The sequence below is a fragment of the Ixodes scapularis genome, unplaced genomic scaffold (assembly GCF_016920785.2).
Source record: "Ixodes scapularis isolate PalLabHiFi unplaced genomic scaffold, ASM1692078v2 PGA_scaffold1__304_contigs__length_218370807, whole genome shotgun sequence".
NCBI lineage: Eukaryota > Metazoa > Arthropoda > Arachnida > Ixodida > Ixodidae > Ixodes > Ixodes scapularis.
The window spans coordinates 205,269,496-205,341,584 of NW_024609846.1; the positions used below are offsets into that span (position 1 = coordinate 205,269,496).

At 43.4% G+C, this 72,089-nt stretch overlaps 2 protein-coding genes across 2 annotated transcripts; both read left to right on the forward strand.

The window, feature by feature from the left end:
- Positions 1-8,053: 8,053 nt before the first annotated feature.
- On the forward strand, positions 8,054-42,245 carry LOC115327784. Its single transcript, XM_042290453.1, has 2 exons — positions 8,054-8,677; positions 42,222-42,245. Exons 1-2 carry the CDS (start codon positions 8,054-8,056, stop codon positions 42,243-42,245), a joined length of 648 nt encoding a protein of 215 aa, XP_042146387.1.
- Positions 42,246-47,139: 4,894 nt separating this feature from the next.
- Positions 47,140-48,045, forward strand: LOC120841093 (the record flags this gene model as incomplete). Its single annotated transcript, XM_040211928.1, has 2 exons — positions 47,140-47,670; positions 48,022-48,045. Coding segments are annotated over 2 exons (555 nt in total), but the record flags the coding sequence as incomplete, so codon positions are not given.
- Between the last annotated feature and the right edge of the window lie 24,044 nt (positions 48,046-72,089).

Consider the following 72,089-nt stretch of genomic DNA (forward strand, 5'->3'; position numbering starts at 1 on the left):
ACAAGCCACTGACGTATGCTTTGACATCTAGCCATGAAACGCACACGCCAAGAGAGATACGGCAAATGGCTTACGTCATAGAGTTCACGGCGGACATCCGCTTTGTACCAGGCAAAGAGAACTCCGTAGCCGACACACTCTCTCGAATTGGTGCAAACACCTGCTCTACCGAACGAAACGCTGTCGACTACGAAGAACTAGCAGCAGCGCAGAGCACGGATACAACGCTACCATATCTGCGGGAAACAACGTCACTGAACCTGCAAGACATAAAAATTCCGGAATGCACAAGAACATTGGTCTGCGATGTGTCGGCAGGACAACCAAGACCATATGTGCTCGAGAAGTTCCGGAAACCTATTTGTGAAGCAGTCCACTCACTTTCACACCCAGGAATTCAAGCCACACATCTCATAACTGCTCGATTTATCTGGCCTAAGATCAACGCCGACATCCGCAACTGGACACGCACGTGCGTGCAATGCCAGAGCGCGAAACTGGGTCGGCACGCAACTAAACCCCTCGGCAAGTTTTCACCCCGGTGGGCGTTTCAGCAACATTCACCTCGACATAGTGGGCCAGCCTACGATTGCCGGTACATTTTGACCTGCATCGACCGCTTCCCAAGGTGGCCTGAAGCAACACCGATCAAATCGATAGCAGCAGAAGCCGTAGCACGGGTTCTTCGTCAGCATGTGGGTCAGCCGTTTTGGAACACCAAACACCATCACGACAGACCGAGGAAGACAATTCGATTCTACACTGTTCCAGAACCTCTCGCGGATCCTAGGTACAAAGCATATTCACACTACATCCTATCACCCCATCACGAACGGAATGGTGGAACGGTTTCACAGACAACTAAAGGCCAGTTTGAAGACGAAAAGTACAGCCGCGCCTTCAACGGAACCTCTACCGCTCGTCATGCTTGGAATACGCACGTCCATAAAAAGTGACCTGGGATTCAGTACAGCAGAAATGATATACGGCACGCCTCTACGCATCCCTGGTGAGTTTCTAACAGCTACCACCAACACCGAAACCACCACAGCGGATGACTACGCAAGCCGTCTACGTTCCTCATTCAAGAAACTACAACCTGCGCCCACACGACAGCGGAACTCTCGCAAGGTGTTCCTCAGCCCGGAACTGTCACGCTGCACCCGCGTGTTCATACGTACAGACGCCGTGAAGCGACCGCTGCAGAACCCATATGAAGGACCATTTAAAGTTTCAAAACACTGCAACAAGTACTTCACCGTGCTCGTGAAAGGACGTGAAGATACAATTTCACTCAACAGGATAAAACCAGTACATCCGAGCAACCCCAAGCACACACAACTCCAACTGTAGTACGACGTGTACACTTCAAACGAACACCTGGTCGCTTGTCTCCTCCACCTCCTCGCTAGGGGGGAGTACCTGTAGCGGCACGCTACAGCGAGTAAAGAAGACGAAGCCCACCAGCACGAGAAAACACCATCACTTGCTCGCGGGGGCTCGAGATGACAAGGCAAAGGGCTACGCAGTCCACGTTCCACGATCTTTAGATTTTGGCTATTTTTTTAATTAATGTAAATATACAAATTATTAGCAAATGAGAATATCTTTCTTGCTACAAGCTATTCTGCCCCCTCAGATTTTTCTTTCGTGCCAAATCGCTTGAATTTTTAAACTCACCCTTTCAGCGTTCAAATGATAAATGGGAAAGATATATCCGGGTATTCAAAACAGGGAAGTCATGTTAGTTTTCACAGGAGCGCCATCCGGATTTCTCGGGTTACTGAGTTGTTCCTTATTGAAGATATTCCATTGCTGCACTCCCGACGTCTCCAGAAATTTCCAGTGGGTTTTCTTTCTCAACAGCTTCTTTCTTGGTATCGCGGAGTCATACTCCAGCAGTGTCCTTTTCGTTGCCATATTACGGCCGATGCTGTCAATGTCGCCCAATATGCACCTTTTCTTGAAACCATAGAAATGTATAGACACAAGCATATACTACTTCCGTCTGTATATAGTATTAGATCCGTCTGCACACTTCGCAGTGACGGTTCAAACCGACGCCTGAGTGGCGTCCTCACGGTCTGAAACGGGCGGCAGAACTCGGGAGGTGGCAAATTTTGGGAGAAGACTAGACTGGCGCCAACATATAGGCTGACGTCTTAACCCTGCCAATAGAATACGAAGGAAGCAAGACTGTGCCTTGTCTAAAACACTAACCGACTTTATATACGCAAAGAAAGAGCACACGCGCGGAAGACTATGCGAAGAACAATTTGATCTTTCAAGCGGCGCTACGCCTGTCCATCTCGCTTGTTTCAATGAAAGCTGGCGCCGTGATCCCTTTATTTATTCAGACCGCCATCGAGTCTAAGGTCACGTGAACGAAGGTAGAGGGACACAGTGTCAAAAGATGAACGAATATCTTTGTCCCGGCACCAGCAGCACGAACACTCATGCGGCAAACAAAAGCAGCGTATCGCACTCCCTGCCCCACGCAGAAGAGAGGCGGCCTGGGTGGCCAGCTAAATTTGCGAAACGAAGGCCGAAATGGGACTCCACCTCACACATAAAATGGCGAGGCGCTGCGACTGAACTTGCCCGCGGAGACGCAATAGCGCCAGTCGGTGTTTCTTTTAGGCCTGTAGCTCTCAAAATTTGTGCAGCGCCCTTCGCGAGCAACATCAAATATTTTAAGTCGCGTTTCAATTGCGCGTTCTTACGTTCTCTCACGTTGCTGAAAGGTGCTCTGAAAGAAAACATTAACAAAGCAGCTAGAAGGAAAGCATTCTTGGCTTTTCAATAAGACGCTTAGGCTGCGAGCTGCGCATCTTTCTTGTATTCTATTTTTCTTGTATTTAACGTGCATAAGCATACGCTCATACGTTCGAACGTGGCTCGTGCATAATCGAACGCTACAACGCCGCCTTTAAAATGGCGTCTTGCAGACGCCGGAGCATTCATTACATGGTCACGTCTTACGGACGTGCTCGTGTCCCTGGTTGAGTGCAGCAGTCCTATGTAGCGGCGAGACGTCAAAAACGCTAACTCGAATAAACCACTGAGCTAACTTGACGGCGGCGGCGCAGAACGTTCAGAGAGATGAGGCATTTTGCTCCCGGTTGAGACTTCATTTTGTGTAAATTGTTTAATGCTGCATTTGTCTTTTCCTTTAAAATAGAACTTTTTTACTTTCTAACAATGAGCCACAGAAGGACGAGGCTCAGCGATAATAAACATAAAAAACGTCACATGAAAAAAGAAAACTGATAAAGGTTGGATTATTATCTATCAGTACGAAAGATAGGGCTGAGCGTCTGCTGGGTCCTTCCGTAGTTCATCTGTTTTGATGGGTTCGTCTAAGCAGAGATCACCCCTCGCCCCCCCCCCCCCCCCCCCTTCCTCGCTGTATACGCCACTGCCTCTATGGCATGGTTTTCCAATATTCTGTGCTGAGTATTGAGGTTTGAAGTTACGCTTTTTTTATGCTTACAGGTTTTCTCCTTATATATTGTAACGAAAGCTTGTACGGGCTCCTTCCGAATCGCCCTACATTTGTAGCTTTATAAAGATATACAAGCATCCCCTTCTCAACACAATTCCTTTTAGGTGCTGCAGGGTAACCTGAATAATTAAATAAATAAATTGACTCAGTACTGTGAAGTGCGCTGTGGAATAGGCTCTGGCTGCACTTTATTTGCAGGACATGTCCAAAGGGCGAAGTCAGAGTTCCCTCATCAACATCAATGCCGTCGTAAATGAGCTAAAGCAATATTGATAGGATTTAGTGACGCACCTCTTTGCGTAAAACACTTGCGTATTTATTTCTATGCATGGAGAGCACATTGGCGCCAACCTTCGAGGCTTAAGCGAAGAGATCAGCCAATCTGTTGGCGCAGGTAACATCTGGCTCCGGGTAAAACGAGCTGTGCTAAGGATCCGATCTCGTAAACGCGCTTCTCAAAGTTCGGCGCATTCTGTTTCTTTTTTTTTTTTTTTTGAGCAGGACGGCGTCTGCGCCTGCTGAGTCGTTGGTCTATTTCTGTAAACTGCGGGCGGGTTCCCGCAAGATTCCCGCTGTAAGAGCTTCAGGGTGCTGCACTCTAAAAGAAGGTTTGAGAGTTCGCTTTCCTGCAGAACTTGAGAATAGCCAATCACGGAGAACGACAAAAGAATCCCAGCGAACGAGGACAACGCTACAATTAGACCCGAGGCGTGCGATGTGCACAAGGATGATGAGCAAGTTAAACGCCATTCTCAATCCCCCCTCGCACATCATAAATGTTCTCGTCTAATCCTATTGCGAGCTTGGTCATTTGCTGGTATCCTAATTTTGACCGTGATTGGTTGTCTCGCGTTCTGCAGGAAAGTGAACTCACAGGTGTTCTTTGGACTTCAAGGTTCTGCCAGTTAAGATCACCTTATTATAACCGGAAAGCATATTGGAATGTAGCGTCGAGCGATAGAATAAGGAACAATTCTCAGAAGGGTGAAGGCTGGCTTGGTTTCTACGCCATACCACTTTAAACTTGGCAATGAAAATACACATTTAGAAACTACGTAATATAAATGTAATATAATCTGAATTCACAATATTCGTATTCATTTTTGATTGGTCTAGGCATAGGCTTCCAGTCTGAGAACATCCTGAGTAAGCAATGGCGCCTTATTACAACGTTCTCTGGAAAACCTTTACCTGCAAAACACGTCCGCTCTCTGCGCTTTTCAGCGGGCGCCGTTCGGAAGTAATTAGAGAAAAGCACGAAACTCTCAGGCACGCCTGAATCAGCCAGGCTATAATCAATCACTGGCGGCTTAAAAGACAGGGGACCTGGCTTATTACGTTCACGCTACTTGTTTCGTGAATGGTTCTTGGGCGTTCTTATCGGCAAATGCCGCAAGCTGATTTGATTCAAAGCGACGATGCCCCTGCGTTTCCTAAGATCTCAGTGACTACAGAAACCAAACGCTTTATATTTTGCATTTGCTGAATTTTTAGGTGCGCTGCTTAGCACGTTCCCCAAACAATAGACGGATCTCACTAAGCGTTCGGCGCATTCGCGCCTCCGCCTTAACTTAAGTTCCTAAGAGGCAGACGGCGGCGCGCGGGAGGTCTCGTGCCGTCTCGTGCTCTGTACGCGTAGAGCATTAGCGAGGTGGTCGCACGTTAAGAAAGACTGAAGTTCCCTCGATGCATTACGGCAGCGCTGGCGTAGTCAAGCTGGCTGGGAAGATTGGTCTATTATGCTTCGTATGAACCGTTATGGTAAGAACACTAGGTGAGACTGTTACTGGCGGCTTAGAAGATACATCTTTTTGGCTTTGCTCTTAGCTTGAGAGAGCCACTTCGTACTCAGCACAAATGCACTGCTGTCCAGCTAAGCCTATAGCGTAAAACTGCCCGAGATGAGAACTTAGTCTTTCACTTTAAGAACCACTCGTTACGTGGCAGCATCTCATTTGAAATATTCACATACGCGGCCCTTCAGGAGAGCTAGTGGTGTTCGCCTACATGCCTCGCCAACGCTACATAAGATTCTGTAATGAGAGCAACTAGTGTTATGGAATATGCGCATGCACTATCGCGGCCAATATGAGCTGAAACGCCGCTCTGTATGGCGCGCGGTACTATCAGAACCGCCAATCGCATTTTTCCGCAAACTGATGGACGCTGAGTTCAAAACAGCTCCCCTCTGGCTCTCACTGCGCCACTTTGCACTTCCTTGTCGTCTGCTCAACTGCGGCAGGACTGTCCGGATGAACACCTGGATCACAGGGTATCCTTAAAGCTGCCGCTCAAATCGAAAAGTGTTCATCAACACAGTTGCGAAGTGCCAGAGGTACTCCTCGTCTCACTCGAGAACGCCTTTTGTGTGGTGAATTTCCAGGTCGGTACCCTTCCCTCTAGCCATGAATAATGCCATTCACAGTGGCTGACGACCTTCTCTATGTGAGTGCCATTTTCTAATATATATTTTTTTAATTCAGATGCCTGACTCACTTTTAATGGCACTCCGGAGTTTTTAGAACATTTCTCTGTGAAATACAAGATACATATGTGATTGAGAAAATTAAATGTTGACTGATTATTGCGAGATCATCAGTCTGGACGCTGCAAAAAAATTGATTATAGAAAGTTCGCAACGGATATATGTTGTATCATGCATGGGTTTTACGGGTCCATTAAACAAAGAGGTATCGCCTCTACTGCTTCACTATACTTTGTTTCAGCTTCGGTCCGAGCGAGGCCAATGTTATGAGCCGAAGGGCCAATCAATTAGCGAAAGAGGCACAACGTCATGGCGTGCTCTCTGCAGTTGATAGGACCAGCCGCTATTCGCCGTCTCTCTGTGCGCGCTCTTCCGCCGGCTAGTCCTATCAAGCGCAGAGAGCACGCCATGACGGTGCGCTTTTTGCGCTGTTTGATTGGCACTTTGGCTCATAACATCGGCCGCGCTCGAACCGAAGCTGAACCGAAGTATAGCAAACATTACAAAAGTGCAGTAGGGCGCCCCGAGCGCGGGAGGGGAGTTTTCTGCCTCAGCCTGCATCAAAGTTTGCAGTAAACTACGACAAGTGGATCTGAAAATAGCGCGCGTTACGGAGAGCTGCGCGTTTCAGATCATGCGGGCCGCGAAAATACGTTCCGAACTCATACGATACATTTTGGGTGTAATCTTTTTGTATTGGGGAAGCGTGAAAACCTGCCATTGCCGTCTTTATTCGTGGGAATTCAAACTCCGTCCCCTTCGTTTAAAGAAATGAATGCGCATCGTATCAGCGTGCGGTCGTGCAGAGGCAACTGCGTGCTGGAAATTCAGACTGGTTCAGACAGTAGCGTTTGACTGCGTTGCGGCAGCGAGAAACCAGGTCCGGCTTGCTCGAAGCAGAGTCTCAGTTGAGACTGCTCAAAGAAAGCGCTGTCAAGGCTAGCGCTCGAGCTTGAGTCGAGTCTCAGACGCTAGCGCGCCCGAGCCTTGGCAGCGCTTTCTTTGAGCAGTCTCAACTGAGACACTTCTTCTAGCAAGCCGGCCCAGGACAGCCCTGCTGCTTATCTCGCGTGCCAAGACGATTCCTTGAATTGGATTCCACGCTTCATACGAAGCACAGATGTGCCGGTGACTCGCTTTCGGGTCTCGACGCAACGCTGTCAAAAGCACTCAAACGCAAGTGTCTGAACCGGACTTCAGACACCAGGCCAGCAATAAGGCAACACTAACTAAATCTATTTAAATGCACGCTGAATCAAAATTTGAATTTCGCAAAATAAGGATGCAGAAGCTTTTACTTGCCTTCAGAAGAAGAAGAAGTCACAGGCCAGACATACCGTTCCATCAGTCTGTGCATTTTACACTGAAATTCCTTATCCACGGCCATAATTTGTCAGTTGGATGGTGGCTTCGACGAAAGATTTTCATCTACGCCAGCCTCAAAACAGCCGGGCTCAACAGAACGTTGGTCAGCGCTTGAAGAATCCTTCAAGCTGGGCAGCTGCAACGGAGCTCTAGAAGGCCTCTCAGCAACTACGGCTGCTCCAGTACCATGGTGAGCGGCGGCTTTCTTCTGCAGTTGCACGAATCAGCTCGACCTAGCCCTGCGTGTCTGACAGCGTAATCGCTGGAACCCAGTACTGCCGGCCAGTCGTTCAATCGTAGCGCAGTTACTCACCATCCTGACCAGTTACCTGCCCAAGTGGCTCGCGTCGATACTTAGAGGAGTGCCTCGACCTCCCGACTACGTTTCACACACTTCAGCGAATTCCCTTATGCATATGGATTCCCCAACGATCCACATGATAGAGTGCACGACATGTAACAAGTCTATAAGCAACGATGGTAGGCACATGTCGTGTTCGGATTGCAAGTCCAATTACCATCTGGGACAATCTTGCTCCGGGATTGCTGATAAGACCTTCATCACCATGGGACAAACGAAACGAGAAAAATGGAAGTGCCGTGCGTGTCGTGGGAAGGATGGTCAGGTGGGAGCATCTGAGCCGAAGTTGTCAAGCTCCTCTGAAGGAATAGGACTGCTCTCTTCACAACTAACAGCTATGAATGAGAAACTGGAAGGATTACTGTCATTGAAGGGCAGCGTCGATTCCCTTATGACACTGTCGGCCAAACTAAACGAACTTTTAGCCCTCAAGCCCATTGTCGAGAGTGTAAGGGAGACTGTGAACGGCCTGCAACACTCAATGGATTTCTTTTCGGCCGACTATGACCGCCTCCTCAAGTTGGCGACCACCAACGAACAGAATGGCAAAGCCCTGCAAACGGAGCTTTCTCATTTAAAGTCAATCGTGGAGGCGCAGGCATCCGAGATCCAAGAGATGCGGGTCGCCCTAAACGACAACGAGCAGCACAGCCGTCTGCCAAACCTGGAAGTGCACGGACTTCCTGTCTCACCTCACGAAGATCTTATGTCGTTTGCTGAGACTCTATCAAAAAAACTGAAGATCTCAAACTTTCAGAAATCCGACATTCTTGCTCTTCACCGCTTGCCAGCCAAATATGCAAAAAACCCACCGATTCTGATCAAATTCGCGTCTGTCCACATGAAGGAATCCTGGATGGCAGCGCGGGGTACACTTCGTTCGCTGGGTCAGGATAGTTCTCTTCCCAGACTGTACTTAAATGACAACCTGACCCACGCGAACAAGGAGCTGTTTTGGCGGGCAAGACAGAAGGGCAAGGAACAGGGCTATAAGTTCGTCTGGGTAACCAGAGCTAAAATCTACGCAAAGAAGGCGGTGGGTTCTCCACCTGTGAGAATTAACAGTTCGCTAGACCTTGAAAAGATTCTTTAGATGTATGGCAGATTTCGCTCAGGTTTCAAACTTTTCATCTCTTCGAAATTTTTTTGGAAATTGTGAGGAAACGTTCTTTTCTGTAGTACACGTTAATATTCGGAGCATACGTAAACATTGGGCAGAATTCGAAGTTACCTCAAGAGCAATTGCTTCTTCAGTAGATGTATTTGTCTTAACAGAAATTAACATCCCCTCTTTTGCAACAGATCAGTTCTCTTTACCGGGTTATCGTGGTACTTTTTACACTCGAGATATGGGTCATGGTGGTGGTATCACAGTTTTCGTGAGTGATAAATGGTCATTTTCAAATATTTCGTTGACGTTCGCTCAGGCCGAGTTCATTGCCCTTTCTGTGGAGAATTCGATCAATTCCATATGTTTGCTCGCAATGTATAGACCACCGTCCACAAATGTAGGGTCTTTTCTCGTAGAACTCGAAGAAAACATTAGTGATCTGAGTTCGTATGGTCAATTATGCATTATAGGAGACTTTAATATTGATATCTTGAATGGGTCTAAATCTAATGTATGCAATTACCTCAACACTTTGGCAACTCACGGTATTGAGTCCGTTATTAATTGTCCAACACGTGAAGAGTTCCTTTTAGGGAGACTTGTCTCCTCATGCATTGACCACATTAACCTAAGAACATCTTCGACTATCGTGAAATCAGCAGTTATTAAGGAAAAACTTGCCGACCACTACTTTGTGGCCTGCCGCTGGTCGATCGGCGTTCTTAAATCGCGCGAAACATCAGGCCGCATTAATGTTACAGGTATCGACACCACGGCCTTTGATAAATTGGTCTCAGCTTTTGACTGGAACCACTTTTTGAGGACCGTTAACTACACCGACGTTTATCCAAAGTTTGTGCTGGTTTTCAAACAGTTCTATGAAAGATGCCGGAGAGAAATATTCGTAAAGAAACGCAACCCTGATCTTGTATGGCTGAATGCAAATATTTTAGATGCGATACGGGAAAAAAATGCACTATGGGCTCGCTGCCGTCGTTCACCCAATGATGCACACCTACGAATACTCTTTAAATCCTGCCGTAACAAAGTAAACGCGATGATTCGATCAGCTAAGCGCATTTCTTATCACAGAAAATTCTCCCAATCTCATTCGGATGCCCGTAAAACTTGGTCTTTGATAAATGAACTCCGTGGACACCAAAGACACTCCATTGATGATACGCTGGAACGACATTTTGGAGATAATTTGCAATCGATTGTAGAGGATTTTAACGTTTTTTTTGCTACTTTTTCTGGTCAGGCGAGAGATAGCCTAGATGCATTTGATAACCTAGTCTCTTCTTCAGCGTTCCTTCCGCCTTTTCATGAAGCTGATCTATATTCCATTTTGTCTAGTTTCAAGAACAACAAGTCCCCTGGGATAGACGGAATTCGCTTATCTGACCTCCGCAGAAATATTGACATTCTGAAAGACGTACTTTTATTTATGCTAAATGGTTTTATTGAAACCAAGATACTTCCCGATGAACTTAAAACATCTATAGTACGTCCTTTGTATAAAGGTGGTACCAGAAACAATATTGCAAACTATCGTCCGATTTCTCTCTTGCCCATCATCGCTCAGATCCTCGAAAAGCATGTGTTTAATATAATGATATCTTTTTTAGAAAAATTTAATATCTTATCTCCAACTCAATTTGGTTTTGTGCAAGGAAAAGGCACTCAGCCTCTTCTAGAAGATTTCGCAGATACCCTATACTCAGCATTCGATCACAATCTTGTTACCTCCGCACTATTCTTAGATGTGTCCAAAGCTTTCGACACAGTGAGCCATACGATACTGTTGAAGAAACTGTACAGCATAGGTTTTCGTGGTTCATTTTTTTCCCTTCTTAAAAACTATCTTTCTCATCGCTCTCAACTGGTGTGTGCATCTGGATTTCAGAGTTCTCGAACTGAACTAAAAGCCGGAGTACCACAGGGGTCTATTCTATCACCTCTTTTGTTTAACATCTTTGTCAATGACATCGCCACCATGGTACCGGGATGTAAGCTATATCAATACGCGGACGACACTGTAATTATGACCCAACACATCAACTATTCCAATTCCATCAGCCAGTTACAATCTCAAGCAATAGCAATTATGGACTGGTTCAAAAAAAACCTTCTTGATATTAATGTTAAAAAGACAAAACTAGTATGCTTCTATAATCCACACAAAACAGTCACTCTCAACATTCCATTAGTTCTGCACTCTTCTTTCTGCCATCAATGCAACTGCATTCCAGTTGAGTATACAGATAGCGTGAAGTATCTAGGCATATATTTTGACAGTGGTCTGAAATGGAATGTTCATTTTACATACATCTGTAGAAAACTGAGAAGCATTAGTTGCCTATTATATAATACAAAACATTTTTTTCCTGTATCTGTTCGAAGAATGATTGCCCATTCGCTTGCATATAGCGTCCTTCGCTACTCGATCACCGTTTTCGGCCATTCTTCTGACTATTGGAAAACCAAGGTGGACTGCATCCTGAAAGCTATCCTGAAAAGTATCTCTTATAAACTTAAAATACCTGACACCGCTAATCTTTTCGAATATTTGCAACTACCTAACTTCCAAACCCTTTATGTTCATTCAGTGGTATTGCGGCACTTTTGGAATTCTGATTTCAAAATCTTAAGCCCACCCACACGTGATCTTCGACATACTCACCCTTTTCACATACCTTTTTCCCGCACTCGTTATGGCGAAAGTACGCGTGCGTTTTATGTGCCATATATTTTTTCTCACTTACCACCTGAACTTCTAAACCAAACATCCCTGGGCAAAGTTAAAAAGATGCTTAGAGGTATTTCGTTTTAATAGCGAACTATTGGTTTCGTTTTAGTAGCGAACTATCGCAGACTCATTTTGCTAAGTAATGTGTGCCAATATTAAGCGCCTGCCTTTCTGGAACATTAATGAATATTCTGCTGTTTGTAGGACATTTTAACAGAAGACCTTCCGTGATTTTTTTGTGTGCATATTTTCCAGTTTTGTGGTATTTCATTTTGCTCTGACATTGCTATTGATTTCCGTTTTAGTCTGTACATAATCTCTTTTCGCGTAAAATCTTCAAGTTATAACTAGAGTGACTAACTTCATGGAATTATGTTTACATTTTTTTTGTCTGTTTTATATTATTGTATTTTAAGTAACTACCCATGCTACATATCGTTTTCTTTTTTTTATTGGAGGATGGCGTCGCACAAGCCACGTGTTGGCTTTGATGCATCCGCAATACCAAACTTTTCTATGATGGTAGCAATAAACAATTATTATTAAAAAAAAAACATCACTTATACATCGCAATCTCACACAGATGGCTGCACTGTTGGAAAAGAAGGGCGCGATCAAGCATGGACCGTGCCGTCACTATCCTCCTGGAACGGTTAAGAATGAGGCCTTGATTCTCTCCTCCTCGCTTCGGTTCGCCTGCTTTAGGGGACGAAGCGAAGAGTAGAGGAAATGAGAATCGTGACGTGAGGTGTCTTGCCGGCCTCGTTTGCCGTGTTCAATCGCGCACTTTTGCTTCCAAAATTACGGCCAACCGTAAAGCCGGGGTCGCGCTCCTTATACATCATACATCAGACAGTCTGCCTACAGTTTCGAACGCGAATCACCGCGGGATTTGCGCTTCGAAAGCCGCATGACAATGAGTTCAAGCAGAAATTTGGCAACGAAGCATTTGAACCACAAATATTGCAGTGAATCGTGTTTGTAGACTGTCTTTTGTATGATGCATGAACAGCGTGACCCCGAATTTAGATATATCGATGTGCGAGGTTATTTTGGTGCTTTTTAGCGTCCCGCCTATTGATTCAGCCTTGTTTTGTGAGCAATAAATGTCGGTTCAGCTTCCGTTTAAGTGATGCGAGACCCAGGGTCGCTGTATATATCCCCAAAGGCAGACTAATCTTCCGCTATCTAAGCATACAACATATTTCTTCTGCCGTGTTTAGGCTGCATATATCGAGTGCAATAAAATGTATAAAACAAAATGCGCCAAAGAAGGAAATTGCACATTTTTATAAACATTCTTACTGTCCTCTAGATGCTGTAGATTAATGCGCCTTGACTCTCTATAAACAATAGTCAAAAATAACTTAAAAAAAGAAAACCTCGGTACGCGGTGATTGTCGAGCATTTTCTTATTGTTAACGGATGAGAACGCCGAAGAGGGAATTATGAAACAAAAAACGTGAATATCCTAGGCCACGCCCATCGTTTCTTAAGTTGTGAGGGACTATGTGACGTCATTGCAATCGATAAGCTGTAACGTAAAGAATTCCAAAGTTCCGCTTCAATTTACATCCGAGAGAAGACGCCACTCTACGTTCAAACCTCATTCGTAGAACCGACAACTGCTACAAACAAATGGCGAAAATTCGCAGACACATACAAACTAACATTCATAAAAAACAAAGCAGGGGTTGAAAGAAAAATCACAATATCTCCACGCGATGAATGATGTTGTTTGGTGCGAAGCTCTGGTGGTGCTGATGATACCGATTTTATTGTTCATAGGTAGTGCTGATGGTGCTGATTTTTTGTATTGCTCATAGGTAGTTCTGAGTTCCAGGTTGCGTTTCGACTTCATTATTACTGCCCCAGCTCTAGCTGGTGATGTGGTAGTAACCCCAGCTCTTGAGTTACTACCACATCTCAGAGCCCCCTACTCGTCCCGCAGACGTGGCCGAGTGGTTAAGGCGATGGACTAGAAATTCATTGGGGTCTCCCCGCACAGGTTCAAATCCTGTTGACTGCGCAAACATTTTTTTATTTTTTTAAGAAGAGAGATGGGATGGCAATCGATGTGAGCACGGACGCCGGACGGACAAGGCCAGACCCTAAAGAGCTTCGCCCCTAAAACAACAGGAAGAGGAAGGCTCTTCGACGCGCTAAGCCACCTTTCGTTTCCGGCCGAACGTCCACAAGATCGGTTCCCGGGCTTGTACCATAGTTAAGCGCGCCTTGTTTGCTGTGAATTTGCTCGGTACAATAAGGAAGAAAACGCGAAGAGGCTCGCCGTCGTTCTTCATTTACTTTTCCCGCAAGTTCCAGTCTAATTTTTCCGAAGTCCGCACCGTAAACCAAAGAAAAAAATTTTGGAACTCTTTTATTATTTATTTTAAAAGAGAAAAAAATACAACGATCACGAAGTCAGCCGGCTTTGAACTATACTTCGTTTTTTCTTAAGATCGACCTCAGCCTTACAGTATACTTGGTTTCAGCTTCAGTCCAGACGCCGCCATCGCAACGAGGTATAAAGGCTAATCAAGGAGCGTCGAATGAGTAAGTCACTAGGTCTTTTTTGCTTATGATTGGTTCAGCGATGATGAAACAAGTAGAGAAACGGGTACCATCACTATGACGCCGCGCTTTTGACTCACTGGTCTCATATCAGCTTGTACCATTGGCTGCGTCTTGACTTAAGGTGAAACAAAGTACTGTCGAGAATTGTTATAGCAAAGTCGGTTATCACGAAATAGCGGCTACAACGAAGCGATCGCGAGTTCCCATTCCCTCTTGAACTTCGTTATAACCGAAGTTGGTTATAACGAAATAGCGGATATAGCGAAGTGGTTTCCGATTCCCGCTGACTTCGTTATAACCGGTTTCGACAGTATACGATTCCATGGAGACAATCAAGCAGTGCATTGTCACGGCGTTTGTCATTTTGTGCGTTTTCTTTTACCGGCAATACCAATCAGTTAGAAAAGAGAAAAACTTAAAAAGTTGGAACGGAGATACTACGTACTAAAAAGTTGGAAGGGAGATAGTACGTGTTGAAGGAGACATCAGTAAATGTTCGTTGCTAGTTGAAAGAACTGTGTTGTCTGTCCTTGTCACCTAAGTGTTTTTATTCTTTCTTCGGTTCTTCTTGAAAATAGAAGCAGACAATCATGAAGAATTCACTGTGTATGATAGGTGCAGTCGGCGAGAACGAAGGCAAAAAGGCGACGAGCGTCGTGAGTTCTGTTCGATTGGCTCAATTGGATTGCTGCGTGGGCGGCGGAACAATAATAAGAAGCTCCTGTCTCGCTTCGTGTAGAGGCTCCTTGCACTGACGTCACATCGCATACTTTTGACCACCATGTAAAAGCAGGAGAGGGAAGCTGCTTTTGTAAGAATTTTGAGTGACAGGTTAATCTTCTGTAATCTTCTGGGAGGAGAATAGCGACGCTTGTGGAAATTCGCGAGGCAGAAAGGAGGATCCTGGTAAGAGGGGAGCTCTTTCTTCCCTTTTTCTCTGGAGGATATCGGAAATGACGTCATGTGCAAGCCACGTATAAGCTGTCCGTGGATATACAACGACATCGTAAGTTTCAACTCGTCCTTAAAGGCCGACGACCAGTTCGCGCTTTCCACTTTTCCCCCGATTGCTCCTCTCCCCCTTGTGCCCTGTCCACCGTTGTCTGTTTCCTCCTCCTCCAGTGTGAGGAGGATCTTCTGCCTTGCAGAATCTGGTGTCTGGTCGTCGGCCTTTAAGAAAAACATCGCGACGAAAACTTTGAAAGGAATAGTCCTCTACTAGTATTGGAACTACAACGGGACAGATAAGCCTCCGGCTTAGGCGCTGTAAGGTTGTGGGGCTAAACCCCATTTATTTTCCTTTAAAATGGTTTCAAGTTATATTAAGTGGCGGAATGCCAAAGAACGCAACTGGCTCGGACCAACGGGCTTTCCTCGAAGATGCGCCTGGTGTCCGGTGTCATCCGCTCGCTAACTAGAGCGGGGGCCATCTGGAACCTGGCCACCGTTCGTGTGAATTATGGCCGGGGCGCGCTAGCCTCGCCTCACCAGAGCGACCCCTCCGCGGCTCCCCGGACCCCACGTGCAAAGAAACGGGGCCTTGTTGACGTATTCTTGGAAAACGCATTTGCCACTTGCTCTGGTTCTGTTGTCGCTCGCTTCGCTTTTAAAAGTTTCCTTTGATTTTGTTGTCGCTTGCTTCGCTTTTAGAAGTTTGCGTTGATTTTGTTGTCGCTAGCTTCATTTTTAGAAGTTTGCTTTGGTTTCGTCTGCGCTTGCTTTGGTTTGAGAGGTTTGCTTTGGTATTGGCCCGCGGACTGAGTTCGTCTGGAACTTGGAGCGGAGAAAGACGGACTTCTCAGCAACACCCTCCTAACCCACACTCCGGCAACAAGTGCGCCGATATCTGGCACCGTACTATTTCTGAAACGTTGCTTGATTAATAGTCCTGAATTTTCTATTAGATTACTTTTCATCTTTACGAACGTCTGAGCGGTTTGGTGGTCTGCCAGCGAAGTCACAGGTGTGAGCAGAATCGCTGGACGTCCGGAAGATTTTCAACAAGCGACGCCCGGCAGCGATGAAACATCCATCATCGACAGAACAACGAACCAAAGAACCTTTACTGGCGCCTGGCGCGGGAACATATTTGAGTGGCAGCGCACTCGTGTAAAGTGCGCAGCAATCGATGACAATGCGGTTCCTTGGCCAATTTAAAGGAAAACTGGAGAGGTCCGAGAAATCGGGAAAAAAAGAACCCGCGAAAGTTTCGATATAGGCACTATAAAAAGTATGTTTTATATTCCTTTCGGTCTTTTTACTGGCAACCTCGTGATCGCCAACTAAAATTCCGACGTAGCGCCACCCGTTGCGGCGCGCCGTGCGCGGGAGAGCGCGAGAGCGAAGAGAAAAGCTAGCTGAAGTGACGTCATCGTGTAGGTCAGATGACCCCTGCTTGCCATGAGGCCGGCTCGGGTATGCCGTTGATGACGTCACGACGCTTTGCACAAATAAGGGGCGGTAGAGAGGGTCACCGGAAGCCCTGCGGCCACCTCTGTAAGTGGTTTTCGGAATAAATGCGATTTATCTTTACGTCTGTCAAAGTTAAGCGCATTAATTGAATTCACGGGTCAAAAGTATTAAAAGTCCTCTCCCTCAGTTTCTGTTCGCTTAATATTTATTCTGGGACCAAAACGGACGCGGTCATATTTTATTCTGTATGTATTTCGTGTTTGTTGTAGTATTTGGGATATGTCATGGGTGTGGAGAGGCGGCCCAGAGTTCAAATCGCGGCTCCGCCAAAATTCTGTTTTTCGAGAGCTCTTGAAGTTTCGTTCTCATTTCATCAGTGTGATTCATTCATCCGCATATTTTGTCTCATCTGTGCTCTCAATGACCTCCGATAGGTGTAGTACAGCAGTAAACGGTACTCTTTTATATAAAATGTTGGTTTAGAGCACCATAGCTTAGACTGAGAAAGCTAAGTTCACCAGAAAGCGCGCTAAATTCTACGCTTAGTCTTCCTTCGTCAGGTTTCGTTCAACAGATCCAAGTGATTGGTCCATCGCGATCTTTGCACAACAACCGACGCGGGCAACTTCTAGTTTAACGATCTGTTGTATTTAGTGCCTACACGACGCGACACGTTTGGCGCGAACCCAACGTCGCGAGTTTCGGCGTTTTACTCGGGTAGGACATCAACAATTTTCACACCTTAGTGCTTCAGGTGGAGTCACGAATGAACGCTTTCTAACAAAGTAAAAATATCTAGCGTAAAAAAATAGCTGACTTCTGACTCTTATTGCCAACTTTGTCACGCTTTTGATACATCTGGAGGTACCTATAGGGTATATCCTTAGTGCCTCGTAGCAACAGATTGCTGCAGCAGATACGAGTTCAGGGGTAATCAGACACATCCGCCCGAGGCGGCACCGCTTGTAATCAGGAGCCGTTCGTTTCCAATCAAGACGGGGGAGGCCGACTCCAATTAAGCAAGCGGGTCGAGGGACTCTTTCAAAGGAGCGAGAAAAAGTTGTGTTCATGTAATATCTCTAGCGATATCGTGAGATATTCTGGGACGGCTAAGAAATAAAGCAATGTGCTTTCATTTTCTTCGTAAAGCGAAACGTAAGCGCTTCTGCATTTGAGAAAGAAGCACTTCAATCCCCTTCTTTTGGTGTTGTAAAACAGACGTGGGACCCACATAGGCTCTTTTTTAAGAGCCCGCTTTGTGCTGCCTGGGAATCGTACTACGAATTCTCTGCGCAAAACACAAAAAGCCACACTGACCATATTTTTATCTGCAAGCTGCGCGCAAGAAAACAATATACGTAAATCTAAAAATTTGTATTTTGGCGCACGAAAGATAAGTCCCCAAGATGCCTAATTGATTTTGTAAAGTAGCAATAAAAACCTGCTCGAATTTAAGCTAGGATACTAAAACAAAATAGAGCCAAAATTACCCTACATGTCCGGAAGGCGATTTTTATTCTGACATCCAATCGTGCTGAAATAAAGGGTAAAGAAAGCAAACCAACGCGCAATAAAATGAGATGGCCTAATCTTGTCGTCTCCAATTTATTCAATGATGTCAGCTCTGCCTGACAGTGTAATACAGAAATAATAAGAATAAGGGTGACCTGGCGAACTTTCGAGATTGCGATGTTGAAAGCTTAATCCGATTTATTCGGTCTTGTAAAACCGTGTAATCTCGTTCACCATACAACTTCTCTAATTTTACTAACTTGGTTACGAGTTGGAAAATTCGGCGAGTCAGACTTGTCCCCTTTATAACCATGCCGTTTATATATATATATATATATATATATATATATATATATATATATATATATATATATATATATATATATATATATATATATATATATATATATATATATATATATATAGACAGAGAGAGAGAGAGATTCATAATATTTGAGAGTTTTCAAGACATTTTCAATGCTGAGGATTTCATTACTTTTTCGCCTTCTGCTTTTATGTTTATGCTTATGTTTATGCTTGTGTTTATGTATATATTTATGTTTACGTGTCTGCATGTGTCAAAGTTCCCGCCAGCAGCAACATGCCTTCTCGATCGCGTATCGCAACAGATACAAGAAAAAAAAATACTCAGATCAAAGAATCTAGCCCCATACACAAAGAAAAGGCCGAAGAAGTAAAAAAGAAAAAATATCCTAAGAGAGTTTTGATATCGATATATTTTTTAGACCACGTAACGGAATAAACATATCAAATGTAGATGACAAAACACCTTTAAAGAAAGCTGCCTTTAGGATGAGAGCGATAGCTTGGAGCGCCCACCAATATAGAAGGGGTTCATTAATCTTAAAGTGCAAGAAGACACAGAAAAGTTTACGGTGGATGATAAACTTGAGCATACACTTTGTCATTTAAACGTAAGAGAAAAATGATAACTTATGAAAGTCGCTTCTTTCCAAGGTTGTCCTGCATATTAAGTGAACACCCAGTTCACTTAGTTTGCAGTTATAGCCATAATAACATTCCTTTTCTAGGTATCGATCATAAGCTAAGCCAATAAAGCGTCTCTAGACACTCTCAATAGGCTTCAGCTATGAAGAAGTAAGTGAATGCCAGCTTGTCAGAAAACCAAATTCCAATCTGAGCGGAAAGCGCGAGCGTAGATGGCAGTATTTTAATATGTTGCGTATTTACAGGCATTATGCCAAGCTGTCTTAGTGATGAAACGACCACAGCATTAAAATGCGACTTCATCCAACGCGCAGTGTCATATTACAGCAAGATCGCGCATTAAAAACGCTCCTTCTATTTTGGACATGCTGAGCATGTGAAGATATGTATGCATTATATGTTTTCGACTAAACGTGATGACGTTAGTTTTTCTTGAACTTAACTTAAAGGTGCCCTAAGAAGGTTTATGAGATTGCCTAAATATGGCGATGACTCACCTCTGCGGTCTCTAAGCATCCTAGAAATCCATAAATCATAACGATGCGCGGCCAATTTTTCTATTAAAAAAACATCAAAAATCGAACACACCGAGGCCATATTCGGCGGTAAGAGGAGCATTCTTCCGGCTGCCAGGACGAGTTGTGAACAATAAAAGGGCGACATTTCGTTGAGATTGCAAACGCTCTTATTACAAAATATATATGCTTTTGTAGATTATAAAAGCAAGTACATTTCGTCGTTACCGATCCCGGAACGGAGGCCCACACATCTCCTGGTGCCCCTTTCTTCTCGTCACCCCAAAAATAAACAAACAAACAACAATCTTGCCAACGCTGTTATTACAAAATGTACAGGCTTTGTAAATGATAAAAGCAAAGGAAACTCCGGTTCGTCAGTGAACACCGATTCAGTTTGACTTCGCCATCGGCTGTCAACACACGACACGTTTTCTTGATGTGGCCAGCGGTTGCTGGACGGAAGAAGTGTTTGCTCCGTTCTCTGTCCACTTCAGGACGGTTTCTACCGGTGAGAAAGTCACATACCGCTGCTGGCGTCCTTGGACAAAGCCTTGGACCATGTTCACAAGGTAGGACGTAGCCTCTTGCGCAGTTTTCTGACTGCCGCCAAGGCCCTCCTATTTGTCGTGAATTCCCGACCTCCCGAAAACAACGAAGGGGAGGAAAACGACAGCGTGTAGGCGGGGAGGAAAGCCGCGCTGTTCGCATGGTTCATCTCCTCACTATGAAACGGACACGCGTACCCGAATGTTCGTGTTTCTTAGGTGTGCGCACGCTTTTATTGCCATGCACAGCAGGAAATGTGCCCCGTCTGGACAGCCCTTCAGCGAGTGTCATCTTCCTTGGAGCAACAGGGAACCGTTCACGACGCACATCGCGCACCCACCAAGACACCATATCGGCTAAGCGCTCCGAGTGTCTTTTAAAATTCTATAGATTCGACGTACGTAAGGTGTAATTCACAATGATTCGCGAAGATAGCGGGCTGCACATTTCCCTTGAATAGTTAAGGTCAGCAACGAATATACCATATCGAGCTGACGGCCTTCAGGGTAGCTAGTTTGTGAATAAACTACGGCATATCTCTCTGTGTTTTGAGAAATGTGTCCATCTAGTCACACACGCCAGACAAGAGCGAATAAACTGGATGACTTATTATGTTCGTTCTTCTTGCTTCGTGATATGTTCTTCGGATAAGTTCGCGCTTTCACAGACTGCGGAGCTATAATAGTACTTTCGAGACTCCCCTCGTCCTGAGCTCCACAATACCCAGCCCAACACGCGTGTCGTGCTGCGTATTTTGATTTGCCTAAAGAATATATACGTAGTAGACCCACTTTCGCAATGTCGTAATGAAGAAAATGCTTATTAATATACTTTCATTTTTATTTATTTTCTTTCACAAAATGTTTTTAAGCTGATAAGCTGAAGGGCTATAGTTCTGTTGCTTGATTTTTTGACTCAGTTCTCTCGGTCGCTATAAATCGATAAAAAGGAAAAAAAAAAAAAAAAAAACTTGATCTTTTTTTTTTAAAAGAAATGTAAAATGTGCGGCATATTTTTTAAAGTTTAAATTAGTATTTTTTATATAGTTCGTGCCAGAAATAAAAAAATAGCTAAACATCGTACCTTAGAAATTTTGGTGACATATTTGGAGCCTCTTATTTAAGCGATTATCTCCAATATTGCTTACTAAATACTGTACACCAGCAGTCCTATAGATAGGGTATCAACTGGTATCACTCTAGTTTAGTCTATATTCGCGAAATAATTTATGTTTTTTATAAAAAAAATAATTCAGCCTTATTTGAGCCCTTTTATTGGAAAAGCCATTTTTTTTATTTCTCCCGACATTTTTTTTGCTTTTATTCCCAATGATGTCACTTATCTTTGCTTGAATATAAATGGCGACACCCCCCGTTTCTTAAGCTGTCAGTCACTATATACCGGGCGTTCACGAGAAAACCGGACCCTGTTTTTTGCACCGCAAACATAAACTAGACATCGCAGAGAACTCAAACCCCGTCTGAACGTCAGTCCAGCCGTTGGAGCATGGTGCCATATTTTCAGCACCAACCGTTATGTTATTCAACAGATAAAAGCCTTTTTTATTTTACTTTTCAATGGAAACTTGGCGGCCGACAGTGCTTTCGAGTACATGGAGCTCTATGGCGCAAGAAACCAAAAAGGGGAAAAAATGGGCCCCATTTTCCAATGGTGAATTTCAGAAAATCACTTGTAACGTTTGAATAAGAGAACGGTTGGGGTTGAAAATTTGGAGTCTTGCTCGAACGGCTGGGGCTACGTTCTGACGGAGTTTGAGATTTCCGCGATGTCTAGTTTACTCTTCCGGTGCCAAGCACAGGGTTCGGTTTTCTCACGGACGCCCGGTATATCTACAGGGTGTTTTCGAACGCCACCGGGACGTAAACAAAATCTCACAAATGAGCCAATATTCTGAGTGAAATTAAACTTTTCACAAAAATGTCTTTATGGTAAATCTGTCATACACAAATTTTGTAAGACCAAATTAAAAAAAATACACGCATTTTTTTTTTTTGCACGCGGGAGGAAGAATCGTTTTAGCAAACCGTCGGGTTTTGAAGCGGTTATTCACATATCCTGCCACAAACTTGCTTTAGGGTGTGCGCCTCTAAGATAAACGTAAAAGTGTTTGTGCCATGTTGCGCCACATGTGAGTAGCAGCACAAACTCGACGGTGTGCTTTTCTTTCCCTCCCGTGCAATAATAAAAAGTGGCAAAAAAAACATATTGTTCCTTTGTAGCTTCTTTTTTTTCTTCTAGAAACCTAGGCTCTCAAAAGTTTACTACGCTAAATGCACCACTTAAAAAAATCTTCCTGAGACGGTTAATTGCACTCAGATTATGGGCTTTTTATTCGACGTTTTGGCGCCCAAATAGCGCTCAAGAACACCCTGTTGAGTCGCATAATGTCGAACATCATAAACAAACAAGACGGTCAAACAGCAGTTTTAACGCAATACTAAGTACCCCTCAAAGAAAAAAGAAAAAAAAAGACAGAATATGAGAATTTGGAACGCTCTGCTTTCTACGCTTATTGACTTCTTTTTGTACTGATGCGCGAAGCGATGGCCCTTAAAGTCTGCCGACAAACAGCAACGTCTCTCTCATCTCAAAGTTTCCATTCGATTGTTTCTGATCGCATTCTCTTTCAACCTACGCAGCTCCAGGAATGCAATAATCGAAAGGTCACACAAGTCGCCTAGAAAGAAAAGTCAATGCTGCTGCTTGGACCTAATGTCGCTTCCATGTCGGCGTTCTGCGAATGGATTTTTTTGGTAGATGCGCTCATGCACTGCAAGTACACGCGTCATACGTTTAGGGATGCGTGCAGTGTAAAATGAATCCAGCAGGTGCGCGGGAGATTGCCAAGGAGTCCGATCACGGATATGTGCACCCAGGACAAAAAAAAATTCCGACAAAAAATATTCGATTTGTATTTGAGTGACTGAATATCTCTTAGTAAGGGACAAAACGAGATATACATGACAGAAGAAAAGCAGCAAGATTATATTTTTTGTAAAAAAAGGAAGATCCAATCATTTTTTGTTTGTTTAAGCAATCTTTCTAACTCTTAATAAACAGTCATTCCGTAGGTTCGCGTGCGTGGCCAATTATGACTGGAGCGCATATGTGAAAAACTAAACGAAAATGGCAAGAACTTCGCAAAACGCATAGGTTGGTCTAGTCTATTAATGAAAAACGGGGGTATTCATTTTTTTGAGAATTATAAGCTGGGTTTTGCTGAAAGTATATTTGTCATTTCTGTGCGACGAATAACCCCGCATGGTTCGCCTTTGAAAATATATATTGAGAATATTTTATCGCGTTTTGAAATTTGTGAATTGTTTTTGTTGATTCTTTGAACATCTGTTTTATCCTTAAAGCCTGAAGCACATGAACGAAAACCCAACCGATAATGGAACAGCATCTGGAACATTGGCAAATAGTTTCACGCCAACTCATGAAAAAACTACGCGTGGTTTTTCTATGTTTATATTTTACAAACTTGGTTTTAACAATCCGCATTTGTGGTTTACAAGAAATAAGGAAGCTCGATTTTTTTTTTTAAATACCGTCGAAGGATTTTGGGATGGTCCTTGTTCTATGCGATTTTTCATTATTTCTGGCCATATCGGTTTCAACCTTAATCTCGGTGACTGAAACGACATAACTTTAACAATGTCAGGTGCAATGCTCCAAGCATTGCCAACCCGGACCTGTGAGTCTGGTGAACCTGGGAGAAACGAACCGACCAAAGTACACCTGGGGTCAAATATGTCACAGCACATACGACCACTCATTCCGCTGGGTAGTTAAAGAAAGACGTCAACTGAGGGTTTTATACCACCGCAGGGTCAGATGGTTGTTGTCTTCAATAAACAAATCACAAAGATTATTTTCGTAGGGTAAAACCCTATAATTAACCCTAAAAGTGATCCTACACACTAAGAAATCTGCTGCGTCTACTTTTCTGCAAGACGCTTGAGCAAGGTAATCGCACTAATCTACGAAGGAAGCTCAGCTAAGGAAAATAATAAACACATGCCTAGACCTAAAAGAAAAATGCTCTAAGCTGTGGCACTTGAGAAAAACGTTCTACGCGCTTACGTCAAAATAAATGTCGAAGCGCCAATTTTTTTTTTAGGTCCATACATAATTTTTCGTCTCGTCAGCTGACTTCCTCCGTAGATTGCCGCGACTCACTCTCCCAAATGTCTTGCTGGAAATCAGACGTAATGGATTTTCGAGCATGTAGGTAGCTGCATTTTTTCCCTCAAGAATATCAAAGGAAACAATTGGCTTAATCAAAAGTTAAGTATATAAAAACAAAAAACTTTCGCGATGGCTTAATGAGGGGTTGCACCTTTTTCAAGTCAAAGTGAAAAAGAAAGAAAATGTTATTAATCGAACGAGAACGAAGAATTTAAAAAAAATCGTGGACCTTGCTGTAATTTTGTTTTTCTCAAATAAATGAAAACGTGGCTTACGAGTTATTTTTTGCCTCACTTTCGCTCAAGAAAAATTGACTTCCTACAGAGTTTGAGGGAATTTTTTTTATTTCTTTGTAATATTTGATGCAGGCAAACATGTTTTTTTTTAGATTCTTATAAGTGAAATTAACCAATTGGCTTTAGTTTCATGGTAAATTAAAAAGTCGAAAATTTTAAAGTTGGATTTATTTAGAGCATGATAGATTCATCTGGCTAGCTTTCTAGCCAGATGAATACGTACGTATATATATAATCTGGCTTTCTAGCCAGATTATACGTACGTATAATATTGTGAACGCTATTTTGATAAACAAAAAAAAAAAAACAGAGTAGTCCCGTGGTAATCTACAGTAGTGTCAGAGCGATAGCAGCGACACGTCGAAGCCAAGTCGATTGACATCGGCGTCACGTTGACGCACCGTGGGGCAGTGGCGTGCGTGAACAAAAGTACTGCATGTTTTACTTGAGCCAGTTGGTACTTGAGCTAGTTGGTACATAGTTGGTACACTTGAATAGGGTACCAACATAGTTGGTACCCTATTTGAGTGTGAACAAAAGCTTTCGGAACAAAATAGACATATGTTTTTGTTACAAACGCTTTAGTTTGTTCTTGTTTGTTTCCGAACATTTTTGTTTCGTTTTTGCTTGTTCCGGAGTCCCTAAAAGCACGTCTCCTGGAACGAGCTCTTTTCATTGACAGTGCTACGGCGGCATTTTGTTATAGTTTTTTTTTCTTTTTTTCCTAGAGAACACCTGCAGTGGCATTGGGTACTACGAAAAACCCAAGTTTAGTGCCGGTTATTAATGCAGTGGCGTAGTTCAGTGGTAATATCTCCGCTTCACCCGCTAGGGACCCAGGTTCCTTTCCCGCGTGTAGCGGGCGATTTTTTTTGAGGATTTGGCAAAATTTATTTATTTATTTACTTATTTATTTACCCTCAAGGTACATAGTACATTTCAGAGGGGAGTGAACACACACAAAAAATCATGGCAACGAAATGAATAAACTAGGGGAGCTTTTCCTAAGTGCTTGTTTAGAAAGAACAACGTCGATGATGGAGGAAATTGAAGCGGGAAGGCGGTTCCAATCTGTCGACGTCCGAGGTATGAATGACATACTGAATGCGCTAGTGTTGAAGCTAGGTATGCGAACCTTATGGACGTGATCGAGGCGAGCGAAGCGCAAAGATGGTTCGAGTATAAGTGACTGGCGTAAAAATCAGTTGTGATGGTAGACGGACTCACTACAGCGCCAACTACAACAACACCAACAACATCAACTGCAAGATTATCAACAACGGAAGTCATTTCCAGTGGTGGGAGGAGCCCATGACAGCTGTCGCTGTAAAACAAATTCCTCTTCTAGCTTTAATTAAGATTCAGGATTAATTTGGCTCATTGTTTAGCGGAAGACAGAAAATAAACTCCTGGTTTATTTAAAAGTATCACACAAAACACATACGTGCATTCGAAATTGTCTCGGAGGCAAGGACAGCGTGAAAAAATATTCTTATCTGGAGGTAGAAAAAAAAAAAAACCCTCAGATATGCACGAGAGATAGTGAGATTGGCAGCCGGCTACTCCAAACAAAGATATACGATATTTACTAATATTAACCTGAGAGAAAACAGAGAGCCGTTCCCACGTACGGTCATTTAAGTTGGCACAGGCGTTTGTAGATGCAGTTGCACAGAGCCTTCATTAATATTGGAACGTGACCACAAGATCTCAACTAAGGTTAAACGCGACATAAGCCAGGCTTAGGAAGTGAAAAGGATAAACCGTTATATAAGCGACCATTTAATTAATATTTTTGTTGCTCAAATGTTCATTTTATCTCCAACTTCCACCAAGGAACAGGCCGTATTTCACGGAGAAATATATTTCACGAGGGCGTGCAATAGCAAACAAAACGATATTTCCTGACTATGAATAGCGATACGACTCGTTCGCGAGAGTTTTCTTTGAAAGCATGAGTCACAACCCCGTTTTAGGGAATTTTAAAGGTATTTCGACCGAAGGTACTTATATAATCGATGAACCAGTGAAATCCTGCGGACATGCGCAGAGTCGGAAAAAAGAAAAAATTTGACAATTTTATAACGATTTTCCGCCACGACTCAAAAAAAAAACGACATTAAGAAATAGAAGGTTAGATTCTCATTCACCACGCCAAAAAAAAAAAAAAAAAAAAAGCGTCACGTAGACACATGTCGTCACCAAACGCAAGCACACGGATATGTGAGGACTAGTCAAGATACACGCCGACACAAAAGACAACAACAAGGCAGCAGTCCCCGGCGGCGATGATTCAAAGTCCGCAATCAATTTCCAACGGATACGATACCCTGGTTAAGATCGATGTCTCGACCGCCTGAGAATGTCTAAGTGGATCACGGACTCAATGTGAATGGCGGGGACAATAAAGAGAGCCAAGGATCCCTACGGCGACCGACTCTGATTTCTTCGGGCGGTATCGACCAGAGTGATATCCGTCTGCCAGGGGTCTCATTCCAAGACGACACTCCTTACTATATATAGTATAGACCAGGGGTGGCCAAGCTGCGGCTCGCGAGCCGCATGCGGCTCTTCGCGTGTTATAGTGCGGCTCGCGGCTCCCTCCCCTAACCCCCCCCCCCCCCCCCACACACACACACACAGACAGACTCCGCCTCGCTCCCGGTCACACGAGCACTTCCCCAAAAGGGGAAATGGAACGCGTTTTAGATAGAAAAACAGGTTGCAGTGTGTTAGTCTTGTGCTACAGCTATCTTAATACAGTTTGACTCGGATAGATTGAAAGTAGTTCGAGTTTGGTTTATTGCTCTAAACAAAAGTTTGAACCCCCCCCCCCCCCCCCCCCCTGCGGCTCTTGGAAGTTTCGCGGTTTTGTTTGCGGCTCTCAGGCCGGGTCAGCCTGGCCACCCCTGGTATAGACCAACACAAGTTAACAAACAAACAGGAGCGCCCCAAGCGGACGCCACCGGCGCCGCGCATGCGCGATGGAGTGCGGGCAAAAAGCTCACCGTCGCCCGTAAATAAACCATCGGAATGCGATGGTGTCGGCGTCGGTGTGAGTCTCCCGTGCTCTTTTTTGCATTAGAATGGTCGATTCCACGTCTTCCTGGCAATGTCTGACTACTTGAGCGGCCTCAGCAAAATTGAGGAGGCACGCTACAGCGCAAGAACTTTGCTTGAATAATGTGACATGCGGCGATTCATTCCGCGTGGACGCCTCAGAATGGACGCTAAAGCCTGATTCTCACGCTGGGATTCTGCTCGCCATTTTCAGCCCTGACGTCGCTCTGGCTGCAAAAGCGTGAACCGTAGATGGGATGTCGACGTCGATGCTGAAAATCACAAGCAGAATCGGACCAAATGAATGAGGCATAACAAGTCGGTGATGGCCACTGGTATCAACACATGTTTGTATCTTCTGTTTACACCGAGCCTGTTTATTCAAACCATCCTTCAAACTTAAAAGTCTTTTGAGTCTTGCACTTCATTCTTATCGCATGACCGGTTGTTTGGTCTACGGGCCGCTGTCGTTTGAATGAGCAGACGACAAAAGCAGAATCGTTTCAGAGCAGACGACAGTTCGAAAGATGAGGCGGCTGTTCCAACTGAAGACGCTCTGAACGTAGTCCGCAGGTGGTCCGTACAACTTTGCGGTTTCCTTGCGTTCATGTTGGAACAAATCAAATAAATCTGACGACCACAAGTATCCATGAATTCAACCCAAAGTGCTTCCCGCACAAACAATCGTGGTCCGACGGCGTCTGGTTTTCCTTTTTCATGGCCCTATCCACGTTCTCGGACATACCGAGCAGGCACAGAACACATGAAAACTGACCTTCAAACCTTTTCCGGCTCTATTGGCACGGTCCTAGCCTCGGTGCTTTGACGAGAAGGCCGGTTTTCGTTTTATTTTTTCAAAAACAACACAGTAATGCACGTCTCTCACGGTGACTCCCCCCCCCCCCCCCCGCCCCAGACCGGAAGTGCGCCCGACAGGCCACCACCGCACTATGACGTAACAGAGCTGAGTTCGTGTATACCGTGTTTAGCTAAAAACCCAAGGATTCGTCATACTTTATTTTTCACTACTTATTACCTTCAATTTCAAACCGTCAGGCCAACTCGCGGTAGAGAAAGCTTTCTTTTTTTTAATTTGAGAAATTTATTGCTCCGTTACCACAATTCAGAGCCTCTAATTCATAAAATTTTTCATTTGCTTTTTTTCTCCTCGCCAAACAACGCGTTCTTATTGCCATCTAGAAGGAAGAGGTCATTAAAATACACGAGAATTCCAGAATTGTGATTCGCGTGATGTAGCTGCGAACCAGCAATCTAGAATTCATGACCTTCCGCTTTTAGCTTATAGTTTCTCAAGTTATAATGTATAGAGTGTTTAGGAATCATGCCATCTTCAGGACGTAATTAGCTAACAATTTTGTTAAAAAAAAGCAGGAATGACAATATTTCGTGGATGTAAATTAGCCATGCAAACTTGAAGATCATAAACTGTCTTGTCCTGCCGTCGAGATGTGATAAGGAAAACGTCGATGGTGAACGGTAAAAAAAAAAAAAAAAAAGTATTCAAATCAGCGGAATTGTTTCATTCATTAGCCAGCTCAACTAACCAAGCATATTCAGGCGGAAGAAAATTTTTATTTTGTAATTATTGCAACTAATTCACAGCGACCAGCGCGAGAATAAAACTGTCATTACGAACGGTAACAAAGGGGGAATGAAGAGCAACATTATGGTGTTTTTTCCCTTCTTATCTGAGTAGCTTTATGATAAAGAAAAGACAAAAGGTAAATTTTTACCAGCCAATGGCAATGCAATCTTGTTAATTGCAATGGACACGCAACATTGCAACATCATGCATCAGTTCGGGCATAAAGTGCAACATCAAACGTGTGCAGGGTATCTTTGCATCTCTCTGTGGAACATTGAGGCTATATCAAGGGTTGTTATATTTTCGTAGAACTCAACGGTGCAATAACCTTGTCCATCAAAATATATTTCAGAAACCTTACAATCAAGAATCCGATGCCAAGCAGAGAACCCATGAAATAATTATTGAACAAACTACCCGATGTCAGTCACGTGTCAATGGCAGACGAAGGAGAAATCATCAAGCATCCCCGTAACATCTGGCGTTCTTCAGGGCAGCGTTCTGGACTGCTTCTATTTTTTGTATATATTAATGACCCTTCATTTCATCTAACACCTTCGATCAAACGTTTTGCGGATGATGGTGTTATTTATCGTTGTATTGCTAACCCCGGTGACTCTTAGTTATTACAGCAGGATTTAAATATATTTTCAGTGATGCGATACGCGGCAAATGAAAGTAAATTTAAGAAAAGTGTAAGCTTTTACCATTCACCGGTCAACGTAATCCAGTAATGCGTAGCTACTCCTAACTAAACCTGCCCCTTGAAAAGAGTCAAAGTACATTATCTAGGCGTAGCAGTTTCTGACGACCTCACTTGGAATACTCATTCTTCTACTCTAGCGGTAAATGCTTGTAAATGCTTAAGGTATACCAAACGTAACGTATACCTCACCCCAGATTCTGCTAAACTAACTACCTACAAAACTTTTATAACGTCTAAATTGAACTATGCTAACTTTATTTGTGGCCTCATTAATCATATATTATTACCAACTAAAATCGTTTCAAAACAAGGCGAATCCTTTCATATCACATGATTACTCTTGAAAATGCAACATATCTTCACTAAAATTTGCTCTCGTCTTGTGCCCGTTGTGTGAAAGAACTAATTTCTATCGTCCTCTCTTCTTGTGCCAAATAATATTATCCTCCTCCTTTTTTTGCGACCTTCGTTTACAACCGACAAAGCTGAATGTGCGGCGCTGCGAAGTTCTACAAAGAAACACGTGACCAGAAGATGAAAGGAAAACAATGAGTTACATTGAGATGAGGAAAAATACAACGTACATGAATCGGCGCAGACTAACAAGGGTTTATTCTTTTCTTTGTTCTCCATTTCCTTGCATGAGTTTTCCTATGCTTTACTTTGGAAAATAAATTAGAAACTGAGAATTAATGAAAAATGTCTTCATGAGGATGCGTGGACTTTCGGTGTTTGTGGTGTTGTTTTCTCTTCTGATATACGTTCGGTTGCTATGGTATGGGACGGGACCTTGAAGCTGGTTCTGGCGTCCTCCTTATTATGCTGTGGAGTGTCGAATCAATTGAATTTTCTTTTCGTTCAGTGGAATTGATGGATCACAGACGCAAGCGCCGTGCTTACGTAGTTGCAAGTAGCGCTTTGCAGCTACATCTTGCACAATGCGCTGCCAGGTTCCCGGGTGCCTGCAATCGCCCGGAGGTGTATTTATTTTCTCGGAGTCTCTCATTTAGGCACCTTCCTGTCTGTCCGATGTATGATTTGCCCCACGTCAATGAAATTTTATAGACGACCCCATCTACGCATTCTACGAACTTGCTTTTGTGTTTTACCCGACACGACGATTGGCCGGTTGTGTCGCCTTCCTTTTTATTTACCTCTATGCAGAGTCCTTTTAGCTTGAAGGGGGCGGATAGGGCAACTTTGATCTCGTGTGTTTCGGCAATCATCTTCAGCCCGTGGAAAAATATTTGAATGTATGGCAGCACTACCAGTGCTTTTTTGTCCACGTCCTTTTCCTCGGTTTTGCGATTGCCTCTGAGTATTGTTATGCATCTGTCTGCCACAGCTACTAGCAGGGCTCTGGGTAGCCGCTTGCCTGTAGTCGGGTGACTTGCCTTTGTAAGCCTTCTGATATCCTGTGATGGAATGATTTCTTTATGGCCTGCCAAACGCACCCAAATGAGGCGCTCCTCTTCACCAACTTAGTGTGCTTTGAGTCGCACAGCAGTATGCCTTTCTTCCCTCTTGTCTTGTACATCCAACAGGTATGAATCCCGTCAAATTCCATTTCGATGTCTAAGAACTGCAGCCTGCGTCTCTCCGGTACTTCGAATGTGAATTCAAGACCTCTGTGCGCTATCTTGAACTTCTGCATTACCGTTTCGCACATGAGGTCTGTCGGTTTGTTCATCGGGAAACAGACTAGAACATCGTCAACGTATATGAAGTACCTTAAAACTCCGATCTCCCTAAAAAACGGCACTAAATCTTTGTTGCCTCTTGCAAGGTTACGTCGCATAATGCTGGCGCAATGCATAAACATATGCAAATGCCCTCTTTTTGCGTGTAAACACTTCCTTCATACATGACGTGCAAAGAGCTTAAGTAGGCTCGCAGGAGATCGAGGAAATCCGATGTGCTGATCCCGCTCTGGTTTTGGAATTTAACGCTACCGTAATCGTCTATGCACTCTTCCACTGCCTCTAGGGCTCCTTGCTGTGGCAAGTTGTTGTACATGCCCTTCTCATCTACCGAGAAAGCATTGATGGGTTGCGTTCCGTTCAGGAATTCCACCACCTTATCTGAGCTGCGAACCAGAAACGGATCATTGATTTGAAGAAGTGACAAGAGTTTCTATAGTTCTCTTGCAATAACATGTTGCCAAGTGCCTTTGTCATCTACAATTACCAGGAATGGACTGCCTTCCTTGTGCGCTTTGACTGCAAAGAATGGATTTAGACATAGTTCACGGCTGCCTTTGACTTCCTTTGCAATCTCGGTGATGCCTAGTCCTTCGCACTGTCGTGCCACAAGTGCTCGGGCGTTTTTCGTACTGCCTCTATTGATATATTTTTGTTCCTCAAAGTTTTTTAGCACGGATTATTTTGCTTTGTGCTTGTACATTTCTTGTTTTAAGATGACAAACTCCGCTATCTTGTCAGCAAGCAGGAGGCTGCAGTTGTTCCTTCTAAGCCAACGTACCGTGTGGTTGGTGTTCAAGCCTGGTTGCCTGGTTGTCTTTAGACATTTGGAAACTTCTTGGATGCCGGCAGCTATGCATGTGTTCCACTCTTCTTCGGAAGCCTTCCTCGCAACGTCATGCACCATACCGATCAGGTCCATAGTCTTTGCCTTCGGCTCGGACAGACAGGAAGGTGCCTAAATGAGAGACTCCGAGAACATAAATACGCCTGTGGGCAATTGCAAGCACCCGACAACCTGGCAGCGCATTGTGCAAGACGCAGCTGCAAAAATCGCTATTTGGAACTACCTCAGTCTTGGACAGATCGAGAAATGGGGACAAGCGAGAAATTATAGAAGCCTTCTATATGGCATCAGGAAAGCACGGCACTTGCGTCAGTTAACCATTAATTGCATTGAACGAAAAGTAAATTGAATTGCTTAGACACTCCACAGCATAATGAGGAGGACGCCAGCACCAGCTTCAAGGTCCAGACTCATACCATAGAAACCGAACGTATATCAGAAGAGAAAACAACATCACAAACATCGAAAGTCCACGGATCCTCATGAAGACATTTTTCATTAATTCTAAGTTTCTCATTTTTTTTTTCAAACTCATGCATGGGAAAACTCATGCAAGGAAAAGAATAAAGAGTTGTTAGTCTGCGTTGCATTTGTATTTCTTGTTGTATTTCTCCTCATCTCAATGTAGCTCACTGTTTTCCTTTCATCTTCTAGCCACGCGTTTGTTCTGTAGAACTTCGCAGCGCAGCACATTCAGCTATGTATCACAACCAAATAGCCCAAACGCAAATCCAAGTTTTATTAAACAACCGACATCACAAATTTGCATGGGTTTTTACAATAACCTAAAAATTAAGCCATTAGTCGCAGGGATTAATATATTTAAGAACTCCCCACTGGCTCTTGCCATTAATAACTGGAATTATCTTCCTAAATTAATTGTAAATTAAACTTATCACTATAAATTTAGAAATATTTGCAAGACACACCTCCAAACTCTTCATAATTATTATGGCTAGGTACCACTACCTATTGTTCCTCCTTAATTTGTTTTTCTTTCGCATTTTGCGCTTGTCGATAATTGTATACACTTTTATCATAATTGATCGGCTGTTTTTTTTTAATTTACCTGTTGTTCGAATTTGTCTCCTTCACCCCTTTATGTAATGCATTTTATATGTACCTTTGAGGGACAATAGAATTAAATGAAATTATATGAAATGAAAGGAAACACCGGCTTGTCCTACCAGACCACACTGGCGAGTTTAGCTCAAAGGATGCCCGCACTGTACATGCGGCTTGATCCAAAATGTACACTTTCAAACTATCCAGAATCCCGAGAGCTTGCAACGGGCACGAGCAGCCCGACCTCATACATTATAAATGTTTGTAATTAGAGTGAGGCAGGTAGGCATCGATCGCTGAACTAACTGAAACCTCCTTCCTCGGGGATGCTGTGAACGTGCTGCTCCTAATTAAGTGCCGGCTGCGCCGCCATTATGAAACGTTCTCTCGGGATGATGGTGGCAGGTCGACAAGAAATGACGGCATTAAGACCACCCCCAGGGCTGGCTCCGCTGGCACAATTATCACGATGTTCAAGGATCTTATTCCGCACCAAATTTAGCAAGCTGTTTTGTGCAGTACTATGTAGGTTGGACGATGCAATTTGCTGGCTAAGGGATTAAAAAAGAACAGCAAAACGATTATAAACAAAAGTCTTCTTGAGAAATTCCAAAACCTCTTCTTTCAGTCAGCAGGAATGTTGGCAGGGTAAAAAAGATTGACACTAATAAACAAAACGGTAGAAAAAAAGACAGGCATTCCTGCGCGAAGACGAACCGAAGATGAAAAGCTTAATAAAATAGTAAATTTATTCGAATATAATTTAAATCAGGCTGTATATTTGCTGAAAAGGGCGACAGAAGTAAAAACTATTAAAAACTAGCCTGCTTATGTTGGACGATGAACGGAACCACCGCGGAGGCACACAATTGTACGATAGTATGTGTTTTACAGGGTAAGCCTTTGCTATGTTTCTATCCCCATATGAGTTCTGAAGAGGTATACTTGAAGTATTGCTGCCAATTCACGTACTGAAGCGAAAAAAAAGGTATTCTTCTATGTGTATAAGCCTGAACTAAAAGCAGTTAACGCAAATGTTGCACAATATAAATCCAAGAATTAATTCCTAAGGTACACAATAAGATCAAAACAAAAGAAAGAGACGATGCACCCAGTTCAAACAGAAGAGTTGGCGAATGATAAGTATTACAGAAAAACAAAATCCAAATTGCTCAGTTCTTTGAGCCAATTGTTTTTTCTCTCTGAAAATTTAGGGCCTCGAAAAGCCTGAACAAGACGAAGTAAAGCAAACTTGATCTCTTTTGGTCTGAGTCTGTGTATTTTGGCCTTAATTCGCCAAAGAAGTGCCACAGTGTGAATTCGCTGCGGGTAGTTTAGACGTCATCGGGCATGTCTGGGCTTAAATAACCAAACAAGTGCCAGAGTTAGGCTTCACTTCTGGTTGTTTGGTTTTCATGTGACAACTTCGGGCCTAAATTGCCGTACAAGTCTTAGCATTGAGCTTAACAGCGTGTAGTTTGGTTGTCGTCTGGCATCCTTGGCTCAAGTCTGGTACTTTGGCGATTTCGTAGTGAGCCAAAGGAGAACCATAGAAACTCTGTAGAGACGTACTCTGGAATTGACCAAAGCATTGAAGAAAACCCGCATTAGGGCCAATCCACACATTAGGATTGCCGAAATGCTGTCAAGTTAGGCGTTCTTTTGGAGGGCTAACTGGGTCAAGAACGTTATATTGCGATAGAAAAAATTGTGGCTAACAGTCGACCATTCCAAATGTATGGCTTCGTGCCGTGATTGATGAAAGGCAGTGAACAATCAGTGATATAAAATAGTGACTGTACATAACCAACATGCACCCATTTTTGCCAGTACATGCTAAAGGGCCAAACACACCGGTTCGATGGCCAGTGAATGCACCTTTGCAAAGTAAGGGGAGTCGTTTTTTTTACGAGAACGCACAGACTGCCTTATGTAACCCTCACGACTTTTACTTAGTCTGACACTTCGGCCACCTACTGCAGTGTAGACGAAACCTTGCACATGTATCCGAAATGTCTTTTAGTTTCCGCTTAAAACTATGGTTCCACTGAGGACTGTGAATAATGTAGAAATAAATACATCTTCGTTCGTCTTGACGAAAAATCTTAAAATTGAGGAGCAGGTCCATGAAGTTGACTCCTCGACCATATTTTCCTTTTAATGTTTCTTTTTTGAAAAAAAAAACAGAAAAACATTCAACTGCGCGTTTACATCATACGCATCCTTGTCGTTACTTTGTTCAGTCCCTACAACTAGAAATACTCTAATGACATGTGTCAGACAGTATCCTTCTTTAGGCAGTGAACAAGCTTTAAAGCTTCAAAATAAAACCAAAAAATTCACTAAGAATAAACCGAAATTACTCGCGCGCACAAAGATCGACGTATTTATCCGAAAACGTATCGATCTTCATTGGTTGAGCATAAAACCATCCAAAAGCTACAAATTAAAAAAAAAAAAAAAATTAAAATCTGCAAATAAATTTTTTTAGTTATTTTTATAAATATTTGACGATTTGAAATATTTGTAAAGAGCAGAACCGGCCGTCTGTGAGCATCCAAAGATAGAATTAGGCGGCTTATACCCTCCAACTCTGACCTTCTCGTTTATCCCGCTCGTTTTCACTGAGTGAATTCATCGTAGCATGTTGACAGGAATTGATCAGAGATACAAAACAGAACCATTCATCCAGAAAGGTTTTTTTTCTTTACACTTTTGATATAAGCTTTTCTCTTTTTTCTAATATCATCGTGTAAATGAGGATAGCCACCTTCAAACTTTATTCTCGGCAGAAATATATTGATTTTGACAACTATCAATATTGTTTTGCGTTTACGCAATTTCATTAATTAGGGCAAACGACAAAGATAAAAAAATCGTCAAAATAGCATCCGTCGCAAAAACAAAAAACGCTTTTGATTACAAAGTAATAATAGAAGGGATACGTACCTCGACACAAAACAAAAATAAATGCGGCGGCCAATTTTTTTTTTGCTTGGTCTAATTACGTGGCAAAGTTTGATTACACTTAGCTGAAATGCAATGCCTTCTGGCATAAATAATAATAAAAAAAACGGAAGCTTGCTTGGCGGTGGAGGATTTGCCAAACAAGCCGCTCATTATTTTCGCATTTGGCTGAGCGAGGTCTGATTATGGAAATTCGATCGTGTTTACAGACCTGTTCTCTTATGTGGGCACGGAAAAACTTTGGACTTCGCGTACAAAAGAACAACTAAAGTTCTGCCCCTGGAACTTCAAGTTAAAATGGTTCAGCTTTTTTTTTTTTTTTTTTTTACATAATTTACGTTTACGTATTTTATAAATGTTCTAGGTATGTCTGTGGTTGAGCTAGTAACATTCGCTTGACTGAGAACTAATTTGAATTTATCGATCAAAATATAGTTCATGTGATAATTAACTTAAACTGGGATATAGTATGAACCAAGTAAAGTACAAAACGCATTAGCTTACTCTGTTTCAATGCGTTTTTTTTTTTGTGATGATGGTTTTTTTACTTGACGATGTTTTTTTTTTTTTGCTTTTTTTGAAGGGGGGATATCCAGTTATCAGGTGATAATGAATTCGCTGTTGAATCTCGGTCTTTCAAAATTACTTGAATTAAATGATCTTCATAATAACCTAATTATTTTCTCCAATCACTCATTTTTTGAAGCGATAGCACACAAATATAACATCGAACGTAGTAGTTAGGGATTTTAAATTCGCGACGTGTTTTTAGACGTCATACATTTTATTTTTTCCTTAAATGTTTAGGGCTATTCAGGACACCTGAATACTAAACGTTTGTACCTTGGAATTTGAATGTATTTCATTCATTTTGTTTAGGGCCCGAAGGCTGAAGGATTATTAATAATATGTTTTAGAGTTTTCCCTGAGCTTGTTTTAAATTTTAATATTTGTCGTTTTATTTGTCTATCCGCAACACCTGCTTTGCTATTCATTTAGCGAATGTTTTTGACTGTTTCCTTCTGTTTCATCTGAAGGCTTTTTTTCCCTAAGAATTATACATTGGGCGCGTGCTCACACTTGATTAAACCCTGGTTCTATGCTGCTCAACGTAAACTAAAGCCTGTGCTCCTTCCAGAACTATAATTAAGAAAACACAGGTCCTGAATGCGGGTATTTTTATTAAACAAATTACGAACATGTGAGAATTCGCCAGGTATAAAGGAAAGAAACCAAAATTAAGAGCGGATTAATTCATCACCAACACCGAGCGAATGTTGAGAAAAATATCGCTTCACATGCTCTGACCAGGTGATTCGTTACGCACAAAACGTATGAGAAAAAATCACAATATTTTATGCCGTCACAATTTAGCGTGCAGACTTCACTTCTACTGAGTTAGTGTAAGCCATAATTTTCTTAAACCGAATATTTTGCAATCTCTGCACGGACACCCAAAAATCATGCTTCGTTGACCTTGGTCTCATGCCTTTAATCATGGTGCCGCAAGACAACTAAAAACTGTAATATTTCAGCTACACATGATTATAAACTGGAGTCGAACGGACAAGACAACTAATACACACGTCTCAACAGCGGCTGAATATATTTTATTCACGACCTTCATAGGGTCTTTTTTAAGAGAAGACGGTGCTTTGTACCATTTGTTGTGTTAAGGAGGGCGTGGTGTTGGCTGTGTGAAGGAGCGCAACTCAGAGGAGGTCGTGCGAGAGGGTGTCGTATAAAACATGATGTGTGAATAAAATTTACCCAACTGCGTTCGAGACGTTTTGTATGTGTCCCTTTGTTGTCTGTTTGTCTCCGGTTTGGAGTCATTTGTAACGTTAATACACTCGCTTATTTAATAACTTTATATTCTAATATTTTGTTGTCGTTTACTCTGTAAAAACAAACAGTCAACGAATGTTAGTTAGAAAGACCTACACAAATACAAATACTCACGTATTCTCTCTGACTCCATTGCTATCTTTAAAAGTTGAGTGTCCGTTTTAGTGGTCCTCTATGTACGTTTCGAGTTAAAGCACTCTAGCTAATCCGGCAATAGACTCTTGTCGAATGCGCCCTAAAATATATCTCTAAATGAAATCCCCCGAGGACTTGTTTGCGAGAGAATAATATATTTCAGATTAACTTGTTGGGCTTACAATCAAACTGGTTATGGTTCAAAATTGTATTAATATATTCATTTGCGTATTGGACAATTTAAAGCAGTCTTTCATTCATTCATGCATGTCTGCCAAAAAGCAACTCTAAGGCATAAAGTCACTATAATATTCGAGAGGGAAATGTCCCACGCACTCCGGCAGCTTCGGAACGGAAGCGCATAGACGCAGATACCGGTAGTCCCGATGGTAAGATATTGCTGGCTACGCTTTGTTATGCAGAAGGAATCAAGAAAAGATGAGTTCCAATATCTGTATCTAGATTTTTCTGGCTTTAATTATTCACGAGAGCACCGGCGTGGCGATCTGTATTAAATAAAATAAAGTGGAGGCGCACTCAAGCAACTTTAACTCGTCGCGGCCAAATGAACAGGCCTGAACTGTCGTTCGGTTTCTTTCTCTGCACTTCAGTCGCTCTCTTTCTTGTTCTTTGCATTGGACCACTGATGTCAGCGCTTACGATTTGCCGTGCTCTGCTCCCGTCTTTTCGCCCTACTCTACGGATGTCTTCCAAAATTTACTTGATCTTGCTCCAGAGTAAAAGATTTTGTACCTTTGGCGTTCGAAAACCTACTGGCGTCTAGCATCACTTAATACGCGTTATCACGTGATATTACCCGCAAGAAAAACTCTAACCTACTTCAGTAAGAGTTGGGAAATAGCCTGAGAGAACAAGGAGAGCAAAGTCCAACCGAAGCATCACTCCCGTTTTAACCTTAATTGCTGGGACCATTAATATACTTTTACCGGATTTGTATGTCATACAAACAGCACTGCTATATGGCTGTCTGTGGTTGTGAAAAATATTACTTGGCAAATTCTTCAGACGTCTGCGTTTTTTTCAATTGGATTAAAATTTGCGTTTTACCAAGAAGTGCGAAAAACGCTGTGCATAAAAAAACTAATTAGCCTAGAAAACTCACGTATGCTGCGAGTGTCTAGAAAGTGGTTACATTCGCATAAAATGTCGTTGGTTTTCGGCTTGTTTGGAAACCTTCGGCCAGCATCACTCAAATTTGATTGGCGTCTCTGTCGATATTAGGTAATGTTGAATACGTAACAGATGGGAAGATTGTGTGTGTTTGCTAAACATATTTAATAAAGAGTTAATAGATAAATTAATAATAGGAAAAGCAGCAAAAGCCAATATACATTTTAATATACAAAGCGTCTTATGTAGTACATCAACATATGTCATTGGGGTAAATAAATTACGTTAAATTGAACGTAAAAAGAAAACCAAATGCTTGTGCTGGTGTTAGGAAATGCAGAAGAATGACCTTCGGAGGCGGCGGGGGATTCGAGCTTTGACGCCTTACAAAAGAGCAGATCATAAGAACGTCTTAATTCCCAAAGTTGAAGGTGGCAAAGGATTAGGTTGGATTACGGAAACAATGCAGGATTAACCAGAGGCCGACACAAACATTTGAGGCTTTTGTGTCCTTGATTCGCTTTTACATGTTTAAAATACCGAAGTCGCGCCTTTAATTGATTCGTAGCGGGGGCTTTATTCATCGTAGTCGCTCACTTTGCGCTCGAGCACACCTAGGGAACGAGAATTTGTTTCGACTCGTCGGAGGCGTGTTGCGATGTTCCATTGTCCTTCACTAAAGAGTTTGAACTGCGCATTTCATGAAAAGCTTGAAACGGATTATACTAGAATCCAATTTTTGATGAATGCAGAGGGTAAATATTTCGAGAGGTTAATTAATCAATGGTATACAAACGCATTCTTCAAACAGCTATTTTGCTTTCCTGCTGGAAGATAATAGTAATCTTTATTTTGTTATCCTGATGAAATAAAAATTATTATCACTATTAATATTATTGCCGACTACCAAACATAGGTGCTAGAGTGTAAAGTTTGAACGCACAATGTAATAATTAAGTATTTACCTGACAACGCACATACCGGTTCAGGTTTAGTACACCTGATGGTCACTCTTACAAATGTGTCGAATGATAGCCTTAGAAAAACTCGTTCTGAAGGATTGGTAAATAAAAGATTGCCAGCTCTTCCTGTTTTTTTTTTTGTTTGTTAATTTGAGGGGGGGGGGGGGGCTGCCGTGGAAGTTAATAGTGCGCTACTAGCAGTGTTATTTGGGACAATCTTGTTTTTTGAGAATGTAGCATTTTAAAAGTTCGAAGAGGACAAGGTGAAGCAAAACTCGACTTTCATATCAAGAGTCTGAGTATCTTGGCCCTAATTCGCCAAACAAGCGCTAAAGGTAGGCATTACTCGTGGCTGTTTGGCTGTGATCTTAAACATTTGGCCCTAACTCGCCAAGCAATTGCAAAAGTTAGGCTGCCCTTCTGGTTATATAGTTTCCATGTAACAACTTCGGAAATAGATTGTCATGCGAGAGCCAGATTAATGCCTAACTGCTGGTTCTAGGGTTTATGCGTGGCATCATGAGCTCACGTCTGGCACTTGGCAATTACGTGGCGAGCCAGAGAAAACCCACAGAAACTTTAAAAAAAAGGTGCTTTGGCACTAACTAAACCCTCGGAGCATAACCGTATTAGGCCCAAATTAGCCACCAATAGGATTGTTAACCTTTTGCGAAAGTAGGCGTTTCGTTGAAGCAGTGTAATCTGCGCATATGCATGCGTGCGAACAGGTCAGCAATGAAGTCTGGTGTTCGACACCAGAGTTTATCGCTGCCTGTGACAAACAGTCTGCTGTCACAAACTGTGACAAAGAGTCCGTGACAAGCAGACACAGATAGTTTAAGAAACGGTGTGTCGAGCATCGTACTCTCGCTCCGCAGTCAACAGAGAGTTTTAGGGAGCCGTTTTTGGACATCCGATACGGTACGGCGGGCATTCTAGTACCAACTGTGCATGCGCTACCACAAAACACTCGCACATGCGTAGTTCGTACCGGAGGGTCCATCGTACCGTATCGGACGTCCAAAAACGGCCCTCAAAAACTCTCTGATGAGATGGCGACATTAGCCGATAAGAACAACAAATAATAAGTCACGGAGCTCTCAATAAAAACCTATTGCCAATTAACCTTAATTTAGAAGAGCGGGTGGAGTGATCGTGTTAGAAGATAAGTTCGCATACTGTGAAGGGCTAAATATTGCGAAACAATTGATCGCGCGAGTAAATTAGTATATTGTAACGAATACACGTCACACCCCTCCCGGTCAAGGACTTTTGCGTCCGTAGAATGTTACAGAAACTGAAAAATTCGCCACATCTGTAGTCCGCAAAAATGAGGCCATTTACATTATGTCAGATGTTCGTTTTCGACACAAAAGTGAATGTCTGAATACCCGGATGAACTACTACCAATATTTCGTATAATATATATATATATATATTTTTTTTTTGTGGGTTGGGGGGGGGGGGGGGGGGGGTGGGATCCTGCGGTCACCGTGCTTGTCAGCAGTTCATATTTACTTCAAGTCCACCATCCAAATGCTTCCAAAAGCTGATATTTAAAGTGGGCTTCTCGCAGGTAGTCCACTTGAATATCAATTAATATTTACAGTTTAAAATCTGGTACAAATTAGAACGTCAGGTACATTAACCCGGGATAAATTGAGCAGTGAAATTCTCCTTGTTCATTTCGCCGATCTAAAACACTGCTATTTGACGAGACTGAGCTGACAGCTCTTCGGATGTGAAAGGTTAAATTCGAAAAGTGTACCGCGCCCTATGTGTCGGGCTCCTTTGATTTAGAGAAATAAATAAAACGAGAAAAAGGGCTTATATGCTATTCGGGATAACAAAACTGCGTTGCCCAGTTTGCACGTTACATTTAAAGATTATTCGAACGCTGTCAGGTTGATGAACGATCTTTTGAAACAGAAACTCACATATCAAGAAAAAAATAACGAGGCTACATAGGAAAGCAAATAAATAAGACAAGAGATGACAACATCGTCTGCGCACTCATTCACAGTCCAAAGATGTCCGCGCATCAACTTACCCGTAAAACAGGCAGCGATTCAATCAGAGTGATCTACCGGAACTTCCTTAATATGAGCTTACAAACGTTGTGACCAAGAAGTTCACAATGTGACACTAAGAAATGCCTCACATGCTGGTGTCATACACAGTATAACTGGTGTCAACACGGTATGACATCTCTGCAGTCTAAGAAATGCCTGCGCGTCTACTGACCCGCAAAATACTCGAAGAGCCATTCTCTGCGATCTACGAAATCAGCTCAGCGAATGCTGAGGCGGAACATCTGTTTAGACTTAAAAATAAAGTTTGCGCTGTGGAATTACGCAATGCAAAGCGTCATGCTTGCATTGCGTAATGCCACAGCGCAGACATTATTTTGAGGTCTAAACGGATGTTACGCCTCATCATTCGCTGGGCTGATTTCGTAGATCGCAGAGATTGGCTTTTTGAGTGTTATGCCGGTAAGTAGACGCGCAGGCATTTCTTAGAGTGTGAGGTGTTTTTTTTTTGTTTTTTTTTAACCTCATTTTGAATAACATTGTTTTCATATTGTTCTTACTCGTTCGACGTACCCTGTAACCAGCTGCGTGAGTAATGTTTTATTTTTCGAATGCATCTTTTGGTTAGTAACTGATTCGGTTTTCTTGCACAATATACCGCGTGAATCAAATGGATCGTCGAGTATTTAAAGGGACCGCTTAGGTCGGTTCCTTAACGCGTCCCGTTAAGATTTTGTAATGGAATGGCAGAAAAGGGTGGACATAGTGTTATACATTTAAGGTCATGATTTTAGTTTACTAAATATGTAACATTAAAAACCTCGTTTTGCTGTCCAGGGTGCACATGTACTAACAAACGGCATTTGATCGGAGCAACAGCCAACGAATGAAAGCAGAAAAACCTAAAGGCGCAGACGCTCATTTCTGACAAAGGACGATGTTTTGAAGTAAAATTCGGTGCAAGTATTTTCGGAGTTGCGCCATACTTTTATTCTTCTTTCTCAGACGACCCACTTAAAGGAAACAAAACATATTTACTTTGTCTAACTATTCTGACTTTATGTCAGCACCTGCCAACCTCTCTGGGCTATTACTCCACCAAGATTTTTTTTTCAGTTACACACTGCAACAGCAGGTAGAGAATACTGTTTACAATTTTTTACTAATTATTCTGGTTATCTTAATATTTTTAAATATTTATACACAAGACGCACCGCCTCTGCACAAGCGTTTAGCTTGGTACGCTAAGAAAAACCGATTCATACGGTCTTCTCATACCGCGAACTAGAATAACAAAATAAGCTACAACTTAAAGAAAAGACAAAAAAAAAAAAAAAAAGCCCGTGAGTTTATTTGCTCCCACAACACTCAGTGAGTCAATCATCGCAACTTACGAAGGCAGCTCAGCGAATGACGATGCCGAAACATATGTTTCGACAAAAAAACGCTGTCTAAGTTGTGACATTAAGCAGCGCAAGCGTGACGTTTTCATTGCTTAATGTCACAACACAGAATGCGTATTTTGGTCTAAACATAAGTTTCGGCATCGTGATTCTCTGAGCTGCCTCCGCAAGTTATGGTGATTGACTCACCGAGTGTTGTGCGGGAAAGGAGACACACGGGCTATTTTTAGAGTGTACGCTTAGAGTAACGGCACTCTATTCTCCGATTTTCTCGTGAGCGCCGCCATTTTGGAGCTTAGTGTTGAGCGGTCGCGATTGGCTATCGTTACGATTCGAATAATGCTACTTCCTAAGCTCTAGATACAGTGTCAAGGGGGATCGGTGGGGTTTACGCACACCAGCTCGGAGCACGGGGAGCAAAAGCTTGCGCTACAGAACACAGGAACCCTGGGTTCAATCCCCACCCCTGCCCGTTTCAACCTGGACTAGCATCGTACCGGCTTGCGGTCGTGTATCACTACTTTCGTGATGAACATTAAAGACCTCGGGCTGGTAGAGGTACTGCACTGAATAACTTTTGTTTATCCCCAGCGTAAACCAGTGTCACCGTACGTTGCAGGCAGACCGACCCTACGCTGTATAAACACAAACGTTAAAAGTGTTCTTTTCTTCTTTTTTTTTTTAATACGGTCGCAGGAAGCTCGGGCAATATCTTTTTTTTCTCTGTCCCGAACTCGTTTAACAACATGTAACTGCGCTAATGGTACACGGGTGAAGGAAAAAAGCGGACGATACAGGCCCTGACTAACAACTGAAGGTTTATTCTGGCATTAGCATTAAGCATTTCCCGCGATTTCAAATTAGGCTTAACTTACAAGCAGCAAATATTGTAAGCAAAAAGGTGGCTAACGTTTTGTTACTCAGAAGTCACACTGATTTAGTGGCTCTATGAGCAAGGATCAATAGACCATTTGCTACAGTGACAAGGGTTTGGCCCGCACTAAAGGAATCATGTGAGCGATGTTCCTTCAGCTCACCAGTGCTCGCTCATTTCAACTGATTCTATGGTTACACAGTGTTTGAGCGTAATTCGGAGTCACCCTGAACAAGCGCCTGATATACCCCAAGGACCTGTCATATCACTTTTAAAATTTCTTGTTAATGTCAATATTTTTGATACTGTGCGTGCGATCCACCTCTCCACCTGGTTGAGCTGCAAAAATCTCTTACACTATTATCACTCTCGTGATTGTTGTTTTAGCAGAAATTGCTTAAAAAGCTGAGAATTTACAGCCACAAAAACCAGGGTTTAGCTCAGAGTCAGCGGGGCTGTTTATAGCATCTGTAGTGTTTCTAACTTAATATCAGGTAGCGTCTCTGAAGCTGTACGATAATGATAATAATGTAAGAGATTTCTGCAGCTCATCCAGGTTGAAGGGTGCACAGCATGCACAGTGTCAAAAACGCTGACATTGAAGAGAAATTTTAAAAGCGATATGACAGGTCCTTGGGGTGTACCAGGCGCTTGTTCAGGGTGACTCCGACTTACGCTCAAAAACAGTGTAACCATGGATAGGGTTGAAATTACCCATCAGTAAGGACCTGGAGGAACACAGTTCCCATGTTTCCTCTAGCACGGGCTGGAGCGCTTGGGATATATTTGATACACGCGGTATCTTGCACCTTTTAGTAGAAGTTTTAAAAAAGCGCGGGCCGTTTACGACACTTTTTTTTTATGAAGAACTGGTTTATGGGAAAGCTTCACATTGCAACGCCTCGGAGCGAGCGGCGGCGACATTCCCGCAGACCTGGTATTCCCGCTGGGTCCTCCAGCACCGATCAGCGGGGAGAGGTGAGTGGTCTGCCCAGATGAACGTAAACACGCTCAGCCGAACAGCCCTGGTTCAGCGCGAAGAAGTCCTGCCGACGAGGGGGGTCTGGCGCTTTGTTTGCTTCTTCCTGTCGTCACCGCGGGACCTCCGCTTTGAGCGCCTCCTGGTCCGACGCCTTTGAGCGTCTGTGTGTTTGTGTCAGCTGGCTCGGGACTCTAAAAATACCATCTTCCGGGACACCAAAAGACAAAAGGTTCGCTGGATTGACGCCAAACTTGCGAATTCCGTCTTTACCGTCGCCCCACCCTCTCTCCCTCTCCAAGCAACGCTTTTTTTTTTTCTTGATTTCCGCGTTTTTTTTATCGTTCTTCTCTTTTGTATTTCTACAGTCACTGACAAGATGAGGGCGGTAGGAAGGTATTTCAGTTGTCCTGCCCCAGAGTGCGCTCCTTGTACTCCGTTCCACCTCAGCTCAGGCCGCAGCGGACACTACGATCCCTCCAGCCAATTCAGCTCCGTGAATGTTACACGTGACGACGCTTTCCGCGCGTCAAGGTGCTTCCTCTCCAAAATCACGGGGAACTTAGGCGGCCTCGGATTGGCTCCGATGGCTCGTACCATCCGCTGCAGTAGGACGTAAGGTGAAATGGAGTACAGTTTCGACAACTCTTCTGCTTGCCGTGGGTTCTTTGCGTGCAGGAGAACCGCGAAAGCACGACGAAAGGCGACAAGCGCCTGTCGGAAGCTGAGCATCTAAAGGACACTCGCCAAGCTCTAATCACGTCAGTGGCTATTGCACGCGACATTAATGTGCGTGAGACCACATACAGAATGGAAGTTCGAAACTTTGGACCTCACACAATGCACTGAGGGTATGCATCGAGATGCATCTAAAATTGAGATGGGCGAATATATTTTTTAGAAGCGGAGCATCTCTTGCTCGGGTCTATGTCCCTCGGCGTCGTAGTCCGCACTCAGACTACGCATGCGCAACTCTCCTCCTTCCCTCTCTCCAACAGCTGCGCGTTACTCTCTCCGCTCTCTCTCTCTCTACCAGCTGCGTGCACTTCGCGTGCGTTCGCTTCTACTCACACCGCGTGCGCATGCGCAACTCTCCTCCTCTAGTCTTCTCTCCGTTAAGTGAAGGAGAGGAGACGGGAAGCCGCGTTGGTTCTCGGGACCGTGAAGTTCAACGTAAACGTACGAAGCGGGCGGCGGAACCCAACCTTCGAGTACGAGAAGCCGCGTGTAAACGTCAACAACGAGAGGCTGCTCCCGATGCTACACGCGACTGCGAGCGCGCAGCGAAAGCGGCGGCGCGAGCCAAGCAGCACGCGCAGCCCGACGCTCGCTTCAAACGTGACTTCCTGGACCGGAGCTTCGGACACAGCTGCAAGGTGTGTGATAGACCTTGGTTCGACAACAACCTCACGCGCATCGGCAACATCCGTAAGGAAACTCATCGGACCAACGTACTGTCAGTTCTTTGCAACGAGTTCGCTGACGCCAGCAACGACGACGACGGTAGCGCCGACGGCAAGAGCAAGACTGACTACAACGACTACGTTGTGTGTGCGTCGTGTAAAAACTCGTTGATCGCGGGTCGAGTCCCTGCGATGAGCGTGAGTTACGGCTACCGCTACCCAACTCGACCGGACCATCTACCCGAGTTGAACACGGTGGAAGAACGGCTCATGGCTCCTCGACTCCCGTTCATGAGCATACGACGCTTGACGCATGGCAACGGACAGTTGCCATGCGTCAACGATCCGCGATGCTCCGCATCACCCCATGGTTCCCCTCGGGAATATGGTGTAATTTTTTTTTCTTTTTTCTCGTGTTCAATATTGCAGTGCGATTCTGAGTCTCAGTACTGCAAGGAACCGGTATGTTTTGGTGTGTCTTTGCAGTATAAAGGAAGGAATTACGACGTACTATTCTTTTTCGAGTTTTATTCGCTTACCACTGATGAAAAAAAAAATTCTTCAGCATCTTCATTAAAGATGAGGTTAGACGATGTTCATGTTTATGTCCAGGTTATTTGAACGAACCGGTTATAAAAATGTCACTAGTTATTTCAGTCACACTCTCACGAGGTTAACCCCTTTCAGTTTTCACGATGTTTACTGTTATAGTTAGAGGCACGTGGAAAGAAAAGCTAGCTACGTGTGTATGAACTTGAGTTATTAAGTGAAGACAGTGTTTAGCTATGTAAAATATAGCTCATGCTGTGTCCGCTTTCCACATAAATAACTACACGATGCCCTCGTGAGAAGAAATAGCTATGAGAGGGTGTGCTTACCTGTCGACGTTACACTTTTTTGTAATAACTACACGCTAAGTCTGTATAGAGCCGATTGTAAGGGTCCTGGGAAAGACGGCTGGTTTCTCGATCGGCCGGGCGACGGTCGTCTTGTCTAGCGGCGTGTATGACGCTCCCTCCCCGGTCGTTTTGTGTGGGTTTGTTTTTTCTAACGAGGGACCGCGTGGGCCTTTCCGCCGACGCGGCCCCCTTGGAAAGCGTCTTCCTGTGTCTCAACCATCGGGATGACCCCTCGGGAAGGGATGTTGTTTTTCTTTTGTATCCGGAGGCTTGCGCATTCTACGGGGCTTCTTGGGTTTCAACCTGGGGGTTCCGGACAGGCGCCGCTGTGTCTGCAACGGGATGCACGGACGAAGTTAGGCCCGCTCCAGACGGAGCCACTTTCTCAGCAATTTTGGTTTTGCTGGCGAGGTGTTCCCTAGCTTTCCCTAGATCGACACAAATTGCAGAGATCGGGTCCGGCTCGAAACAAGCGAGCAACTCGGAGCAATGCAAAGACGTTTGAAGCGGCTGCAGCCAATCAGGGACGCGATATTTTGACGTGATACCCCGTGCCGGTGATGAAGAACTTGGTTCTGGTTTGAAATTGATCGTTTTTTGTTTTTTTTAAATAAACCGTTTCAGAAAGATGCATTAGTGTTCTCAACGTCATTTAAATGGATAAAAACACGTTTATGGCGCGTAATTATGTGCCCAAAGAGTGCAAGAACAATACAGTTTCATGATGATGATGGCAAGTCGTAGCAATTCGGTTGCTGCGTGTGAACGCGGCTGGACCGTGTTGCTGGTGTTGCGACGTCAAGTTGCTGGGCGAAATTGCCCGTCTGAAGTGGGCCTTACAGAGCTGCCGGCTGTAGTCCGTTGGCAAGTTACCGAATGTGTATCGACGCCCTTGCCAATTATTGGACAGTGGACATCACGTGGCTCCACCAAAACTTTGAAATGATTGGTTGATCCTGGCCCGAGAGTGAGGGGGTCAGCGCCCTCAAAAGCCCGTGTCTGGGGAGAGAGAAGCCTTTTTTTGGCTTGGACTTGGACTAATTTTGAGGACGGCGAATTTTATTTGCTTTGTATATACTGTGTACAATAGCTCGTCACGTCTAAATAAACGTTTTAGACGAAGTATTCCCGCATTTGTCGCACTCTTCTGATCACCCACCGAAGAAGGCTCATCAAATGGTTCTCCCCGCAGGACACCGCTGGGCAGTCATCATTTGTTCATCCAACGGACGAAACTTTTACTTCGTCTTTTTTAGGTTACTGCCGCTTATTGTCGTTTTTTGTTGAGAACAAGTTGCGTGAAAGCATTTGTACGCAAACAAAGAAACTAAAACTGTGTACAAGTGTAACGAAGTTTGATTGTGGACTGCCTAATAGAGTCACTGAGAGCTTAAGAAACACAGGGCGTGGCCAGCCATTAACTTCACTTTATGTGTCCAGAGCCAATTCCGTTGCAACATTAGCCTCTAAAAAAAACGGATCACGTTGCAAGACGTGATTTGTCTTTCCACCCTTATTCTTCTACGTCGCGATCACTCATTCAAAGTAATGCGCGTTACGTGCCACTCATCTAGTTACGCACGATCATTCACACCACGGACCATAATCGACTGGATCGACGTACCGTCTCACATTGCAACTGAACTAGATATGTCTAACTTCCAAGAGCTCGTGCGCTGTTATACAAATACTCAAGATTCTTTTTTATTCCCGTTCTCATAGTGTCTTTGTATAATTTTTTGGTTTTATCTGTGTACTACGATTTATTTGCTTGCTCCCCCCCCCCCCCCCCCCCCGCCTTTATGCAATGCACTCCTACAGAGGGCCTTTAGGGGCGTTTTGATTAAATTTGAATTAATAAATGAAAGAACGTCGGTGGATGTTCTTTTAACCGTCTGATTATATGTTTCATAACTTGTTAAGTTGTTAAGCAACACGGTTTTATTTTTCACTCTTTTAATGGGCCCGTTGTGCAGAGCCGTATATTGGGAGAGTTTGGCCAGTGGGTGTGGCGACGAAGGTGCCGGAGAGGAGAAAAGTAAATGAAAGGGAGGAGAGCGCCGAATGAGCGAGAGAGAAAGACGGGAGCAGAGAGGAGACGGACCGCCATTTTTGAGCAACGCTGCGGAGACTGGTCGGAGAAGGGCACTGCTGAGGCTACGCGTCGTCTGCTACGGGCCGACTTTTTTTTTCGCGTGAATAAAAGTTTGTGGCCATACGCCGAAAAATATTCATTTATTAGCTTTTTAACCCACCGAGGAATAAAAGAATGTCATTTTCTTGCCAGAGCCAGCGATAAAAAAGGCAATAATCGAGATTTTGATGCCGATCACACGGATTCCGCCGGGAGAATGATCGAAGATGGCGGCCCTCCCCACTCAGGTGGGAGCAGCCGGGAGTTCACGCGCATGCGCTCATGCCTCTCGCTCTGCGCCGCGTGCTAATTGGCTCACTTGGGAGGAGAGCGTTACGGCGGCGAGATCATAGACTGACCAAACTCTCCCTATATACGGCTCTGCCGTTGCGAAACGTGCAGCGCCACTCCGCGGCACCGGAAAGATTGCTGGGAGTTTCCTGTGTAGAAGTTAGAACCGGCTGTAACGGACGACGGATGCGACCTTGAAGGCGACAGAGGAAATGCGGGCCAGCTGGCAAGGACCGGCGGGCGCCTGTGCTGTCCTCACTCTGTCTCTATTGTGTCAGGTGGCTGGTCCTGCTGGGGCATGATTCAAATAACCTTTGCGTGTGTCGCGCAAGGCCTTTGGGGATTTTTGCAAACGGGTTTATAGGTAAAAACAAAACACCTTTAAAATGTTACCATTCGAGCGATTGCGCTATCTTCCCAACAGCGAAGGCCGAGAAAGATCGCTGCCTTCGTTATCGCCTGCCAATCACATTTATTCTATCAGTAGGCCCAATCGTCTCCCTCGATAAGTGTGTGTCCGCAATTTTCAGGGTCGCCAGAACAGCTGAGTCTTGTACCAACTCCGGGCCATGACTTTATTTTTTTTATTTTTTACTGTTTTTCGACGTTTTTACTTAAACCCTTCACCTGGCGAGTTACCAGGAAAAGGGTGGTTATTTAAAGGCACTGAACTTTTTTGTTTCGCCGCACCTTGCGCTACTGACCTGGCACTGCTATGATCGAACACTCTGTACACATGCCTCGCCAGCTTTGTCTGTATCCGCACCAGGCGAAGCTGAACGGTAAAAATTAAATTCAGAAGATGTCAGCAGACGGTTCACTAGGATTGAAATAAAGTGCTTCATGTGAAAGATAATATGAAGCATTTTGAAATATTTATTTACGGCAGAATTAGTTTGCAAAGCTTCCAAGAACTACGTATAAATCTATCATAATATAGATTTAAAATATTTCACATCCCTATTTTTACATTTACGGCATGCTAACAAAAGGCATTCTCGCCTTGCGAGCGGATACGGTTATCATTTATTTCGGTTGCCCGAATTAGCGAAGAAACTGGAATTGTATTGTCTTGCCGTGATCATCAGGACGAAAGGTCAGCCATGATCAGGGTTGAGACTGCCGATCCGGCGGCGAGGCTCGTTTAATGCGGAGATTTGCAAATGAGGTGATAAGCTACACAGAGCTGTGCCTGGGTATTTCGGGCACATTAAAGGCCTTTAGAACGAACTCCTTAAAGCAATCGCCGAATCTGCTCGCAGTGAAGCCGGCGTTGTATGTAGCAGAAAAAGGCACCTAAATTCCCATTTACTGCAACGCGTCATGTGGCTCCATAGCGACGGCGTCATCGCTGCTAAGGAGCCAGACGAACTGCTACCGGCGCAGCGGGAGGTGGGGAAGAGTGGGGGACGCGGGTATGCGCTAAATTGACGTTAGGCCTATCGTTACGCTTTGAGGTCGAAAGTCGTCAACCGGTACGCGCAGCTGTTTGACGTGAAGGGGGACGCTGGTATGCGCTGGCCTCATCTTAGGCCTAATGCTGCGCTTTGAGGTCTAACGTCGTCAGCCGGTACCCGCAGCTAAGGCGATGATGGTCATCAAAGGACACGGGATTTCAGCACGCGCCGTGCGGAGCTTCGCGCTCCCGCCGCTGCCTGACCCCGCGTCGCAGCAGTCACCAGCGAGCCAGGGTGGTCTTCGCGGCGCACCACCGCACTCCCTGCCGGCGTTGCGATCGCTTCTGCCCCTCTTGGCGCCGAGAATTCTTTCGCATTCACAAACTCATAAGAAGTGCTTAGGGGTCCTTGAAATGTTTTTTTTATTAATTAAAAGTGCGTCGGTTATCGGTTTTGAAAGCGGTTTTATTTTTGTGAAAGTTGCGTTCGTAGACGTGGAAGATTGGCAAACTATGGCCTCGCGTACTCGTCTGGCAGATTTAAACAGCGGAATAATTACATCGTTCGTACTACCAAATACAATTTAAAGTGAACTTTATCACAATATTTCGGTAGTTGATACGTGTACCGAATGTTTTCCAAAGGTTGGTTGTTTTAGCAACTGCGTTCGATAAGGCGGCCGTGAATGAGACTTATTCAGCAATAAACAAAAATTAATTTCACGCAAGAATTTTTTAGGTAAGTACTTTATTTACGTTTCTGCAAAGTTTAGAATTTGTGGCAGAAATTATAAACAGCACAGTAAGAATCATGATATAATCAAACTTTACTTTTACATAACCTGTCCACACGGATGATGAGCTAGCTCCGTCCGAGAAAATGGAGAGGGGCACTACTTTCGCAAAACTGCTTCCAGACATTAAACCTACGTACTTCGCGTGCTGTCTTCAACCTACTCGCGAGTTTGGCAGTCACCAAACTTGTCAGCCCGACGCATAGCGATCAGTGAGCCCGTTGTAACTAGATCACCGACAACTGTGCACTACGCGCTACATAAGCTCGCGACTGATCATGAAATAGCTTTTGTAGCCAAATAGAAGTGATTTTAGGGCGCAAACTACTGGTTACCGTCGTCAACCCCCCTTTTTTCCCCATAAAAAAAAAAAGAAAAAAGGGAAGAGAGAAGTGAGGAAGTTTCATCCCAACGCTTTCTCTAAGAGATAGAGAATCGGGGCATTGCGGCTGGTTGTGATATGGCCGCCGTGATACGGTTGAGTACCGGAAATTATGGCCCAGGTATAAATGGCCACGGAAAAAACCCGCCCCTGAAAAAACAACCCCAAATGTCAAGTACAAAAACCTGATACCAAGAAGTAAGGAAAAAATATTTCCCCTCTAACCCACTTAAAAATGAGATATGTATAACCTCGAAAATTTTCCCCCAACACAGTAATTGAATTCTGGTATGAAGTGCTGTAATAATTCTATAATGTTGTCACGAAAAAAGACAGGGAGATGCACTTGGACACACTGGCGTGAAACTTGGTGGTTTGGAAGCATTGTCGGTCACAGCCATGAGCCATCCAGCAGTATGGAAGGCCATCGACGCCTTACGCTAAGAGGAATCAACCACAAAGACGGCCGAGGACCGAGTCGGCACTCCTCCAAAGGAAAGGAGCAAATCAGCGCTTGTCGACAGGCAACGCCGTCTCAAGATCCTCTGAGGAGTATGCCACCCTGGTGACAACAAATGAGGACTTCCTGCGTCCAGTCCGCCATACCATTCAATTCTAACGTCTCTGCATGGACATAGGATGTCTACGCCGGCGTGTTTAAGTACGTTCCCCTGCTTCTTTTTTATTAAAAAAAGAAATAAAAAAAGACAACACTTCAAACCAGAATGTGTTTACAGAATTGGAAGCAATTTGCAAGGTTACATCCCATACCAAAATGAGTTCCGCAAAAAATATTTCCTCGCCCCTTGGGCCAATTTTTTTCTACATGCCACGTGGGACCATTAATACCGGCACCATTTTTTGAAAAGCCTTTCTTTTTTTTTTTTGAGGCAATTATTCCGGGTCCACCGAATGCACAGTATTACAATTCTATAAAGAAGGTCTTTTTTTTTTTGCGTTACAAGAGCGTTATGTCAAGAAGGCTTATAAGTTTGAAGGCGAAGCACGATCTGACTACAGTTCAGGAAGGAATGTCGGCGAAGGCGTTAAATTACGTTGTTGAGGTAGACGTGTGTTCTGACATGCGGGACATTATCTTTTAAAATATTGTTGATAAGTAACGTGCACGGATTTTCTATGGCCGTGTGCTTGTGCAAATATCAACTGATGCTGAACGTAACTTCGGTATTGTTTTAGCAATATTGACGTTATGCCTGGCTTGTTAACAGAAGCAAATTGATTCGAGTGGTAGGCGATCAACAAAAAATTAGCTCTTCGCGTACCGAACCGAAATTCCGAGCTCACAAAACAAGTCTGAATGGATAGGCGGGACGTTGCAAAACCCCCCAAAAATAACTCAAGCAGCGATATTTCTAACGGGTCGCCGTACTATTGGAAAAGAAGTGTGCGAGTGAACACGGCCGACGAGGCTGAAGAGACAGGTTACGTTGCGATTCTTATTCCCTCTCCTCCTCGCTACGTCCCATCGAGCTGGTGAACCGAAGCGAGGAGGAGAGAAGCGAGGCCGCTTCCCCTCATTCTCAAATTTTCCGGGTGGATAATGACGTCGAAAACCTCGCTCGATCGCGCCCTTCTTTTTCAAGGGTACGGCCATCCGTTTGAGATATCGATGTATGAGGGAAATTTTGGAGTTCGTCGCCTCGCGTTGAACACTTCTTCGGCCTTATTTTGCGAAATCCATATTTTGGTTCAGTATTCCTTTAACATTCGATTTGCACCCGTAAACACATAGTCGTGATCAAATTCGATAACGTGGGGCAAAACATTCATATTTTATGATGTTTGAATTGAATGGGCTTCACTTATTCTTTTTTAGTAAAAAGTGACAAAACAAACACATACAGTTTCAAGGAATTATTATTATTTTTTTTTTCGGTAACCCTCGCTACAATTTTTATTTTACAAATCTACTACATTCCGCGGGTATCTCTCCAAGTTTCGCGCGAAAGCATAAGTTTCGCATAATGGCGTATTTTTTTTTATTTATTTCGGGGATGAGGGAAATTGCACGCCACTAAGATGTATTCAGGTCCTTGTTCATTCCTCGCTTTGTGGCGGCACCGATGGACCGCGATCATTTAGTTTATCTTAATGAACACCCGCGTAAAGATATGCTGCCTACTTGAACCAAGTAGCGGAAGCAGACGGCAGAGGAGAGACGACCTTATCTCAGAGCTTTTCTGTATTGCCTTTACGTGGCGTCGACTTCGCAGGAGTCGCAAGTACCCAGTAATGAAAACCCTTCGCTCGTGTAAAACGCTGTTTCTAACAGACACCATATTCCCAAAAGCAAAAAAAAAAAATAATAATAAAAAATCAATCACTCTTCGGGTTTACGCGAGTTTGCCGTCTTTTTAACCCTTCTATGTTGATTGGCATTTTTTTTCTCAAATAGTGAACATATCATTCTATAAATACCAAGGAATCAAGACCTGACAGTTGATAAAACAGTAGGGGATGGCTTGTTAGGTTAAATTTTTTTTTCTTGGTTCGCTCTTCGGCGTTCTTATCGACTAACATTGCAATCTTATTGGCTTAGGAGCGTTAATATTAAATTGCTTAGGGCTCGCCACTTTCTAAAGTGTTTTCTTTGTTTTGTTTTTAGTGAATATATATTTTTGTTACCTTCACGTGTTCCTTAATTGTGAAAACCACGATCAGTTAGCACATATCTTATTTGAATCTAGTTGCGGCTGCTTATGGGCTGCTATCCTTCGAAGTGTGCACTCTCGCACGTGCAAAGAGGTGCAAAACGAAATGACCGAAACATATTAGCGCAATTTATTGAGAATCTATCAGCACACGAATGTGTTTACTTATTAACTTACTATTAACGTATTAACTTTACTTATTATGTCTAACAATTGGCGCTTGGCAAGCCAACGACTGCGTTGTATGTAGCTTTGCTCTCAAAACCAAATGAAGAAAAGTAACCACGTTCAAGCGATTTTACGTGACAGAGCGTAAGAATGGCGGTATTTTTCGCCAAACGAGATAGCAAACAGAAAAACGTGTAGCATGATTTTTGCACCCCCCGTCTCTAGATTTCAAAACAAACAAATCTTGGCGCACTTAAAAAAAAAATAAAAAAAAATTTTGTCCTAGGAATTCAGCCTGAATATTTCAATAAAATATATAATTATCTCCATTGAATACGAAGGAGCAGTCTCCCGTAATTATCTCGTGAATTTAACTCTAGAACATTGTTCATTTCTCAATCTAACCGCAGGAAACTCAAAGACCAGAACATTCAACACTATAAAAGTCTCGTCATTCTCAGTGAAAAAAAAAAAGAAGAAAAAAGCCACCGTCCCATTATTATGTGTATCACGTATATTAGGCACGTTCATTGGCCATTCTTTTTAAGAACATTTCAGTATTCATCTCTGAGTGCACAGAAACAAAATAGGCGGAACTTCATGTTTCAGGAGATAAAACTAAAATCGCCTTCTTGGACCTACGTATTCTTGCATGCATTTTCGCTGAAAGTAAAAAAGATCGGCCTCGTTCCAACTATACACTACCTATAGAAACATTTTGGTGGGCTATATCCCCTTCTGTGCCGAATCCCGTTTCATTACACGCAACGAAAAAAAGCAAGTGTGTCCAAGTAAAGTCAACGACAGTTCAAGAACCAGGGGGCGTGGCGAGCATCTCATTATCTCTCAGCACTCAATCAGATTGTGTCATGAGCCGATAGCAACGCCGAAGCAGATAGAAAAAAGTGGGATTAAAATAATAGACGTCGCGCTGCATTTTTTAAAGCTTTGAGCAACTATAATGAACGAGAGCGACGTGAAAAACCTGTACTCGCTTAAATAAAACATCATGAATTGAAACAAAAGCGGGCACTGAAGACATTATTTTACTTCGGGTGGAACAAAAAGAATTGACTGAAGAAAATATTCGTTCACCCAGTTAATTAGGTTATTTTTTTTAATCAAGGTCAAATGTGTCATTTTCTTCTTCATAAAAAAAATTACAGAAAAGGACTGGCGTAATAAAACAAAAACGAATAGAGATGAAAAAAAAAAAAAAAAAAACAGCCATTAGCGCTTTTCGATATCCCTAGCGGTTTGCTTAAAAAACTAAAAAGAATGAGAGTTTATTTATTCTTTTTTTTTTTTTTTGGCGAATGACAGCGTACTAATGGACCGTGTCAGAGAACTATACGCTCCAAAATTCGAGGATGCGAGCACTTCTGTAAAAAGCGGGAGAAAGGAAACGAAAGTAACAACATTCCCTCGAGTCATTTTTCGGGCGTTTCCTTTTTCACAACGGTTCTCTCTTCTTCTTTTATCATCTCGTGCTTCCAAGGAACCGGTATCTCGAAGAAGCGCAAGAGCTAACGCAGCAGTATTCCGCATGAAAGGCCAAGACAAACAGGGACATGTGCAAACACTGAGCACATACAAGGACCTTCTCGTCAAACCCTCCAAGACACGACCCAACATTGACGGAAGAAGACATACCTGATGGCCGAGAGATGAATGGGGCCTTTGATCTGACCTCTCTGCAGTTCAAACATTTCCGTGAAAATAATCACTCTAGTAAGAAGATTCTACCAGAAATTCAATTTCGGAAACAATCGTGCCAGTTAATCGAATTTTCGCTGTTCACGCTGTTTCTAACAATTTTTTAGCAATTGTTTCTTAGCATTTGTTTTGGGAAGAGAATCACCTGGAAAAGATTCCCGGATATTTCCTTGTTTTCTTACTTCTAGGGGAAGCACTGGAACTCAAACTTCGATGCATGCTATGAGTCCGGCGCTCTTACAGTGCTTGAGAATATTACGTTTTATTTCATTATGATGAGAAGAAATGCAAGATATTGGAAAAGGCTGTCCGCGGGACCCAATACATGTCAATGTGTCGTGCCTATAAAACGTTTAGCTTACCGAGGTTCGGAGAACACAGCGATGTCTACAGTTGTTCGGCTAAAATCAATAGTTTCAGCGTTTAGTTCAGGAACGAATGTGCTAATATCTTCGGGATGTATACAGGGTGTTTCACGAAAGGTGGACAAATTCGATATTGCGTCAACTACGCATCACAAAAGAAAAAAAAGACTTGTGTCGTTTTGGTCCTGGGCCAGAGGCCTATTTAGGAAAGTTATTAAAGTCCGGAAGAATCAAGTTATTAATTATTTTTGTGTAATGAACTGTTTTCATATTGTGTTTAAGAGCATGGTTTCGAGTAGCAAATTACTCAGCATCATCGAAAAACACTAAAGCAACAAATTGCAGAACGATAGAAGGAAGGCGCAGACTTTTACGGCTTTCTGAAACACCGCACAAATTCGACGGGTTTTTAAGTTTCAATTTGCTATCCGAACGCATCTCGGCCCCTACGGCACCGGGGCCCCGTGGAGAAAAAGTGCAACCAACCTCTGCTGCACTGTCATCGCGCGACGCAGCAAAGGCTGGTGTCACTATTTCTTCACGGGCGCGGTGCCGTCGGGGCCGAGATGCGCTCCGATAGCAAACGGAAACTTAAAAATCCGTCGAATTTATACGGTTTATCAGAAAGCCGTAACATATGCTTCGCGTGCGTCCTATCGTACTTCGATTTGTTGATTTAGGGCCGGTTGCATCAACGCCGCTTACCTTAACCCAAGGCGGCACTTTCCTAAGCCGGCTTAGCGCCCTAAACCGAGCTTAGGTAAGCACGGGTTTAAATTCCGGTTGCACCAACGTTAAGCCGGCTTTACAGACGCGCCCCTAGCTAAACGCTGGATTTGCGTAGGGAATCTAGGGACAAACAGAGCAAACTAGGAAACGCTCAGAGCGACGAATACAAAAAAAAAAACAAAAAAAAACTGCCGTAGTAGTTGTCGTCGGCGTCTGCTTTTCGCTGTATTTCTTCGGTGAGTAACAAATTAAAGGTCTCCAAATTCAATCATTTTTTCGTTTATCTTTCAATAACAGAAGTCAAAGCTTCAAATAAACACGAATGCTCTTTACATCTGTGATTGTGTGTTTAATATCGGTTGATAACAGGATATTTTGACAGTGGTAGTAGTTTTCGTGCTCACATTTTGAGGCGAAGGAGCCATCGGGGGCCCCAAATCTCACCGAACGCGAGAAGGACACTCTACTCGCTACATCGCTGAAGACAAAACATCATGGATATAAGAAGGCAGGTAAGATGACTACTAAAACCAAGTCAAGCCTGAGACCGATGAAGTTCAAAACAGTGACGAACTCGCCACGGCAGCTGCGAAAATGCCCGGAAATCGTCGAATAGAAGTCGTCGAGAGGTCAGGTCACGAGACCTTGCATCGACGGTACTCGTTGCTATCATCAAGGTGACAGAACTGCACTGTACCGTCGTTGACCATCCGCTGCAGCCTCAAACGGACTTCAGTTTCACACTGTCGAGTTCAGGAAAAAAAAAAAAAAAAACTCCAATTAGTACATTACATTGCTCCGATAAGAACGGTCGTCTCTTCGCATCACCTGCCCCAGCCTGCCCCGATACAGCAATGCACGAATCTAACATAGTAGTCGTTACGATTTGTCGTCGCCACGAATGAAAGATATAAAGCAAAATATTCCTAAAAAATCGCGATCACAATAAAAGTTACGGAGGACACAACAAGGCGCAACTTTCAACTGAATTTTATTGAAAACGTGTTCCGGTATATAGTCTCAACCATCGTCACAATGACAACAAACGACAAAAGTAAAGGGAAAACACCATCACAGAGCACAACTCGGAAACAACAGTATCTCGTTCTCGGGAAACGAATGAAAGATATAAAGCAAAGTATATAAAAAAATGCGATCACCAAAAAAGTTAAAGTTATGGAACGATACAGTTTTCTGAAGCCAAGATTCTACTCGCGAAATAAGGAAAATTCACTGAAGATTGTCTCAAAACTCAGAAAACGAAAGAAATTGAATTTTCGCTGTTTTATTACTTAAAAGCGCCGCAATCTAATGCAAACGGCAGAGGTGTCGACGATCAGCTGATCGCGGAGATCATGTACTGCCACTATTCAACGCGCTGATCAGATTGAAGGATACGCGCTGCAAGTGTAGATAAACAAGGTGGTAAATAACAATACGTTACAGCTATACGAAAATTAGTAAGTACATACGAATAAGCTAGTTGACAGAAGAACCAACGGGAATACAGACGTGAGCCCCACAGCTCCGTACGTTTCTCGGTTAGGGCTAACACGCCCTGAAAGTGGAGAGCCAACTTGAAAACGGGGGTCGATCAACACTTCACGCGACAATATTTTGCATCCTTGTCGCAATCGAAAGTCATTTTGTCGAAACTTTCACGCTGATGTAGCCTAAAACACTTTGCACAACCAATTTCGTCCACCGCGTCGACCGTGACAAACCAGCCGCCATGTTTTTAATCCAGGATTAGGAAACAACCAGAAGCAAAGCGCCCAATGTTGAGCGCTTAAGTTAAGCGTAGTTTAGTGCTAGGTTTAGCGATAAGCGAGTTTGGTGCAACGGAACGAAACCGAAACTAAGCTTAAGTGCCCGGCTAAGCTCCGCTTTGCGCTAAGCGACGTTGGTGCAACCGGCCCTTAGTGTTCTTTGACGATGCTGAGCAATTTTCTAATTCAAACCATTCCCTTAAACACGATATTAAAAAAGTTAATTACGCAAAAATAATTAACAATCTAATTATCCCGGACTTCAATAATTTTCCTAAATAGGCCCCTGGCCCAGGGCAAAAACGCCACAAGCCTTTTTTTTTCTTTTTGCGACGCGTAGTTTTCGCAATATCGAATTTGTCCACCTTTCGTGAAACACCCTGTACACTGGGCCAGGGGTTTCCCGAGGATTTGAAATTAGGGAGGGGGGGGGGGGATTAGGAGGGGCATTGAGCATATAGGAGTCGTTGCAAATTAAAAGGGTACCTCTATAAAAACAAGGGGGGGTGTAAACCCCCCCCCCTCCCTTATGGGGTGTGTAGGGAGATCACTGTACTGGGCTGTTTCAGCGGCGATTCCGGTGGATGGGGCGCTTCGCTAATGGGGCTGTCAGAATATCATATACGGCACGCAAGTTCGTGCTGTCCTTGTTAACGATATAGCAGGTGAACGCGAATAAACACAATCGTTAACTCTCATTCACATACCGCGCGAAAGTAATTGTACCATTTAATGTCTGAAGGATCGTTGCACATTAAAGAAATTCCCCAATTTCTTCCGCATTTAGTCAACATATTCAGCCGTGCTGGCTGCAGAAGTCGCGCCGATCACCAACACGAGCGGTTTAGCTGTCTTCCAAGCAAGCATTCCGTTTGCTTTCGGGGACTTAAACATACAGATGCACCCTGTCCCGCAAGAACTAATAACAGTTTTTTTTTTTTTGTTTTTGTTCTATCGCACACGCCTGGTTAGTTCCAGTTGAGTGAGTTGGTCCTCAGCATTTGGGCACGATACCTATCTTGAACTAGATGGTCTGTTAGGGGAGCAAATGGGTGTTCAGAGGACCAAATGCTGCCGTTAGTCCTCTGAGGCCATCTTCTTTCTTAGAGTGTAGGTGGTGTTGTCTAGGGAGCCCCACGCCTTGCAAATACCGAGACAAGGGCCGAACGTGGCGCCTGGACGTTAATATTGCGGGTGTTCGTGCTTTGGTGCGTGCTACGCTTGGCTGCCTGAGCAGATAGCTCACGCTGTGGGCGGTTTCAGATGTTCGATGTTACGTCTGAGAGCCAAAAACAAAAATAAAAAAAAAACTATTTGGATGTGCTCAAGTGCGACAAACCAGTGCCAAATAATCATTACGCCTAAAGGCCGGTCCACACATCCAGCGCATCGCCGAATCGGTGCCGGAAAACGGCGCTGATGCAGCTGTGACTTGCACGTGACGTATTGCCGATATATTTCCAGAGTAATACACGTGACTTGTCGCCGACGTGCTATTCTACAGTGGTGAGCGGCGATACAGCGTCGATGCATCGTTGCCAGACCGAACAATCGGCATTGCATAAGCGCCGCATCGGCGTATTTTTCTGCGCCAATGTGGCTTTCCGTTGTATGTCTGAGCAGGCCTTCAGAGGCATGACGTCTAAGGCGTAACTGGGTCGCAAACGAGGCCTTTTTTGCCATGCCATCACAGAAGGTTAATGGAATGTTTCTCCTCGGGAATTTAGAACACGATTCTACAGTATGATTCCTACCGACATATCAACACTGTCTGGACAGGTGATTTTTTTTTTTTTTTTTCATGCGGGAATACCATCTAGAGCGCCACACTTACGACACCAGCACGCGGCCCACTCGTTGAAGTGGTTCTCCGCTAATCTACTTATCCGAGAAAGCAATCTAAGCGCACAAAGAAACTACGGCGAGGACGAAGGCACCCGATCCGGCGCCGTGTGTTGAATAATGGATCCTGATTCAGAGTAAACATCAGATAAGTGTTCTGGTCCTGCAATCACTGCCGTTGCCCTAATTCCTCTTTTCGCTTTTCTTAAGCCCCGCAAAAGAGAAGAAGTGTCTGAGAGGACGATTCGAGGGAGACAGAAAGGGAGAGAGACATTTGTTGAAGGAAATGAAGGGCAGGGGTAAAGTAAGGAAACGGTAACAAGTACAGCGACAAAGACAGGCAGCCCTTCTCCGGCTAATCGAGGCATACACGCCGTGCAAAATATAGTACACAGTTTCCAAAAGTGCGAAAACCAATTATTCCTTTCTATTAGCGATATTCTCAAGAAACTCGAATTCACCGTACTCGCTTGTACCCCCCCCCCTTTTTTTTTTCTAATTTTTCTCCTTGTTCTCATCCCTTTCCTGCGTCCCAGATGTTTCTCCCTCAATTTGTATGTTTGCCGTTATTCTTTTTTAGTGAGTTTTTGTGTTTGTCTTTATTTATCTTCTCATGTCTCTCTCACATCTAGTAATTTCATTCTGAACGTCAATTCCTGAAATACTGGATCTCCACATCCATCTCGCGTTCAGTCTGCAAGCATTATTTTAATGTTCTTTGTCATTTTTTTTATCGGTCTTCTTTCTTTTCGACTGTACCTTCCCATTTTACTTTCTGTTATAAACTTTTGTATAACAAAAGTTTATAACAGAAAGGTTATATTCCACTCTAACTTTTCCAAATCCACTTAAAGTGCTATCTTTTTTTTTTAATTTCCCCTTCCTTCTTTTGTTTTTATAATATTATTTTTCGCTTCTTCCTTTTCTCCTAAGCTATTCGCAAGTCTTGCCGGAGGCGCGGCGAGAGCTCGACCTCTCAATTCGAACCTCTTTGCAGGCTCACTTCAATCGAATTCGAATCGATTTGTCTTATTCGTAGAAAGCAGGAACGCGTTATCGAGAAAGCTGTTTGGTGAATAGCCACGTGGCTATAATTAGTTTCACCTTCGGTCCCGCCGCAGCCAAGGCGACCATCCGATGTAGCCAATCAATCAGCTTCAAAGCTTCTTCGTCACAGCGCTTGTTGTCTTTCTGAGTACGCTATCACCGGCAAAACACATCACGCAAAAAAAACAAGCAAAAGAAAAAAAAAAGAACGCAGGATTGCGGCGCCATTGCTCTGCTAGATAACAAAAAGTATAAAACAGAGAGAGGACGAAGACAGACGAGTACTCGTCTTTGTTTCGTTTGTGTTTGGTCCTCTCTCTGTTTTATACTTTCTGTTATCTAGTACATCTTACCAACACGCTCGTTAGGAATATATTGCTCTGTGCGCTCGGTTTAGTCGATGATAACGAGGCACGAAGGTGATGGGCGTTGCGACGATTCAGTTCTACTTTATTGGCTTCACTAAAGGTCCTCGATGAAAGCTTCCTGCAAGTAGCGACGTTCTTTGAAGCGCCCACTGCGCGACGGTGCAGGCTTTTGGGAGGCGAATGGCGGAGGAGAACGGGACACCGAACTGAATGACGCCATTTTGTTCCAGCAGAATGGGCTCTGTCATTTTTGTATTTGGCAGGCGTTACTCATAAAGGGAAGTATCGAGGGACTTTAGGCTTCGACGGATTATTCGCGACTCACGCGACCCATAGAGGACGCCACTATCGGGCAAATATAGCGGTCTAATAAAGGTCGTACCGTGTCATGTGCACAACGCTGGGGCGTCAGCGAGTGAGCATTGGACTCAAAGGGATTTGGCCCGCTTTTAAGGCGAAAGCCTTACTTGTCCCATCACGCGAAAATGCGCCGGCGTTGTCCCCAAAAGTTGGTCATAAAAATACGTAATCAAGCACGAGCCGCTCAAGGTAGAAACGGACGCGCCTCAGAAATAAAACACAAAGAAAAGCACAGCAGCGCAGATGCTTCTTCACGGAAGCCGCCATGAAGCAGGCGGTGTTCGCCGCGCCTGCGCAGTGGGGTAGCGTGATGTAGGAGTGCGCTGCGTGTAGGAATGCTTTCGGATTCCTACAGGTTAGCAGCCTTAAGCGTCTCTGAGGAATTTTTATCTTCCACGTTTCGAACCTGCGGCTATGTGTTGGCATAAGCGGGTTTCCAGAGGCTCGACTTTCTTTAAGGAAGCGACGAAAGGACTGCGTACTGTCTTTCCACGGTGCTGATGAACGTTGGTAAGCGCGGAATGACTCGTTCACGCGGTTCCGTAGGTTGACTGCAGTAACAAGCTGGGTAACAAGCTGATGCTACAGTTACGATCAAGTCGCCTAGACAGCTCTTTCATCTCGCAAACGACCGAAAACACGTAATTACGGAAGCCGCAAGAAGCGAGCAGAAATCGCGGAAGGTCCTGTTCCGGCCAGTTGGTTGTTTTCCCCCTTGGTGGCGTCCATTTTGCTGGAGTCTATTAAATTAAAGCATCTGACGCGCAGAGTGCGCAACAAACGTTATTAAGGGCACAGGGTAAGTCCTATACTCCCCATGCATTTGAGGCCATGTTGAGGAACCTTTTCTCGGTGACTATTAGGAGTATTCGTGTCATGTATATATCATTTTGTTCGAAATATTGTGTTTTATCCACTGAACTAGAATTATTTGAACCAATCGAAAATAAGTATTTTTTTATATTTCTTTTATTTTAGTACTGAAATTTTAGTTTTTTTCATCTATTAAAAACTTCGTAACTAAAAAACTGCTAGGTGCACATTTTTAATTTTAGTTCAGTATTTTTGAACACCCATGTATGTGGTAGGAATAAAAAATCAACCCTCTATAATGTCAGGTTAAGGAAAAAATGGTACCTATGTACTAAAAAACACTGTTTTGAGATAATTGAGTTTAAAGTAAAAAAACTGGTGAATAATGAATTTCTATTGGCACCAACAGCCTCAGAGTCATTTTTTCAATAGCCGCAAGCTTGAAAGGCATTGCTAAAGTCATGTCTTCGCCTTTAGGCTTATTGCCTTGCTTGCCGGGCCTCTTTTGTGACCTGCCATGTCGCTTGGTCCGTAAAGTATATTAGAGTTACGTCAACTACCCTCAGCCACTTGATGGTTTTCCACACAGGGTTCCACCCACAAAACTTCAAAACATTGGCTTCTGCAATGCTGCCACCATTGAATAAAGGAACAGCATCCAATGCCGCCATTTTGTCATTACGAAAACAGAAACGCTTGAATGTATACACGGCACACACCTGGGAAAAACGTGCACAGCGTCTCGTGATTGTCTTGGTTGAAAAAAAGCTATGCAATAGTTGCGAAATAATTTTTTTTAGATTATCTGTTACTGGACAAGCTTTTAGGTCTTGTGTTGATTTTGTTTTGTTGGAGAATTCATCGATAAACAGGGAGTGTATCCCAAAAGGAGGCGTGGTCACCTGCTACTTGCTTTTGGAAGAAGTGATTTTCAGCCCGAAATATAGCTTTCTAAAAACACTGGGACAATGGAAATTATGCAGAAAGAACTAAACTTTTCAAATTGCAAAAAAAACTAAAATCGATTTTTTTTTTTTTCAATTTTACCTTACCCTGTGCCCTTAAGAAACGTTACTTAAATACTACTAAACGAAAAATGCGCAACGACATTTGTTGACGAAAGGAGAAAAAAAAACATTTCTATAAAAATGTAAACCATAATTATTTTATCAAGGCAAGGTGATGGTGATAAGGATGAAGATTATTTTAGAGAGTACAAGGTAGTGTTTTGCCGCTTGATTAAGAATATTTGAATTTCTAAGATTGTTAGACAATTAGTTCCAAATGTTTGTAGCAGATAATAAAATTAATCGTTTTACGTGTACGGTATGACTAGGGTTCTGTGTTTTCAAATAAATCCGAAAAAAATCCAAAAAAAAAAACGCTCGCCGGTAAATGTTTCGTCAATTCGGATTGATCCGCAAAACTTCAGCTTGGGCGAGTTGGTTAATCATGCCAATACTTCACAGTGCACAACAGACAACACACCATCAAAACAGATCCACACAAACAAACAACACTCACGCAGCGCTGCGTTGTCTGTGTTGTCTGTTGTGCGCTGTGAAGTATTAGCATGATCCGCAAAAACCCCTTTTTTGAGGTCATACCCAGGAAATAAAAAAAAAATACGGTGTTTTAGGAATTAATTCTAAAAGAGCGCAAGTCCAGTGGCCCTGAGGAAATGCAACTTCAGTTTTGTTTGAAATCTCGAACTAATGAGTGAAGGTCGGCCTTTTACTTCGTCAAGGTTCCTTCAACACAACGGCTGATGATACCCGGACATATTTATTTATTTATTTATATTTTACCGGAAACACTGTAAAACAAATTTACAATTTCAGAAATTTTGGAATCTAACAACAATAAATTCTGGTAAACCCCAAATTCTCAGTTAAAAATAAAGTAGATAATAAACACTCTCCGAATTTCCTGAGAAATAAACACCACAAACACCCCTAGTTATTATTTTGTGGAAGCTTAAAATGGCGGAATAAATTTCCTATAAGTAAGCGAAATCTTTCAAGAAGCATTGCTAACTTTCCTTATACTAGAGCAATTTTGTAAATTCGGGACAAAGTGGCAACCTCGCCAACTACTGCGTTGGTGTTTCGCACTGCACTACTTTTGTAACATGTGTATACCTGTCGGCTTTTATTAAAGTTTATAAAGTTATTTTTATCTCAAGAAGTGTGTGTGTATAGTGGTGGTGTTAGACGTCCTGTGTCAAGTTTCAAGTGTCAAATACCCGTAAGCTCTCCAAAAAACGGTTCCCAACGACGACATAAAAAAAACAAAAAAACTACTCAGCGACATCACGAACCTTTACTACGTACCGTCGATCGAACCAACTCAGCGCGGAGGAACGGCTTACAAGGAGCATGACGACTGAGGGGCTAAACTCTTTCATCCCTGGTACCTGCCCAATCTATGCCAATTAGTAAAGGTTCCTATTGGGTTTCTCTCTGCGTCTTACCTTACCTTAAGCACAACGCTAATGCAGCCAAGATCATAAGGTTACATCTGGGAACCAGTGGTGTGCTTGTGTAGTCAGCTCAACTTTGAGACGAAAGTTCCGGCACCAATTAGGCCGACGAAGTCAGTTAAAGCGTACTCTGACGGCCTCCTACTTGAGGCATAATTGTCTCCGAAGCTATGCAAATAGGGCAGGTTCGAAGCCGGTGACATGTACTAATTATCGGTATGACCCGCGGCGCACCGGAGTTTCCAAGCTACGCGGTTAATGGTAAGTTCCAGAATTGGAACGGTCGACATATATCCACACACAGAAATCTCCATTGAACAGAGTATTTTGATGAGTCTCTTCACTTAAATACATTTGTTAGTCCAGAAAACGTGGATACAGTTCGCGGTGTGGCCACCATATTAATACTCTGCGTCGGTTATTAAATGATAGAACTCATAAACAAATACTCTTAAAAGATGCAGCTGTCTCTCGTAGATGATGTAACTAATTTTCCTTTATTGTCTTTCACTGATAACTGAGCCCACGCTATATTTTGGGCAGGTACTTGGATCACAGTACGTGGCTGTTATTGTGTTCGTTGTGCTATCAATTCACATGTTTCTTTGCTTCGCTACGTTGAAAGCGGGTATAGCATTAATCAAACCTTCCTAAACTTATCATCTGGTTTTTTACGTGTGAAATTGATCAAATTCAACTTTCACAAATCATCTTGACGGCTTACGGATATTGTTATGAATAAGCTTTAAAAAATAAGTTGTGTCGGCCTTCAATTAATTATGGCCTTTTTAAGACCAAATATTTAGAGTTACAAATAAAAAAAAATATTGAGTGTTACGTGAGCATCGTCCTCACTGTACGTTATAGGGCTTAGGTGATATTTATAAGGTGGGAGAGCTATCTTGGAGTAGTAAAAAACAGTATAATAATTCGAGTTTCGATAATAAATTTAAGGGTTCGATTACAATTTAAGTTTAAAATACGATCATTTTGTACGCTAAGCTTTTAAATAAATGCAGGACTTCTAATTATTAGATGCTAATTTAATTAATGCCCCAGATATGGAATTATTCAGAGCCGTATATCGAGAGGGTTTGGTTGGTAGGGGCGGGCAGGGACTGGGCGATCATCAGACGCAGATAGAGGGTTGGACATGCTCTTTTGGCCAACTAGAAGCCGAAAATAATGCCCTAGCGATGGTAGCGAGAAATAATTTTAATAAGTGCGTAGGAGTTAAATGTAGCGACTCTTCATGGTTGAAAATATTGTGCACCTAATATTTCGATTATGATCATGCAAAAAGTTGGAAGAAATGAATATGCCACTCGAACTGTGTTTTGCTCGAACGGAATCCGACCGGCCGCATGCTAGATGCACCGCCTACGCGCCTGGCGTAAGGATTACGTGCCGTGATCTAAACGCCATTTGCACCATATTTTCAGTCGCCGAGAGTTACTCGGATGTACATAATAATTTTGTTTCACTCGATAGCCGCCAGGGTATTATTCGTGGCTTCTGGTTGGCCACATTCAAATTTTTGAAAACGCCCTGGAACAGGCGCAGGGCGCTTTAGGTTACTGAACGGTCAAACTATCTCTATTTAGGGCCCTGGAGGTATTCATCGATCAGTTTTTATATTATTGTCCGTGGATTTTAAAACTGCCCTCAATATACCCTTTTAAAAATTCAGTGCCATCTGGTGGTTGAGAAATCAGTTTTCCCTTCGACTCACTATAATGGCAATCATAAAACTTCATTTCGTTGGGAACCATCATTTTCGCGTGTCAACGTCAGATTAGAAATGGTTCCTCGATCACCCCATAGTTCTTTTCTGATTTGTTTTTCTTGCATTGGTGTGAACAGAAGAACCGACCAGTACAAAGTGGTGACCAAAAGCCCCCTGATTAAATTTTCTCTATCAAAATGGCTTTGGAGCTGGACTTGTGCCAAGAGATTGGTTGTACCAGACTCAGAAATTACTTATCCTGTGTTCTTTTTCTTCTATACTAAGTTTCCTACGCTATACCGCAATCTCGGATAATTTCCACCACAAACAACATCCACCAGCTTGCCTTCACACTCATTGTGTTTTCGGAATAAAAACTTACGCAGCCGTTGTAATTCGTGCCTCGTGCTATACTGACGTTTCGAACGTGCAGGATTCGTATATTCTCCGATTTGTAGTATATTCAACGTCTTCCTTCATTAACCACAAGAAGTCCGCCATTAATTGGGACCAGATGCCATACTCTCAGGCAGGCACGTAGCCAGGATTTTGTTTCGGGGGGGCGCCTATGACAAAATGCTGTATGAGGGGGAGGGGGAGAGTAGGACCTAGAAAAAATAGAAGATTTCGTGGGGGGGGGGGGGGGGGGGGGCGGGCCTCAAGGGCCCCTTTCTCCCCCCCCCCTCCCCCCCCCCTGGCTAGGTGCCTTCTCTCAGGTGATGATAGTGAGCAAAGCTGGCAGGACGGATTTTTAAAAGGGTATATAATGCGTAGAAGAGTAACGCAAACGTGACAGGCACGCGGTCGTTATCTCAGCAGCGTATCGTTGGCGCTCCCACCAATCATACGCTGTAGAGATAACGACAAGTTGGGTATAACGAGTACATACATATCACTCCACTAGATATCGTCCCTGCGCTCCTCCTGCGTCAAGTTTCGAAATCAGTTGATAAATTATGAATTAATATCTCGAAGGCCGTTGGTGTGTTTTGAAAATTTTATTGATTAGTTTAGCCTCTAATGTTGAATGCCTCCGAAACCCAATTTAAATGTGGGCCACGAAACCAATCATCTAAAAGTTAAATTAACATATTTTATTAATAATATTTTTCGTAATAGTCGTATTCTTTAAATAATCTCCATCACTCCACTCCACTGGACATCACAGTCACCCCTTTTTTGATTAGGCCGGTATTGAATAAAAACGATCAGCTTGTATACTAATGTACGCTAAAATAAACTACAAAAACTAGGGGATACTATTAGCAGTCCGATTTGTGGCTGGAGTGTTTTTTTTTTTTTTTCCTGTTAAGAAAAAAAAGGCTTTCCTCTAAGCCAAATCTCTGTAAAAAAGGAAACTTCGAAACAAAGGTTGACGAGCTGCCTAGCGGAAAAGATAATTCTCTTGAATAAAACACTCTCGTTAAAACTAAAAAAAAAAAAAAACTATATATTAAATCACCCTAGCTAAACCGCGCCCTCTTTCTCACCGTAAATACTGTATATAAACTTCAAAAATTGTGTTCGGTTAGCTATTTTTTTAAATATATATGATATGCCTTGGTGTTTCAGCGACGACTTCGACATTTTCTAAAATTAGTGTAACCCAGGTAAGAAGATAACTTTTTTCAGGAACGCATTACTGCTCGTGGCGCACGTCAGAAAATGCTCGACACATACTAATTAGTTAATAATTGTAAAAAAAAGTAATTAACTTTTTAATTATCGAAATTAGGCATAGCGTTCCAATTAGAAACTTGCTGAACGACATGGAAAAACCACAAAATTAGTAATTTTTATATAGACATTGAACACGTGGGGAGCGTAGTAGTGCACTAAAGTTACCACTCGATGAGCAGATACAAGGCTGGCGCTCTGATAAGAGATTGAAAATATTGCTCGGGCAGGCGCTTTATCGCAACCGCTAGCGTTGTACCTGCTGTACGAGTGTTAATTTTAGCGCACTACAAAACTTCTCACGCGCTCAAAGTCTTCTTGAAAATTACTGATCTAGTGGCTTTTGATGACGCTTAGCAAGTTTCTAATTGAAACCATACGTCTATTTTCAGTAATTAAACATTTTATTAGTCGTTTTAATTAATTAGCGAACTAATTAGTAAGTATCACAGAATTTATGATGTCCGCCACCACGAGTAATGTGGTCCCCGCGAAAGTTATCTTTTTACCTCGAATACATTAATTTTAGCCATTTCTTGAGTCTGCACTGCTTCAGCAAAGACTCGTTCGTCCATTCGCACTTTTCAACAACCATACAAAAATACACATAAACGCTTTGATTTCCACGACTCTTCGGACCACTCTGAAGCCCCTCGTTAATTAAAAGACATTGTTTCAGCGCTCCCGCCCCTTTGCTTTGTTCTTTCAGGCCCTTTCGCACTTGGCTCGCACTCAGGCGGCGCCGAGTGCCCGCAATGAATAACGCAAGTCCGTCGTAAGAAAAAGCAATTGTCGGCGGTTTCTTCTCGGCAAAGCGCGTCAGGGGACCGCTCGGATTTCTTTGGAAGCTCTTTCCCACAATCTTCGCAGTCGCGCTTCCGAGGAAAGGAAAGAAATTAGTGAAGAGATTCACAGCCTACTTAAAACAAATGGAACTAAAATAACGTCCGTTTCATTCGAGCCAGTGGTATTGAAAGCTCGTAATGTACATTGCGTTTCACTCGAAGGGAGGGCATATATTCTCTGGCGGGATGAAAATAGCGGGCCGTCGCTTTTCAGTGTCCGGTGCACGCTGGTCGCTGTCCGTCGACGTTTGGCTGCACGAGCACGCCCTAAGGTGGCGAG

Bases quoted from the DNA above. Each gene is read 5' to 3' on its own strand.
- LOC115327784 (XM_042290453.1), top strand. From the start codon at position 8,054: ATGAATGAGAAACTGGAAGGATTACTGTCATTGAAGGGCAGCGTCGAT. The intron at 8,678-42,221 runs GCAAGACAGAAG...GGCTTCTCGCAG, and splicing joins ACAAGGAGCTGTTTTGGCGG to GTAGTCCACTTGAATATCAA.